Source organism: Phaseolus vulgaris, chromosome 2 (assembly GCF_000499845.2).
Source record: "Phaseolus vulgaris cultivar G19833 chromosome 2, P. vulgaris v2.0, whole genome shotgun sequence".
Lineage (NCBI taxonomy): Eukaryota > Viridiplantae > Streptophyta > Magnoliopsida > Fabales > Fabaceae > Phaseolus > Phaseolus vulgaris.
This window is the reverse complement of record NC_023758.2, coordinates 37868757-37940845: the sequence shown is the minus strand read 5'-3', so window position 1 is coordinate 37940845 and position 72089 is coordinate 37868757. Positions and strand designations below refer to the sequence as shown.

The following is a 72089-nucleotide window of genomic DNA, read 5'->3' as shown; positions in this document are numbered from 1 at the left end:
AAATAAAATAACGGTTTAAAGAAGGTGAGAAACATTTATATCCTTTTTGTGATCTAGTGAACCCTAAAAAGACACATTTGTGTGACTTAGGAGATAATTTATCAAGACTAAGACTAAAATTATGAACAAAACATGTGGACCCAAAAACTTTGGGAGGTAAAGAGTGGAGAGGGTCATGTGGAAATAAAATAGAATGAGGAATTTTGTTATCTAAAACTGAAGATGGCATGCGATTAATGAGATAACATGCACTAAGAATAGCATCACCCCAAAAACGCTGAGGAACATCACCATGGATTAAAATAGTACGAGTTGTTTCAACAAGATGTATATTCTTGCGCTCAGCTACTCCATTTTGTTGAGGCGTATAAGCACATGAAGTTTGATGAAGAATACCATGAGAACCCATAAAATTTTTAAAAGAATGAGAAAGATACTCACGTCCATTATCACTGCGCAAAATTCGGATGGAAATTCCAAATTGATTTTTAATTTCATTGTAAAATATTTGAAATATAGAAAACAACTCAGAACAGTTTTTCATTAAAAATACCCAAGTACATCTTGAATAATCATCAATAAAAGTAACAAAATACTGAAATCCCAAATTAGACTTAATACGACTTGGTCCCCAAATGTCAGAACGAACTAAGGCAAAAGGAGATGATGCACGTTGTGAGACACTACTAGGAAACGAACTACGAATGTGCTTCCCTAATTGACACGACTCACACGATAAAGTAGACACATTAGACAAACTTGGAACAAGCTGCTGCATCTTGGCAAGACTAGGATGACCCAACCGAGCATGAATGAGAGATGGAGAATCCATAATTGCGCCAACATGTGCAGAGATCTGTAGTTGATAAAGTCCATGAGACTCACATCCAGTGCCAATCATCTGTCCCGAACTCCGGTCCTGTAAAGTAACAAAATCTTTGGTAAAAGAAATAACACAATCAAGGGAACGGGTGAGATGACTAATGGATAACACTACAAGAAAAATTGGAATTACATACAGCAAAAATCCGTATGTAAAACTGTCGTAGGTAAGCGTTACATACGGATCCAGAATCTGTATGTAACTATATATGAAAAAATCCGTATGTAATATCCGTATGTAATTACATACAGATTTATCCGTATGTAATGCAAAAAAAAAAATCTTTATTATTAATATTATTAATGTTATTAATATTATTAATGTTATTAATATTATTAATGTTATTAATATTATTAATGTTATTAATATTATTAATGTTATTAATATTATTAATGTTATTAATATTATTAATGTTATTAATATTATTAATATTATTAGTATTATTATTAATAATAAGTATAATAAAAATCATAATAATACAAAAGAAGTTGATTGTTGTAGTGGTTAAATTTTCCCTAGTTAGTGAAGGAACCTGTGTTCGAATCCGTATGTAAATATCCGTATGTAATGTTGATTTTACATACGAATTTTGATCCGTATGTAATAATCCGTATATAATTCGCGTTTTATCCATTGGCCATGGTAACCGAAGGTAAATAACCCGTAGTAGATAGGGAAGAGAAAAAAGATTTATTCCTCATACCATTTAAGAAATTCATTGAAAATAGCAGTCTGGCCTGGGGTATCAGTGGTGTGTTTACCTGGCCACAGTGGTAGTGGCAGTGGAAGAAGCCATAGTGGCAGGCTCCGGCGGCGGGTCCGGCGAGGTAGTGGTAGCTCCGGTGAGACAGTGGGGCGGTGGCTGGAAAATTCCAGTGAATAGTGGGTTCACCAATAAAAATTGAACCCTAAACCCTAACCTTATGCTCTAGATGCCATATTAAAGGAAAAGAAAGAATAGGGTAAATCCCTTGTGTGTATTGAACACATAGGGTTATGTTTATATAGGAAAAGAAACATATGGGTTAAGCCCATTACATAAATATGAGATATCTAACAATATCTATAATATCTCATAATATCAAATAATATCTAATTATATCTAATAATATCTAACACTAGTATTCAAAGGTGAGAATATGGTACATCTAAGGGTAGTTGCGAATATGATTTTCAATCCTCTTAATTGTGCAAAATAATTAATTATGTTTTTGTTCTAGCCAACTTGAGGTCGGTCGGAATCCGGGTGAGCTTCTAGTGGTCTCCCTTCTAGCTTTAGTGATTTAGCTTCCAGGGAATGAGGGGACTCCACCTGCGATGACACTCCGACGTTCAAGTCAGTAAGAGCATCAAATATAATGAGTATAGTATAAAATATGAGTTGGAAGTACTCCTTGTGTTGTGTATTAGATCATCATTTATGTAGTCCGAGTTGTAACCTAGCCCTAGAACCTCTCCAAGTGGTCTAGGATAAGTGTGTAAAAGATAGATCTCCTTGTTGATGTTCCCTCTGATTGGCCATATCCTACGTAATGTAGTCCGATTCTACCTTTATTGAGCCATTAAGAATGATTAAGTCTAATTAACACATGATACTTAACGTATGAACGTCCTCTGCCATTAAAGATCAGATGAAAATTCATATACCATACGCCAGGTCCAGGCCCATCACTCTACAATTTTGATTCATATTCATAATTTTTAAGTTTGCTACATATGAAAATGATGTGCTTAAATTTGTTTCTCTTTGCTTTTATTTTTTTATCATGAATTTTAACTTAATCATCCCATATTTTTTTATAAAACTTTTATGTTAGGCATCATTATGCAACTTGACATCTTAGTCATGATGATACCTCAAGTAACAACAATCATCTACCATCACACGAACAAAATATCATTAAAAATAAAAAATAAATAAACTAAGAAAAAACTAGACCAAAATTCATATATTAACAAAAAGGAGACATAGGTAAATTATACCTATTCATATAGAATTTTAAGAATAGACTTCACTCCATAGTTTAATTAACGGGAACAATTTAAAGGTGTCACAACTCTTACATAAAAACCAACACCCACACGAATAACAAAGACAACAAAACCAACAATTTCAACCATGAACAACAGTTTTTGAATTGCCACTATTGCTGCAGAATTATGCAGCAAAACTGCATAAACTTGGCACTAAAATACCCTGAACTGCTTAATAAAGCAGCGATTTGCATCTCCCTTTCCTTTCTGTGCCTTTGATCAATGATAACCTATATTCCTTACACAAATTCGGCTTCAGACGCTGCATTATTAAGCACTAAAATCAGGTCCTCGCACCTTGCCATACCAAACATCTTGTTTGATTAAGTGGTTCCAAGGGAGAACTTATAGCATCTGCTTGAGCCGGCCCAACACCTACTGCCATATCTGCCATCAAGATCACCTTCTTCTTGCTAAATCTGCCTTCATCATATGCATTCTTCTAATACTGTTTTATCTACAGATTGGCTTGAGCAATCCCATCACGTTCATCAACATCAGCTTCTTGACTGGAAACCAGCCAGGTTCTAAATTGCTTTAAATTGATTCAGCATTCAAAACCAAGTTTTGCTTGATTCAGCAATTGCCATAAAAGCATAACTTCTTTTCTTTCCAACTCCCTAACTTTCTACCAAATTCCTGCTGCTGACACCAATTACCGCACGACTAATTCCATTCATCAAATCAATCCACTGGACCAGAATTAATTAAGGGAGCGACATAAAACCATTAAGAAGCCCAGCAATCTTATCTTAATATCTTAAAATACTATAGTTGAAAAAGAAAAAAAAATTATAATAAATAAAAAAATAATGAAGTTTTGTAAGTGTTCCCGTACAAAGGACCAAAATATCAACGGAAAGAGAGAGATTCGAACCCTCTAAGTGGGGTAACAGTGGCTCCCCGCCCCCTAACTAATATAGTATGACATTTTTTTTCTTTCTGGTAACACTATTATAAGCCTTGATTAATATAAATAAAAATTAATTAAATTATGAAACAGTCAAATTAATTATATCTGCGTAAAATGAAGTAAATTATTTAAAAAATAAAATTTTGAGAAATATAAATCTTGTAATTTTAATATTTTCTTAATACATATTCGTAAATATATGTTAGCTTTAAATTCTCAATATTTTATAATCGTTTTTTATTTTGCTATATCTAATTATGGTTAGTTTAACGTTAAAAACGTAAACTATTAATCATCAATTTTATATTGTATACTATTCTAACATATTTTGGATGAACTTGATTTATTTTTTCTACGGTGGGATAATTGGACGTTACTAATAAATGGTTGCATGGTAAATTACGTTGGGAAATGTTAAAAATAGCAGATGAAGGTAAAGCAGAAGATAGAGGTAGAGTGGAATTGGAGAAAAGAAAAAAAGCATGTGGAAGAGAAAAGAAAGAGCATTGAAGATAAAGTAAGAGTGAAATATATATTATTTATTACATTGCCCCAATGATTTATTAGATATGAAGGAAAGAAGGTGATGAGAGGGAGAGTTGAACGGAAAGGAGAGTATTCTTTAGTTTAGGGGATAGTGGTGGCTGAAGGGGATGTTCAAGGAGAGTATCCTTTAGTTTAGGGGGTAGTGGTGGCTGAAGAGGGTGGTGGTGGTGAACACCTGATCAGCCAGGGCAGTACGGGGAGGTTGCAAACAAAAGGCACTGAGGGTAGTGGCAGTGGTAATGGTAGCGGTGGTGGGAGTGTTGGGAATGGTGCACTACAAGAAAAAAGCCAATTTGCGTGGGCCAAAAACGGACGCAAAAGCTAGAAAACGGACGCATCTTGCGTGGGCACCTCCCACGAAAATTATCAATGTCCGATTCGCGTCCGTTACACCTCCCACGAAAAAAGCCTGGAAGCAAATGAAAATTAGCGTGGGCCAGAAAATTGGACGCATCTTGCGTGGGCCAAGCCCACGCAAAACGGACGCAACATGCAGAAGATAGGTTGGACGCATATGCGGCGGCTTTTGCGTGGGCGGTCCGACGCAGAATTTTTATTTCGCGTGTGCGTCGGTCTAGCCGACGAAAATGATAAAAATATATATTTAAAAAATATCAGAATTTGCGTGGGCTTGGCCCACGCAAAAGCGGACACATGTTTAAAAAAACTTGCGTGGGCTTGGCCCACGCAAAAGCGGACGCATGTTTAAAAAAAACTTGCCTGGACCTATGGCCGACGCATGTGATGAAGAAAAAAAAACATTTTATTTTGCTTTCTAACCAGATTACCTGTAAAAATTAAATACCAACCAAACCAAATCACATTGAAACAAATTACTATCATTCACAATACATTTATAAACATCCAAATCCACAAACACATCCAAAGTATGAAATCAAAATCCAGAAACACATCCAAAGTAGAAAAGCAATAGAAATAGTTAAACAAAAGATATGAATACTTGAAAAAATATTACAACTAAATTGTACATTACAAATTTAACTAGAAGTAGCAAAATGAATCTCATAGTGATGTGATAAACCTGTAAAAAAATATAAACAATATAAATAAATAAATCAAATAATTAAAATATTTAGTATATAATAAAATATCAAATAGTTAAACTTACATTATAGGATGTACTTTAAGAAATAGGTTGATCATCCTGTTCTGGATCATACTCATGATGGAATTGTGTTGTGCTATTGGAAGTAGTTTTTTCTTGTTCCATAGAGATAAGTTTATCTTTTATAACCTTCAGCTCATCCTCCAGGTGTGCATACTTCTGACTCCACATACTAAGTTCAGCACGAAGCATTTGATTTTCAGTCACTAGTCCAGATTGTGAAATGTCGGACGCAGAGGCTTGGGTGAGAGAAGAGACTCCTTGGCGGATGTTAGCAGCCAAGTCTGCCGTACCATATACCCGACCTCTACTCTTTCCTCCGGCAGCTTCCTTCCATGTTTGAAGCTTAGTTGCAGGATCAAGTTGGTGGACATCAGTGTTAGAGTCCTGAGAACTATTTGCTTGAAGGACCTTCAAGCGCTCATGATACTTTTCCTACACAGATCATTACAAAATGAAAATGTTAGAAAATTAAAATATAAATATAAAACAATTTAAAAGAATAACTTACATAAGTTTCTCGAGCACGAGAATCAACCCATTCACCCTTCTTATTTGTGTGGGTGGCCATAAATAGTTCATCAGGTTCTGGAGGACGGCCATATTGACGTTCCTAATAATGTTGTACAATTAAAAGCATTATAGGTTGCAAATGTAAAATGATTTTCATGTAAGGCATTGACAAGTACTTACCAAGGTAACTGCAATATCTGAATGTGATTTTCTACCTGTGGAGTGCAGTGCTCCACCACGAGCTGAACTCCTATTGGCTTTATTTTGAGTTGATTTATCTTTGAATTTTTGTGAATCCCAATAGTTTAGAAGTTCAACCCATGCTTGCTGACCTATCCAAATAGGGCGGACAGCCTTTCTCCTAGCCTTAGTCAACATATCACAAAGTCTTTTTTTGACTTTAGACTCGTAGACCTTTTTAATTTGGCATTCATCATGGGGTGCCCAAGTGACTCTAGTCTGTTAAAAAGAAGAAAATAGTTACTTTGAGTCCACAAGAAAAACAAGAAAACAAGTGACTGTAGTTTGTCAAAAATTAAAATTACCTGAAAGTCAGTCCACCATTTTAGTTTGTCCTCCTCAGGCATGACATCATAATGATGATATGGACCTCTAAATTGAGATCGAATGCAATGTCCAATGGCCTCACTAGCAAAATGATTTGGTGTCCAACTACAAATACAAACAAATAAAATTACAAACATAGTAATATAAAGATAAAATTAAATGTACATTTAGGATGACTTACCCTCTTCCAAGAAGTCGGATGATGACCCTACCATTAGGGTCACGCTGGACCTCCTCAGGGGGGAGGTTATGCTCTGAAGCAGCAGTGGCACCATGGTCAACATGGTTAGAGAGGCCTTGCACAGAGCCAGTAGTAGTCGGGACAGCTGAAGAAGATGTGGTGTGGACAATGGGATAAGGAGTAGTCTGCACAAATGTACCAGAGGTAGGGTGGAGTGGAAAACTCTGAGTCTGGTGGAGTGGTTCAGGGACACTCTGATGGTAAGTCGGAGCAGAGGATGATGGTCGTGGTGGTACTGGAATACTAAGAGGACGAGGTGATATAGTGGGGTGTGGATAAGCATGCCGAAATTCTCCATGCCCAGAGGACGAGGGGATGGAGGAAGATGGGCTAGAAGATGGTGTCGAGGAATGGGATGAAATATATGGACTACCAGGATCAGACGATGGTAAAATACCAGAATAAGGGAGGTTTCCCAAGTCTATAGCTAGCTCACCGTGCATCGATGTAGAAACTCCACGTCTCGGCTGTCCACGTCTAACAATCCTACCATCCCTCCCTCTAGTCCTAACCATTTTTCCTAAAAAATTATCCGTTCACAATATTAGTATAAATATGTAATGATCACATGTTTTGTTTATAATTGATTACAAGTAATATACATTAGTCTTCATTGTTATCAAAATCTGAATCGTCAGTGTGTATGTGATGTTCTGAATAATCTTCATTTAAGAGGTCAACATCTTCATCATCGTCATCATTACGTGCTTCAATATCATCATCGTCATCAAGTAGTTCGACATTAGATGTGTCAGCTAAACATTGTAAATGTTCAATTCTTGTAACTGGTAACACATTAGACGTCTCCTCCAGCTTGATACGGCAATTCATCATTGATGTTGTCAACTTGCACATATCCTCGAGGTTTTGTTTTAATTGGAACACACCACCCACGAAGGTTTTTACATATGTTTGGAAAAGTGAGATAATAAACTTGTTTGACCTTTTGCGGAAGAATGAATGGATCATACGGTCCATATCTGCCACTTAACTTGATTTCAACTAAATTATATTGTGAATGAAATCTAGTCCCAACATTAATTGTAGGATCAAACCATTCACAATAGAAAAGCGGGACCTTCTTATTGAGAGCAACATACTCCAATTCATATATATGATGAATTGTACCATAAAAGTCATCTTCTCCTCCACCAGTGACACCTTTAACATACAACCCACTATTTGTTGTTTTCTTACCATCAGCCCATGCCTTTGTATGAAATTTATATCCATTAACGAAGTAGATGTTCCATGATGTTGTCTTTGAATTAGGTCCCCAAGAAAGTCCCTTCAAGTTTGGGTTTATTACATTCCTTTCATCGTGAACCTATGTTTCTGGCCCAATATGCTGCCCAAAGTTTTTACTCTCTGCAGCCTTTATTTAATTTACACACCCCACATCACTTTTTTCTAATTTTTTGGCCAAATATGCTGCCCAAAGTTTTCACTCACTGCAGCCTTTATTTAATTTAGACACCCCAACATCACTTTTTCTAATTTTATGGCCCAATAAGCTGCCCAAAGTTTTTACTCTCTGCAGCCTTTATTTAATTTAGACACCCCACATCACTTTTTCTAATTTTATGGCCCAATAAGTTGCCCAAAGTTTTTACTCTCTGCAGCCTTTATTTAATTTAGACACCCCACATAACTTTTTCTAATTTTATGGCCCAATAAGCTTCCCAAAGTTTTTACTCTCTGCAGCCCTTATTCAATTTACACAACCCATATCACTTTTTTCTAATTTTCTGGCCCAATATGCTGCCCAAAGTTTTTACTCTCTGCAGCCCTTATTTAATTTAAACACCCTACATCACTTTCTAATTTTCTGGTCCCAATTTTTTTACTCTCTGCAGCCCTATTTCATTTTAAATCCATGTCACTAAATGAACTTTATTGTCTCAATCATCAATATTTTTTTTTTAACACTACAAAAATTAAAAACTTCATAATTATTAAGAATTCTACTGGAACTTAGCCTTACTATAGTTTTATCTACTGGAAGACCAATTTAATATTGAGAAGGACCCAATCACATGGCTGAAAATCAAATTTCTACTATTCTAATAATTCATTCATGTATAAGTAAAATGATTTTGGTTAACAACTATTGAAGAAAAATAGTTTTCGAAACTCAATTTTACAAAACAGTTTGATTAAAATTATAAATAAAGTTCTCAACTTAGATGAAACATTCACTAATATTCATAAGAAATGATTTCAAATAGGCGTATGCAAAAGTGTATGAATGATGAAGTTTTGTTGTAAACAAACACAAAATAAAAGACCCTAAACAAGCAATGATGTATCTGTACACAAATATCCATTTGTGAAGACAAAAACGAGATGGTATTTGTCTGCGAAGGCTCTTATAAACGCACCAAATCACAATAATCTGTGACCCACGAGGCTCTTATAAACGACATCACAATAATCCAAACCACCAATAATCACACCAGAAACCAACAATAATCCAAACCAGCAACCACAACTCAATATCCAAATAAAAAATATTAAAATGTTAACCTGAGGAGGAGGCAGAGGGGAAGCTCGCGCGGAGGGGAAGCTCGCGCGGAGGGGCAGCTCGCGCGGAGGGGAAGCTCGCACGGAGGGGCAGCTCGCGCGGAGGGGAAGCTCGCGCGGAGGGGCAGCTCGCGCGAAAGGGAAGCTCGCGCGGAGGGGAAGCTCGTCACGGTGGAAGCTTGTGCGGAGGAAGCTGGATGCAGAGGAGAAGCTTTAAGACGAAGATGAAGCTCGCGCGCGGAATGAGAAATTAGGTTTTTGAGATTTGGGGGTTTTGAAAAACCGGGAACCCCCAAAAAAATTCTATATACCCCCAAATAAATTAAAACATTTTTTATATAAAAATTTTAAATTTAATAAAAAAAAATTAATTTCATTATATAACAAAAACTTTTATTAATTTATAAAAAACAATTTAATTTAATTTATACAATACAATACAAAAATTAATTAATTTTAATTTATACAATAAATATTTACTTTAATTTATATAAAATAATTTCATTTCATTTCTACAACATAAAATTAATTTAAATTGTAAAAAAATATTATTTAATTTATAAAAAATATTTAATTTAATTTGTACAATAAAAAATATTTAATTTAATTTATACAATAAAAAATGACTTTAACATCTACTACCACAAATATCAATGAATCCTATTATTGCAATTGCTCTTGAGACCCTCATCATCCCTTCTAACTTATAATCCAAAATCTAATAATCAACTATATTCCATGATTTTAAGTTACTTCTATAACTATCACGAAATGACTCATATTTCTCAAATTGCTTATGATACTCTCTTTTAGCCTTTACAATGCACTTCTTAGTTCAACTCTTACCTTGATAATGGACTACGGTTATTAACTTCTTCCTGCTAGGGAGATGAGACCTAGACAACTATTGAAGTCTTCGTCTTCTTCCCTCGGTCGGGTAGATTGTTGGGTGCTTGACTAGGGTCTTTCTCATCTTCGTGCTTCTTTCCTCGGCTCTCGGTCTATGGCGAACACCGATGGGGGGTACCTGCGAAGGCACTCTAACGCTAAGTCAGTGAAGTGGGTGATCATTATTCTGGTAGGTGAACAGTAATAAATGACGTACCTTTCTTCTTCGAATGTGTGTTGTGTATATTATTTTAATGGGCTGACCTTATTGGGTATGATTAGTGGAGTGGATCTCGCTTAGGGTTGTATTACCTTATCCTTAATGACAGATTAACTTCACTGACCTTAGTTTCAGCGTTAACAGTAGTATGGGTCGGCCGACCGTGATGATTCCACTCGTCTCGGCCAACCTTCCATGGCACATAACTTATAATCCAAAATGTAATCATGAACTCTATTGCATGATTTTAAGTTCATTCTATATCACACCCAATCGAAACTTACTTATTTATGTTACGTTTATTAAAAACTAAGTCTACTAAATTTACTATGTCAAAGACCTATTATTTAGTATATTGGGAAACTATATTAAAACACTTATAAGGAATATTGCATATGTATCATCTCGTTACTTACTACATTATTATGTGCTTCAGTTGGAAAACATTAATTTCTTTTCGAAATCATACTAAGTAACTATAACAATGACATTTATAGAGCGTGTAGTCAACTTTGGAACACTTTGAATATTGTATCAATCTAACAATTAAGAATAAGTTACTTACTCACGCACTTAATCTTAATATGTTTGTATCATATACATTTTCGCTAATTCATTAAGATGATCTTATCATTCATTTATGAGAAACATTTTTAGATCAAATTTATTCTCTATTTTTAAATACATCCATTACCATTTGCATTAATTAATTACTTCATCTTAAATTTATGTATATTTTATATAATATTTACAAAATTTAAATACGCATTTTATTTTTATTTTTTTTACTATTTTTTAATTAATTATTATTTTTCTATATGTTTTCAAATCTTTATAAACTTTTTAAGATAACTTCTTTTAAATAATTTTAAAATTAAACACTTCATCAATTTAATAAATGTAATTTAACTAATTTATATCATAATTTCAAAAATAAAATAGTTATAACAATATATAAATAAAATAATTTTTGAAATAATAAAATATTTTATATAACATTTAAATAATTTAAATATATATTTTCTTTCACTCAATTAATTTAATAAATTTAATTTAACTAATTATATAAAAAAATGATAAATTAAATAATTTATTATAATATTAAAGAAATAATTTTAAAATAAATATAATAAAGAATTAAATATTAAAATATTTTTTATAAATTAAATAAATTTAAATTTAAAATCCTAAAAATACGTGGGCCATTGCGGACGCATATGCGTGGGCCATTGCGAACGCATATGCGTGGGCTTCGTGGCCGACGCATATGCGTCGATTCTTGCGTCGGCTTTTAGCCATTTTGGCCGACGATACTAGCTTCTGCAAGTGGCCCACGCAAAAATTTGGAAGCTAATTTTCCATTTTGCGTCCAATGTGATTTTTGCGTGGGTTTTACCCATTTTGGCCAACGATACTAGCGTCTGCAAATGGCCCACGTAAAAATTTGGAAGCTAATTTCCCATTTTGCGTCCAATGTGATTTTTGCGTGGGCTTTTACCCATTTTGGCCGACGAAAGTAGAGTCCACTACTGGCTCACGCAAGATTTTGGAAGCTATTTCTTGTTTTTCTTGTAGTGGTGGCAGCTGTGGGAATGGTGGCAGCTGTGGGAGTAGTGGTGGGAGTAGTGGTGGCAGAATAGAAGTCTGCATGAGATGTCGTGCTGCTACTGCTCTCTGCATCATGCCTGAGAACGAAATAGCAATCACAAACCACAAAATCATCCATCTATTACACTCAGAACCCATGTTTATGCTTCCTTCAATTCTAACTTTTACTTTTTATTATACTTCACAAACTCTGCATATTCCACACACTTCCACCTTCCCTTTTTATACACAAATTAATCAATTAAATATTACTTTATATATATATTTCTTTAATTAATTACTCATTAGTTTATATATATATATAGTATGCTAAACTCCCTCTTAATGGAATATTTATTAAGAGTACTCTCTCAATAAATATTTATTGCATTTGTTGGTTTTCTAAATCAATATTTTTTTTCTCCAAAACGTAAAATAATGAAATGAATTACCAACGTTGGTAAACTGATATTATTTCCATGTTTTTGTATTAAGTTTTATATTCTAGTTTTATGAGGAAAATAAATTTAAAAAAGAATATTCTATTAAAAAGAATTAACCAACCATTTTATGGAAATTAATTATAAACAAATGTATATGTGCTTAATATTATTGAATACTCAATTAATTATTAATATGGTTTGTTACGTGTTTGGCAATGCAACATTAATATGGAACGAAGCCACCACACTAATCTATGATGAAGTACTTATTAGTGTAATGCTTCATAGTTACCCAAGCTACCACGGTATCTAAGGCCAAAAAGTTGGATATTCAACAAATTTTACCGTGAAAGTGGTGACTGAGTTTGAATTTAGATTAAAAAGTATAAGAAAATTGTATGTAAGAAGATGGTAAGAAGGAGGAAGAAATTTTATTCTCTCCAGAATACAATATAATTAGGTAGGGATCCACTGATCATGAGATTCTATTATTATTAAATTAATTGCATATAATTGGTACAATATCATACAATATTGCATATAATTTGATAATTATTATTTCCTTAATACTTCCCTTAATTTGGTAGGTGAAGATCATGAACCCTCAACTTGTGTTGTAGCGTAAAAAACGGTTCCTTGCCCACTGCCTTCGTAAAAATATCTGCGAGTTGATACTGTGTCGATACATATGAAGGACTGATTATCCCGACTTGTAATTTTTATCGCACAATGTGACAGTCTATCTCAATGTGTTTTGTGCATTCATGAAATACAAAGTTTTTGTTGTTATATGTAATGCTGCTTGATTGTCACAGAAAAGTTGAGTTGGCAAGTTACATGGCACCTTTAAGTCCTGCAACAGATATCGCAACCAAACTATCTCCAAACAAGTATTGACCATCGCGCGCAGTATTCTGCTTCCGCTGATGATCTTGATACGTTTGTCTGTTTTTTTTTCTTCCATGAGATAATAGAAAACCAAGAAAAATGCAATACCCAGATATTGATCTCCGAGTTGTCTGACAACCTCCCTAGTCTGAGTCGCAATAGATTGTCAATGTCAGATTGTTCTCAGATGGCAATAGCAATCCTTGTCCCGGTGATCCTTTGATGTACTTTAGGACTCGAATTGCGGCATGTTTCTGTGGAGCCTGTATATATTGACTTAGGGTCCAAACCGAAAATACTATGTCAGGTAACCGTGAGCTAAATCAGTCGTCCCACGAGTCGCCTGTATTTGACTGGATTCTTTAATAACTATCCATCGTCTGGTGTGAGTTTTAGGTATTGCTCCATTGGAAATTTGTTTGGAGGAGCATCTGTGAGTCCTGTATCCTACGCATATTTTCTTTGTGACTTGTAAATACTACCTTTGGAATGGGAAAAATCAATCCCTAAAAAATATTTTAAGTCTCCAAGATCTTTAATGCGAAATTGTTGTAATAGACAGTCTTTAACACGCTTAATTTCTATCAAATCATTTTTTTTTGTCAAAAGAATATCATCCACATCAATCAAAAGGGCACTAAATGATGAGTTATTCTTTCTTGTGAATAGAGAGTAGTCTGTCTTGGACGGTTGAAATCCTACAGATTTAATCACATGAGAAAATGTTGAAAACCATGTCCGGGATGCCTGTTTGAGACCATAAAGGGATTTTTTGAGTCGACATACAATGTTCTCCCCTGTCGATGACCGGGTGGCAAGTCCATGTAAATAATTTCGTGCAATGTGCCATGTAAGAAGACATTTTGCACATTTAGCTGGTGAGTAAACCAATTTTTGACTGCTGCAATGGTGAGGAGACACATCAAAGTTGTTAATTTTACTGTTGGTGAAAAAGTTTCAGAATAGTTGACATCTTTGTGACAAGGCGTGCCTTATATCTGTCGACGTTGTCATCTGAGTTGTACTTTATTTTATAAACTCATTTGCATCCGATGGGTTTCTGTCCAGCGGGTAACGATGTCAAGGTCCACGTTTGATTTAGCTGCAAGGCGAAAACCTCTTCGTCCATTGCTTTTTGCCAATTTGGATCAAGGATAGCTTGAGCATAAGTGTGAGGTTCTTTGGTGGCTGTGATGTTAGCAAGATATGCATTATGTGTAGAAGAAAATTGTGAATTAGAAAGAAAATAATGCATAGGATACCTGGTTCCATTCGACCGGTCTTGGACAGTGGTCGAATGATTGGCTTGGGATCCCGTTACGTAGTCTTGAAGCCAGGAAGGTGGGGTTGATGTGCGACTGGATCATCGAATAGGAAGGTCGGTTGGAGAAAGTTTGGTAATGGGTGCTAGACTTCTTGACATGGGAGAAGAAGGTTGGTATGCTGAAGGTTCAGGTGCATTATGACGAGTAGGAGAAGAAGGTTGGTTTGATAGAGGTTCAGGTGCATTGTGACGAGTAGGAGAAGAAGATTGGTTTGATGGAGGTTTAGGTGCATTGTGATGAGTACAAAAGAAGGTTGATCGAGTGAATGTTGGACAATAGTGGGTAAGTCAATGTCAATAGTGGGCAAAAAACCTTGTAATGGAGGTGAGGATTGCGTCTGGGACTGTTGGCAGAATGGGAAACACTTTCCTGGAAGATGACATCCCGACTTGTAAAAAAAGTGTCTGCATCTATATCAAATAATTTGTATGCTTTTTTATTGAGAGGATAACCAATGAAGATGCACTGTCGAGCGCGTCGATCAAATTTTTGCTTAGGTGAAACAACAGTTGCATAACAGAGGCAACCAAAAGTTTTTAAGTGAGAAAGTGAAGGTGAACGATTATATAGCATCTCAAAAGGTGATTTATTTTTTAGTAAAGGTGTTGGCAAGCGATTAATGATATATGTGGCGGTTAAAACGCATTCTCCCCAAAATTCTAATGGTAAATGGGACTGAAATAGGAAAGCTCGTGTTGTGTTTAAAATGTGTCTATGTTTGCATTCTACTACTCCATTTTGTTGAGGAGTGTAGACACAAGTGCGTTGGCATTCAATGCCTTTTTTGAGAAAAAAATTACGCATAGAAATAAATTTCAATCCGTTGTTAACGCGGATGGTTTTAATAGATGCCTAAAATTGATTTTGTGCAAAAGTAATAAATGATTCTAAGAGATGTTGGGTTTCAGACTTGTGATTCATAAGAAATAACTAAGTACATCTAGTATAATCATCGACTATAGTGAGAAAAAACGTTTTCCAAAATGAGTTGGGGTTTTATGAGGACCCCAAATGTCACAATGCAATAGATTAAATGGAGAATGAGATTTTATTGTGCTTAAAGGAAAGGGTAGCCTTGTTTGTTTAGCTTTGGGATAAATACTACAATTATTATTATGAATGAGAATGAGATTTTTACTGATAGGTAGTAAGGAAGATGCAAGTTGTAGACACGTCGGAGAAGGATGTCTGAGGCGCTTGTGCCATAAACCAAGGTCGGTCGAAATTTGAGATGAGTGGGCTTGGTTTGGAAGAGGGGACATGTAGTCTAAGCCTGCGTGTTGTTTACCCTAGCTAATCATCTTCTACAAAGCCAAGTCCTGCAAAACGCAACCATTAAAAATGACACAACAATTTAGTGAACTGGTTATCTTACTAACGGACATGACATTTAAATTAAAAGAAGGAACGCAAAGAACATCTTTGAGAGTGATATTGTCATTGAATTTAATTGTTCCCGTAGATGAGATGAGCGCAGTTGAGCCTGTGGACAGATTAACATTTTGAAATAAAGGATGATGAAGTGTGTGTGAAAAATTGTGAATCAAATGCAAAATGATTGGTTGCTCCGCTATCCAAAATCCATGGTTTCGTAAAAGCAGAATTAATAGACGAGTTATGGGCAAGCAGACCTGCAGCGCTAACAAACGTGTAACTTTTACCGTTATTGTTGAGCGAGTAAATAGCCTTTGTCAATTGCTGAATTTGCTCGACGGTGAAACCTTGTACGAGGTTTCTATCAGACTCGTTACTGGTACCTTCTTTACCAGACATGATCTCTTATTTAGCGGATAAAAATTGAAAGGCTGTCAAAACACCAAGATCGATGCTCTGATACCATATAAGAAAATTGTATGTAAGAAGATGGTAAGAAGAAAGAAGAAGTTTTTATTCTCTTATGTATATATTTACATCATTTCATGTATAGGAAATATATACTAGTGTAGGAAGACTTTCTCTCTTCAAATTACAATATAATTAGGTAGGGATCCACTAATCATGGATTCTATCATTATTAAATTAATTGCATATAATTAGGTACAATATTGCATACAATAATTGCCTATAATTTTATAATTATTATTTCCTTAATAAAAAGATAAACATTTCACCATTTACAATATCACGTCATTCCCTTGGTGTGGAAATTGGTTGTTGTTTGGAGTAGGGGAGAAGTAGGATAGAAAGATGGGTGCAACAGTTTTTATTGTTGTTGTAGCAGGGGTGTAAAGTGCTTTTCTGATATTGTAATACATCTTTACGTGTATATGTACCGGAGTTTTTATTGTAGAAAAGTTTAGGAGCTGGAAGTGAGTCTTAGCTTGTTATCTATTGTGATGTTGTTGTTTTTTAAGATATCTAAAAGACTCTGTTGGTAAAATGGTTGAGATACCCCTAAAGTATCTCCTATAAATTTTTATTCTTTGTTGATAAAAAAAATCACTTCATTCACTCGATTAGGGTGATTAGCAACTTCATTCACTTGATTAGGGTGATTAGCAACTAAATATAGTTTTATTTGGGAGGTGAACCAATATAAACTTTTATGCTTCTTCTTCCTCTTTTAATCTCTTTTGTGTTTGTTTTCATTGAATATAAAGTAAATTGTAGGGACAACAAATCAGGCGGTTGGCTTCGCATAAACCTGTTATGTGTTTGGTTTGCAAAATGTGGGTTGGATTAGCTCGCCCTACGTAAGGAAAGCATGCTCATTTCATTAGTCCGTCCTATATAAGAGGTAGCATGTGTAAGGAAAATATATATAATTTTTTAAATTATTAATTATAAAAAAAAACCTATATTTCCTTCCAAAAAATCACTACAAAAAAATATGATTATCTACGAATTTTTAACCACGAATTTGAATCCGTAGGTAACAAATATTATCCACGAATTTTAAATTTTTAACCACGGATATTATCCACAAATTAATAATATTAGTAATATTAACAATATTAGTAATATTAACAATATTAATAATATTTAATACTATTAATAATATTTAATAATATTAATAACATTATTATAATAATTAATAATATTATTAATTTGAAGAATAAAAATATTAATAATATGAATGATATTAATAATTTTTATATTATAAATTATATTAATATTTATAATCATAATAATAAGTATAATAACAATCATAACATGACAGCAAAATTTGACTAGTGTAATGGTTAAAGCTTTTTTGGTCATTCCTAGAGGGACTTCTAACTTTATTAATAATTGTCCATAATAATCATAAAAATGAGCATAAAATAAAATTTGTAAATAATAATTTAAAACAAAAAAATTCAAATAATAATTTAAAATTTAAAATTAAAATATGTTGAATTATCTATGAAATTATCCATAGACATATTATTTGTAGGCCTTAAACAAGAGGGGGTGTGAATTGTTTTCAAACGTTTTGAAAGTATGAAGAAAGTCAAAGAAGAATCACAGCCAAAAGAATCAAGGAACATAAGATAGAAAACAATTTTAGTTGAATTCCATAAATTCAACCGGTTGTTTATGCGATTCAACCGGATGTTTTTATCAACAGAGTGTAAAAACAACTAAAAACAGATATACAAGAGTTAAGGGAGAGAGAGAATCACACCAGCAATTTTATATTGGTTAACTCTTATCCCAAGAGCTACATCCCAGAAAATTTAACCACTACACCATGCAAATTCTTTAGTTTTATTATGATTTTTATTATTAATAATATTAATAATACTAACAATATTAACAATATTAATAATACTAACAATATTAAAAATATTAATAATACTAACATATTAACAATATTAATAATACTAACAATATTAATAATACTAACAATATTAACAATATTAATAATATTAACAATATTAATAATACTAACAATATTAATAATACTAACAATAATAATAATACTAACAATATTAATAATACTAACAACCAAAGAAAATTTAACCACTACACCATGCAAATTCTTTAGTTTTATTATGATTTTTATTATTAATAATATTAATAATACTAACAATATTAACAATATTAATAATACTAACAATATTAAAAATATTAATAATACTAACATATTAACAATATTAATAATACTAACAATATTAATAATACTAACAATATTAACAATATTAATAATATTAACAATATTAATAATACTAACAATATTAATAATACTAACAATAATAATAATACTAACAATATTAATAATACTAACAACCAAAGAAAATTTAACCACTACACCATGCAAATTCTTTAGTTTTATTATGATTTTTATTATTAATAATATTAATAATACTAACAATATTAACAATATTAATAATACTAACAATATTAACAATATTAATAATACTAACAATATTAATAATACTAACAATATTAACAATATTAATAATACTAACAATATTAAAAATATTAATAATACTAACATATTAACAATATTAATAATACTAACAATATTAATAATACTAACAATATTAACAATATTAATAATATTAACAATATTAATAATACTAACAATATTAATAATACTAACAATAATAATAATACTAACAATATTAATAATACTAACAACCAAAGAAAATTTAACCACTACACCATGCAAATTCTTTAGTTTTATTATGATTTTTATTATTAATAATATTAATAATACTAACAATATTAACAATATTAATAATACTAACAATATTAACAATATTAATAATACTAACAATATTAATAATACTAACAATATTAACAATATTAATAATACTAACATATTAACAATATTAATAATACTAACAATATTAACAATATTAATAATACTAACAATATTAATAATACTAACAATAATAATAATACTAACAATATTAACATATGAATCACATTTAATTTATCTATCATCATATTACCTATTACATTAAAATCAACTATCATACTAATTATTATTTTACGATCATATTGACTTAATTAAGTTCATTATAGGTAGTAGGTTTTACTTGTGTGTTATAGTAAAGAATATTGTCAACAAACAATATTATCTTTTAACTTAGAATGATGACTTTTACATTAACTATTAATTAAATCTCTAATATAGATTACTAGTTAGCTTATCATTATAGTTTAAACTATATTAATTATTCCATAAATTTATGTAAAAAGTTGTTACTAAATAACCTTTTCTACTAATATATAAATCATAATGACAAAGTGATTAAATAACTTATAATTTAAAATATTTTAAAAATTATACATTATATCAATTTTAATCTATGTAAGTAAATATTTGAAAATAAGATTTTTTTTATCGATAAAGAATAAAAAAAATTAAAGGAAACATTTTAAGGATATTTCAATCCTTATACAAGAATCTCAAATCAGAAAAGAAGTGTAAGATACAAGCATCTATATAGCCATCTAACAAAAACTTCACAACTACCTATAATAACCTATATTTGAAAATAAGATATCAAATAATTTTATATTAATATATATATAATATGAAAGTAAATTTAAATTTAACCATGAGTTTTAAAAAATTAATAATTAAATAAAAAAATATATTAATCAATATATATGTATTTATAGTATTAAAGTTATATTAATATTATATAATTTCTTCCTTTTTCTCTCTATCTATCTATATCCGGATAAAAGTAACATTACTCAAGTCAAATAAAACTACTATAAATATCTAAATGTATATTTATATCAAAATTAATATTAATTATATGAATATAATATTGATAATATGAATATAATATTAATAATATGAATATTAATACTAATAGTATTAATAATAATATTAATTATAATATTAATAAATATTAACAATATGAATAATATTAATAAATATTAATAATATGAATACAATGTTAATAATAATATTAATTATAATATTAAAAATATGAATAATATTAATAAATATTAAAAATATGAATAATATTAATAAATATTAATAATATTAATAATATAAATATAATATTAATATAATTTATTTTATTATTATTATTAATAATATATGAATATAATTTATTTTATTATTATTAATAATAATATATGAATATAATTTATTTTATTATTATTATTATTATTAATTATATTAATATTTATAAATTATATTAACATGTATAAATTATATTAATATGTATAAGTATAATAAAAATGACAATATGACTAAAGAACTTGTCTAGTCTAGTAGTCAATGCTTCCCTGGTCACTGGAAAGACTTTGGTTTGAATCCTGGCTGTTAGAGTCTGCTTGCAATATTATTTGAGGCTTGGTTTCGGGTCTTATGGATAGAGATAAATGGTATATGAAATTAAGTGTAGTTAATGAGTTTAGATGAATGGATTATTGAGGTTGTTAAGAAGTCTTGAAATATGAGCCTAGTATTGGGCACATGGTTGGTGACTTGAGGTTTTTAACTTAGGAATTACTTATATTTTATTGTTTTGGTTGGATAGTAACAAGACCAAATACCAAACAGAACAAAGTCTGTTGTAATTTAGCTTAAGCTTAATTTTGGAAGAAAATAATGCGAAGTAATACCACTTTTCTCATTTAGTTCTCACGTCATTTGTTTTTTGGTTTTTTTTTTGTCTTGAAATGAAACACTTGAGAAACTGATGATTTATCACAGGTGTTGTAGAATTTTCTTATCTGCATTTTTACTCCACCTCTGTTCAGAAGTTTCTTTATTACTACTGCTTGCATTGTCCAAATCTTTCTCAATTCCACAACCTGTGAGGTTGAATGTGAATTCCAGGTTGGGAATAATTAGGGATAAGTTGACTTTGTATGTGATTATTTTAAATATAGTCTTGTCAACCTGGCAGTATACTTCCTTCTTACTATTGGTTTGACATCGTGATTAAAAATTTATATCTGATCTATTTTCTCTCTATGCATATGTGCATGTGTTTGGCCGGAGAGATATAAGGTAGCAATAGGTATTGTTGAGGCTTTACATTATCTGCATTCTAAAGATGATTAATTCGTGATCCATTGAGATGTAAAGTCATCAAATGTGTTATTATCCGAGGATTTTGAACCCCAGGTATGTATCTTTCGATTAATTTTTAATTTAACATAACTTGTATCTATCTAGGCACATGATGTGCTTGATTTTCTTCAGCTCTCTGATTTTGGACTGGCAAAATGGGCATCAACCTCGTCATCGCATATAACCTGCACAGATGTTGCTGGAACCTTCAGGTTTGTACATTTAAACCCCGCATAACCATACTATCTCTCTCGGGAGCACATGCTACAGAGAGATAATGTATTTGAAATGGTTGGCTCCTGAATACTTCATGTACGACAAAGTAAATGATAAGATTGATGTTTATGCATTTCGTGTGGTGCTTTTTGAACTTTTTTCGATGAGAAGACCCATAGACTGTGATTATCCTAAAGGACAATAGATTCTTGTCATGTGGGTATGTTTTTGTAGTTCTATACTCTAGCATCTCCTCATTTACTTCTTTTTACTAATCATACGTATTGTGAAAAAATATAACACAAACACACTTTCGCAGGCAAGTCCAATCTATAAATATTACAAATAGAAGGCACTTTCGGGTAAGTTTTAAAAAAAATTCAAAAAGAAAAAAATTCAAATTTTAACTAAAAATAGCAAGCTGAAATTTATTATGGGAGTGACAAGTGGCACTCTATATGACTTACACGTGTGCAAAACCCCATTTCTTTAAATACTTTCTTTCTTTATATACACTTTCAGCGTTTCTCTCTCCTATCTCAACTTCTCCGGTCTCTCTTTCTGGTTCCCTGCACCGTTCTTCTCTTTGTTTCCTTCTCTCTCCTATTTTTCAACTTCCCCGGTTTCTCTTCTCTGGTTTCTTGCACCGTTCTTCTCTGGATTTCCTGCTGCGTTCTTCTCTGGATTTCCTGTGGTTCTCTCCTATTTCTCCAGGTTATTATTTATTCTTTTTGGGTTTTCTTATCAAAGTTTCGTTCTTTTCATGTTTCTGATGATTTTTTTTCTTCTTTGGGTTTCCTGCACGGATCTTCTCTTGGTTTCCTGCGGTTCTCTCCTATTTCCTAGGTTATTTTTTTGGGTTTTTCGTTCTTTTCATGTTTCTGATGATTTTTTTCTTCTCTGAATTTCCTGCACGGTTCTTCTCTGGGTTTCTTGCGGTTCTCTTATATTTCTCCAGGTTATTATTTCTTTTTTATTTGTTTTTCTTATCAAAGTTTCGTTCTTTTCATGTTTCTGCTGTTTTTTTCATCTACATTTCATTTCAGTTTCTTCCGCAACCAATAGTGGAAGTGGAATGGATTTTCGGTCATATCCATTGTATGTTCAAGCACCAAAGTGAAATCTTTTCCAGGGTAAGTTTGTCTGTCCTCATGGTTTGGACTTCCACTCAAAGAGATATTTTTTTGGGTTTTGCTTATCAAAGTTTCCTTTTTTTCATGTCTCTGCTGATTCTTTTCATCTCTTTTACCGTTTCTTTGCTTCTTTGATTCTGTTTTTTTTTGTTACGTCTCATAGCATAAAAAATGATATTTTTTTTTGTTTTTCTTATCAAAGTTTCATTCTTTTCATGTTTCTGCTGATTCTGTTCATCTCTTTAACCGTTTCTTGCTTCTTTGTTCTTCACATTGTTGATTATGTGTTTTTTTGTTACGTTCCATAGCATAAAAATGATTTTTTTTTTTGCTTTTTCTGATCAAAGTTTCATTATTTTCATGTTTCTCCTTATTCTTTTCATCTCTTTTACCTTTGCTGATAAAATCGTTAATGGAGTTTTTTTTTACTTAGGATTTGGACTTCCACTCAAAGAGATCTCCTTTTTATTGTTAAACTTTCTTTGGCAAATTTTTTACACCTTTTTTTCATCTATAGTTCCGTTTGTGTAGCAACCTGTAGTGGAAGTGGAAAATATCAATAGTATGTTCAAGCATCAAAAATCCATATTTTTTTCATCTATATTTTATTTCCTACTTAAATAAAAATATAAAATAAATAAAATTTTAAAATTTTCAAAAATCCTAAATAAATAAAAATCCAAAATATTGTAAAGTCATTCTTAGATAAAAAAATAAAAAATGAATAAAATTTCTAAATTAATCAAAATTCTAAATAAATCTACATCCTACATTATTTAACGTCATTCTTTGATAAAAATATAAAAATAATAAATTTTTACGTTTTCTAAAATCCTAAATAAATATAAATTCTAAATTATTTTATTCCCTACTTAAATAATAATCTTAAATAAATAAAATTTCTAAAATTACTTCTTCTATATGTTATGTTTGTTTTTTATATATTAATATTTACATTGTAATTTTATTTTTATATTCTTTATATATTTTCAAAAGTTTTTAAAAATCCTAACTAAATACAAAATCATAAATTATTTTATTTCTTACTTGAATAAAAATATAAAATAAATAAAAATTTTATGTTTTTCAAAATTCTAAATGAATTAAAATCCAAAGATTTGTAATATCATTCTTAGATGGAAAAGGAAAATCAATAAAATTTCTAAATTAATTCTAAATAAATCCATATCCTAAACTATTTAATTTCATTCTTAGATAAAAATATAAAATTTATAAATTTCTATGTTTTCTAAAATCTTAAATAAATACAAATCGTATATTATTTTATTTTTTACTTAAATAATAATCTCAAAGAAATAAAATTTCCAAAATTACTTATTTGTATATGCTCAAGTTTATTTGTTATATATTAATATTTACATTTAAATTTTATTTTTTATTTTCTTATTTTATTATTTAAATTTATATATATATATATATATATAAATTATATTTTTATAAAAAAGTGAAAGAAAATACACCAAATAAATCAACAAAATTTGGAGCGGGAAACAATTTTATGTTAAATGACTTTAAAGAAGACAATAAGATTATTTCATACCAAATAATGAAATTTGGGTTATTCCGCTTTTAGGATGAGTCATACTTTACATATAAATATTCATTGTTATTTACTCTCTAAATTTTTTTTGTCAATTTGTTATACATGAATTATATATCTACGTGTATTATTTATGTTTATGTATTGTTTATATTAGTTTAGTCAGTTTATTTTTTTATCTATTCGCATATCCTAATGATTATTTCTTATATATTTGTATTTATTTTTATTTTGTCATTTACATTTATTTATATATATATAATAAATAAAAATACTTAAATTAGTGAATGTGATACTTAAATACAAATTTACAACATATCAAATTTCAAAAAGTTTTACAAATCCTAAATAAATACAAAATCATAAATTATTTTATTTTCTACTTAAATAAAATATAAAATAAATTAAATTTAAAAGTTTTTAAAAATTCTAAATAAATACAAATCCAAACATTTGTAATGATAGAAATTGAAAATTAATAAAATTTATAAATTCATAAAAAAATCTAAATAAATTCATATCCTACACTATTTTATGTCATTATTAAATAAAAATTAATAAATTTCAATGTTTTCTTAAATCTTAAATTATTTTTATGTGTACAAGTATTCATTTATATGACAATATGTGACTTCATAATTTAATATGATTTTCGCCGACAATATGTTTCTGGAAGAAACACACATTTTTAATTATTTTTACTATAACTATACATGGTATAATATAATGAATTAATATTTTTAATTGCAATAATTATTCTAAGAGATTTTTGCATATTAACGTAGCATGAAGTTGGTGAACAGTACTTCATTTTCTACGTAAATATCATATGGGAACATAATATTAGATAATCATTTATATAATGTAAATTTGTTCAAATTATTTTTTCTATCGTAATGTATTTGTTATGGCAAAAATTTATCCATTCCTTTTTATTTATAATTAATTTGTGGACTACTAATATATGTAGCATAGACACTGACACAAGGACACGAAACACGGATATATATTATATAATTATGAATTATATAAATTGAAAATAAAAATTTATGTGCACAAATATTAATTTATATGACAAAATGTGAATTCATAATTTAATATGATTTTCGCCTACAATATGCTTCTGGAAGAAACTCACATTTTTTATTACTTTTACTATAACTGTACTTGGTATAATATAATGAATTAATTTTTTAATTAAAATAATTATTTTGAGAGATTTTTGCATATTAACTTAGCATAAAGTTGGTGAACAGTACTTCATTTTCTTCGTAAATATCTTATGGTAACATAATATTAGATAATTATTTATATAATGTAAATTTGTTTAAATATTGTAATGTATTTGTTATGGCAAAAATTTATCCATTCCTTTTTATTTATAATTAATTTGTGCACTACTAATCTTTGTACCATAGACACTGACACGGGGACACGGGACACGGTACACGGGGACAAGGAACACGGGAACAAGGGACATGGGGCCAAGGGACATGGGGACACAAGGACACAGGGACATCAATCTATATATTATATAATTACGAATTATATAAATTGACAATAAAGATTTATGTGCACAAGTATTAATTTATATGACAAAATGTGACTTCATAATTTTATATGATATTCGCCTACAATATGTTTCTGGAAGAAACACACATTTTTTATTACTTTTACTATTACTGTATTGGTATAATATAATAAATTAATTTTTTAATTGCAATAATAATTATAAGATTTTGCATACTAACCTAGCATGAAGTTGGAAGTTGGTGAACAGTACTTCATTTTCTTCGTAAATATCTTATGGGAGCATAATATTAGATAATTATTTATATAATGTAAATTTGTTCAAATTATTTTTTTCTATTGTAATATATTTGTTATGGCAAAAATTTATTTTTTTTCTTTTTATTTATAATTAATTTGTGGACTACTAATATATGTACAATAGAAACCGACACAGGGACACGGGGACACGGGAACACAGGAGAACACGGGAAAACGGATCTATATGTTATATAATTATGAATTATATAGATTGACAATAAAGATTTATGTGCACAAGTATTAATTTATATGACAAAATATGACTTCAAAATTTAATATGATTTTCGCCAACAATATGTTTCTGTAAGAAATATACATTTTTTTATTACTTTTACTATAATTGTACATGGTATAATATAATTAATTAATTTTTAATTCTAATAATTATTCTGAGAGATTTTTGCATATTAATTTAGCATGAAGTTGGTGAAAAGTACTTCATTTTCTTCGTAAATATCTTATAGGAACATAATATTAGATAATTATTATATAATTTAAATTTGTTCAAATTATTTTTTTCTATTGTAATGTATTTGTTATGACAAAAATTTATTCATTCATTTTTATTTATAATTAATTTGTGGACTACTAGTCTGTGTAGCATAGACACTGACACAGGAATACGGGACCACGGGTCACGGCGACAGGGGACACAGGGACACGGAACACAAAGACACGGGGACACGAATCTATATATTATATAATTATGAATTATATAAATTGAAAATAAAGATTTATGTGCACAAGTATTAATTTATATGACAAAATGTGACTTCATAATTTAATATGATATTCGCCTACAATATGTTTCTGGAAGAAACACACAATTTTATTACTTTTACTATAACTGTACTTGGAATAATATAAATAATTAATTTTTTTAATTGCAATAATTATTATGAGATTTTTCATATTAACGTAGCATGAAGTTGGAAGTTGGTTAACAGTACTTCATTTTCTTCGTAAATATCTTATGGGAATATAATATTAGATAATTATTTATATAATGTAAATTTGTTCAAATTATTTTTTTCTATTGTAATGTATTTGTCATAACAAAAATTTATTCATTCTTTTTTATTTATAATTAATTTATGGAATACTAATATGTGTAGCATAGACACTAACACAGGGACACGGGAACACGGGTCACTGGGACACGGGGACAGTGGACACAGGGACACGGGGATAGGGGACACAGAGACACGGGGACACGAATCTATATATTATATAATTATGAATTATATAAATTGAAAATAAAGATTTATGTGCACAATTATTAATTTGTATGACAAAATGTGACTTCATAATTTAATATGATTTTCGCCTACAATATGTTTCTGGAAGAAACACACATTTTTTATTACTTTTACTATAACTGTACTTGGTATAATATGGTGAATTAATTTTTTAATTGCAATAATTATTCTGAGAGATTATTGCATATTAACGTATCATGAAGTTGGTGAACAGTACTTCAATTTCTTCGTAAATATCTAATGAAAACATAATATTAGATAATTATTTATATAATGTAAATTTGTTCAAATTATTTTTTTCTATTGTAATGTATATGTTATGTCAAAAATTTATTCATTTCTTTTTATTTATAATTAATTTGTGGACCACTAATATATGTAGCATAGACACTGACACGGGAACACGGGAACACAGGGGGACACGGATCTATATGTTATATAATTATGAATTATATAGATTGACAATAAAGATTTATGTGCACAAGTATTAATTTATATGACAAACTATGACTTCATAATTTAATATGATTTTTGTCACAAATATGTTTTTGTAAGAAATATACATTTTTTTATTACTTTTACTATAATTGTACATGGTTTAATATAATTAATTAATTTTTTAATTGCAATAATTTTTCTGAGAGATTTTTGCATATTAACTTAGCATGAAGTTGGTGAAAAGTACTTCATTTTCTTCGTAAATATCTTATAGGAACATAATATTAGATAATTATTTATATAATGTAAATTTCTTCAATTTATTTTTTTCTATTGTAATGTATTTGTTATGACAAAAATTTGTTCATTCATTTTTATTTATAATTAATTTGTGAACTACTAATCTGTGTAGCATAGACACTTACACAGGGACACGGGAACACAGGTCACGGAGACACGGGGACAGGGGACACAGGGACACGGGGACAGGGGACACAGAGACATGGGGACACGAATCTGTATATTATATAATTATGAATTATATAAATTGAAAATAAAGATTTATGTGCACAATTATTAATTTATATGACAAAATGTGACTTCATAATTTAATATGATTTTCGCATACAATATGTTTCTGGAAGAAACACACATTTTTTATTACTTTTAATATAACTGTACTTGGTATAATATAATGAGATAATTTTTTTAATTGCAATAATTATTCTGAGAGATTTTTGCATATTAACGTAGCATGAAGTTGGTGAACAGTACTTCAATTTCTTCGTAAATATATAAATATCTTATGGGAACATAATATTAGATAATTATTTATATAATGTAAATTTGTTCTAATTATTTTTTTCTATTGTAATGTATTTTTTATGACAAAAATTTATTCATTCATTTTTATTTATAATTAATTTGTGGACTACTAATATATGTAGCATAGACACTGACACGGTGACACGGTTCTATATATTATATAATTATGAATTATATAAATTGACAATAAAGATTTATGTGCACAAGTATTAATTTATATGACAAAATGTGACTTGATAATTTAATATTATTTTCGCCTACGATATGTTTCTGGAAGAGAGATTTTTGCATATTAACGTAGCATGAAGTTGGTGAACAGTACTTCAATTTCTTCGTATATATCTTATGGGAACATAATATTAGATAATTATTTATATAATGTAAATTTGTTCAAATTATTTTTTTCTATTGTAATGTATTTGTTATGACAAAAATTTATTCATTCCCTTTTATTTATAATTAATTTGTGGACTACTAATCTATGTAGCATAGACACTGACACGGGGACACAGATCTATATATTATATAATTATGAATTATATAAATTGACAATAAAGATTTATGTGCACAAGTATTAATTTATATGACAAAATGTGACTTTATAAGTTAATATGATTTTCGACTACAATATGTTTATGGAAGAAACACACATTTTTTATTACTTTTACTATAACTGTACTTGGTATAATATAATTAATTAATTTTTTAATTGCAATAATTATTCTGAGAGATTTTTGCATATTAACTTAGCATGAAGTTGGTGAGCAGTACTTCATTTTCTTCGTAAATATTTTATAGGAACATAATATTAGATAATTATTTATAATGTAAATTTGTTCAAATTATTTTTTTCTATTGTAATGTATTTGTTATGACAAAAATTTATTCATTCATTTTTAATTATAATTAATTTGTGGACTACTAATCTTGTAGCATAGACACTGACACGGGGACATAGATCTATATATTATATAATTATGAATTATATAAATTGACAATAAAGATTTATGTGCACAAGTATTAATTTATATGACAAAATGTGACTTCATAATTTAATATGATTTTCGAGTACAATATGTTTCTGGAAGAAACACATATTTTTATTACTTTTACTATAACTGTACTTGGTATAATATAATTAATTAATTTTTTAATTGCAATAATTATTCTGAGAGATTTTTGCATATTAACTTAGCATGAAGTTGGTGAATAGTACTTCATTTTCTTCATAAATATTTTATGGGAACATAATATTAGATAATTATTTATAATGTAAATTTGTTCAAATTATTTTTTTCTTTTGTAATGTATTTGTTATGACAAAAATTTATTCATTCCTTTTTATTTATAATTAATTTGTGAACTACTAATCTATGTTGCATAGACACTGACACGGGGACACAGATCTATATATTATATAATTATGAATTATATAAATTGACAATAAAGATTTATGTGCATAAGTATGTTTCAGATTATTTTTGGGAGCAGAAAGATGTTTTTCATGACCGGTTCACAAGGATTTGTTTTTATTTTTATAATTATAATAACAATTTATACAATAAAGTTTGTATTTTTAGAAAAATAATGTATTTTTCCTTTTTAAAATTGTGTTAAAATCGTACTAGAATTGTCAGAAATCTAACAAATACTTTTTGAATTGGACACTTCACATATACGTGACTTACAAGTGTCATACGAGTGTCAGTGTCCGATACGAATATCAGACACCGACACCCCTTTTAAATGAAGTTTCTGAGCTTCATAGCTACTAATATATATTACAAATTTATAATAAGATAAGTTAAATTTTTTAACATTTTATTTTCATTTGCTTAATTTTACAATTTTCTTATGTAAAGGAATAATATTTTTTTAATTATAATATTAATATTTATATATAATAAAATGTTGTAAAAAATTTCGTGCGTTGCACGGGTCAACAGTTAGGTACTCTTTATGTTCACTATATGTTTTTGTTTAGTAGTATTCATATTCTATTTGTTCATGCATTTCTTGCAATGTGAATACATAAATTATTACAATTTTGTTTCATTATCTGGTATATTTATAATAGGTTGGCATTATTACATATGTTTAACGCTACAACAATTGCCAGTATATTAAAGTCATAAAAATCTTTGATCATATTTTTTATTTAATATATTTTGTGTTAATACTAGAGAATGTTTATATTCGTTTTATTCTTTGTATATTGTTTATTATTAATTAGCCATTCAAGTATTAATTGTTGCTTTTTTTTTATCTAGAAACCTGATGATGTATATATGTTTATTATTGTTGTATGGTTTTTAAGATCTTTAGTTATTTATATAATAGTATTTCATTGTATTTATATTTCATTATGTTTTATTTGTATTATATTACATTACATTTTAATTTAATTTATATCATAAAAGGTGAATTCATAATTTAATATGATTTTGCCTAATCTGTTTCGGAAAGAAACACACATTTACTGATAGTTTTTTGTAATAATTGTACTTGGTATAATCTACTGAATTCTATTTTTTAATTGCAATAATTTTTTGAAAAGTTTTTTGTGCAGATTAAATTAGAGCATGAAGATAGCATGAAATTGGTGAAGAGGACTTCATTTTCACCATAAATACATAATGGATACATAGTATTAGATAATTGTTTATATAATAATGTATTTATTATGAAAAAATATATTTATGAATTTTTAATTATTTATGTTATGTTATATTAAATTTATTAATATATTAAAAATATATAAACTTATACTATTGCAGTATATTTAATTTCATTTCATAAACTTAATAATTTATATATATTTAAATAAAATTATTATTTTTAATATTAATATTTAAATATAAAATATTAGAAAAATTTACGTGCGTTGCACGGGTCAACGTGCTAGTTCTATATATTGGAAAGGTGTTACAAATGTTAGATCCTAGTTTGGGTGATAACTATGATCATGAGGAGATGGAAAAGATGGTCTTGGCAGCCATACTCTGTATCAAATGTGCTCCAAGGGCTAGGCCTCAAATGAACCTGGTAAGTGGTCCACTTTTCACTTTATTGCATATTGTGGGCTCTACGTCATATCCAATATAATAATAGACTCATTTGTTGCATATGTAGTGAATTTTTTGCGTTTTTGCTTATCCTAAATCCTGTGGTACATATCTTCATAGTGCACGCCTTAACTTTATCTTCTTATTTTCCTTTGTTGAAAATGTGATGTATTGATTATATTGGACCACAAATCTTAAAGCTCCTTCAAGGTGACACTGAAACAATGAAGTGGGCAAGGTTAGAAGTGAATAACGCTTTGGATGCAGCATAAACAGTTGATGATGAAGCCTGTCCACCTAGTAATAATCTACAGTCACATAAATATTGCACTGGGTGGATGATTCGGTCTCCATGTGCAGTGTTGAGCAAGGTTTGACATTGGAGGAGTATTTGAGAGGCCGTTGCAGCCGTGCATCAAGCTTTAACTGAGCAAATTAGGTTTTGGTTAGGCCAAATTCTATAACAATATGAAAGTTTATTATAAGAATTGTTGTTGTACTAAATGGACACATGCTTGTGAGGAACTAGAATGAATAAAACTTGATTTTTTGATAAGATAAATCATGTCTGGTTACATTATCCTATATTTCAATGTTGATAATCATAAACCTGTGTATTGGTTGATTGTAATTGAAAAATGTATTTTTATGCAAAACATAGCGGATACCCTGCCATTTGGAAGAATTGGTGAATGTGAATTTGGCAAGTACCATGGGAAGTTCTCCTTTGACGCATTCAGTCACCACAAGGTTGTAGCCAGAAGAAGTTGAGTGAATTTTGGACAGGTTTCCTCCATGGACTCTTAAAAGGCTCCAACTATTTGAGGTGTCTTACAATTTGGATTATCTTGGAATACTTTTGGTTTTGCTTGGCTTAAAAAAGTAAAATAGGTCCTTTATTTTAGGCTTGTAATTGATGTGCATTGTATTGTGTTCCTTCATTTGTCTATTTCTAGTGAGTCCAAATAAAGATGGTTATTCTTACGAGTGTGAATTTCTAACTTTTAGTTAGTCACATATTTATTGGAATTATATTAGCTGCTACATAAAACCATCAATATCATTATATTAGACTTTTTGAGATTTCATAGGTTTTAGTATGGTGCACTTTGTTTCATTATGTTTTGTATTTATATTTAAATTTAATTGATATATGAATTTGTGTGGAAACTTATGAAGTGGAGAAAATATCATTTAATTGAGGTGACCAGTGCATGTCTAGTGATTCAGAACCTGTTAGAATTTCAAATCATTTAGTCAGTATTAAAGCAACTTTTTTTTGTCAAGAATACATTCAGCAAAGATACTCCTTGAAACTAGCACCAAACATGCCTCCTGGTAAACAAATGTTGATTCCTTGTGAGTGAAATTCAAGTTTGTAGTCTCATGCATTATCTAAATTCATCAATCACTCCAAAAGCATCTTATTGTAAAAACTATTATTTATTATGGAAATACCTCACAGTACACTTTAAAAACAATGTTGTGAGAATTTTATTTTGTCATGAACAGCACGAGATAAAATAATGAGTATTAAATGTTGACTTTTTCCTTCCCATACAAATTTCCTCCCAAAAATAAATTGTAGTCCTATATATTTACGTTCTATACATAGAGAAAATAATATGTACATTGTCCTATAGGGTAAGATAATATTAAGTCATGCATACAAGCTCTTGGTAAACTAATAAGTAGTGAATGTATGAATGTGAAAAAAATCAATATAGTTTTAAAATTATTGTATTATTGTATATATTGATACTTAGCATGATAAAGACTTAATAAACAAACCCGTATTAATATTATAATTACAACAAAGGATTATTATTTTTTTACAAGGAAAAAAATTGTTAATTAAGATAAAAAAAAAGTGAAAGGCTATATTTGAACATAACTGTATTATTTTATCATAGTAGGACCTGTCATATAATGAGTTTAACTCAATAAGTAATATGTTGTGTTATAATTATAAAATTGTTAGCTATAAGAACGTAGGTTTGAGAAAATCATAGGATTATTTTGGTTTAACATTGTTATTATTTGTCACCTATTTTTTTATATATGCACCTCCTAAAAGTAATGGGAGTTTGAAAACTACCAGGAATAATGGGAGTTTGGAAACCACTAGAAATAACAGAGATTTGAAAACTACAAAAAAATAATGGTGGTTTTAAAACCGCCAAGAATAACGGGGGTTTGAAAACCGTCAGGAATAACGAGAGTTTTCAAATCGCCGGGAGTAAAGAGAGTTTCAAAAGAATCGCCGGAAAGTAATTATTTTTCAGAAATTCGGATCAAAATCCGTATATGTAACTTTTAGCGCCATGTAACTTTTCCGTATGTAAATTTTGACATCATAAAATAAAATTTGCGTCATTCAGTAACCAAAGTAAAACTAGAATAATTTTCTACGTCAGAATCTATATAAGCATATAATAAATGTAATTTCAAGAAGAAGAAAAATCTACTTCTTTTATCTGACCAAATGAATTGAGTGAAAACTCAATTTTTCTTTCCTTTTACTTATCATATTATGATAAAATCCGAACACTCCAAAAATTTGCCTATTTTTAAATAATAAAGAAAACCTAAAAGATTATTAATTACATAGCTTATACTTTACTATTTAATATTTAATAAAAGAAAAAGTTAACCGAGAAAATATCTTTTAAAGGTGTTGGATGTCTGTATTTTGAAGGGTGTCCATTTATCTTTTCCATTTCTATTTATATTCTTGTCTATCTCATTTCTTTCTACTTTTCATTTATTCAAACAAAAGATCAAAGTTAATTTTAATTTATGAGATAAATTTGAATATTTTATTTTTTTATAAGTATTTATTGATGAGTTTATGCATCTCTGAATATGCATATAAAAATGTACATAACATATATAATAGCTATGCCAATTAATGACAAATTAAGTAAAGTGCTTCTATTATTTCATCTACACATTAATGCTTCAATATATTGGTAAACATTATTGTTGAGCAAAACAACCAAGGTATAAAATAGTATACAAACTTAACCATTTTAATCAATAGTGCATTAAAGGAAGACATATAATGGCAAGAGTTAACTCAAATTAGATAACCAACCCTCATATATTCCCTCACCTCCAACTCAAATTCTTCCCAGAGCTACCAAATCCATAAATAAATAAGCACAATTATTTTATCCCTTTTTACTTTGTAACATACAAAACAGAAAGAGTTGGTCACCACATAAAATACTTATAGCTCTGGTGGTTGTCCAAACCATAGCACCTTTTTCACACTAACTAATTATAGAACTTAACCTCTCTTGCTCTATATAAGACCAAGCAGTACCCTCAAAACTCATACAATCTCAAAACAAATACCCTCTCAAAAGACACTACCAACTCTTCTCAACTCATAAACCATGGCCTCAGCCAAATCCTTCATCACACCTTTCTTTCTTGTGATTGTGAGCTTCTCAAGCATGAGTCTGAGCCTAGCATCTCGCCACCTTTTGCAAACAACCACAGTGCCTAATTTGCCTGGCACTCCCACCACTCTGCCTAACCCAACAGCACTTCCACCTTTGCCTTCAAACCCAACACTGCCTCAGGGAAATGTTCCTCCTTTGCCCACCATCCCTACCATGCCAACTTTTCCATCACTTCCAACACTCAATCTCCCTCCTCTTGCAGCTTCATTGCCAAACCTGCCATCAATGCCAACCCTCCCCTTCTCCTCCTTCTTCTCCCCACCACCTTCTACCTCTAGCCCTTAAACACCTTCAAAACTTCCATAGACATGCCAGTATTTCTTTCGTGTTTCACTGTCACAGAACTATATTAGCTTATGACTACATCTTTATTTTCAGTGTGTGTTTTTACCTTCTTTTCTACTCATGAGTTTGCCACTACTGCTTCTACTGTACCTCTTTTATATTATGCTCTATGAATGTTCAACTACACATTTACTTCATACGCTTCAGCCTTTCATCTCAACTTTGCCATTTGATCAACTACTGATTAATTAATGCCATTCAGGTCTCAGATTAGTTCCCTAAGAAAAATTTGCGTGGAACATTATTTAAAGAAAATAAGTGAATATTAATATTCGAAACGAGTAATTATGATTATGAACTTCTAATCATCGAATCTTGTATTTCATGATCATGTGCAGCATTGCAGCAGTTGCACTTCCATTTCTTGCCCCAACTCAGACGTAAAAAACGTAGGAAAAAATCGTTAAGGAAAATAACATAATTATATTTAATTAAACATAGAGTTACATAATTTTTTATCACAACAGAATATGCGCAAACCATGGGTAGTTAAATCTGTGTAGACTTGTCCCATTCTTGAATTTTCAATTCTTTTGACGTGCTGAAATTGAAACACATTTAGCAGGAGTTGTGTGTGGTGATATAACCCTAACGCAGCATTAGCTCTCAGGTAGTTAAACCAACAACGAAATCGATTTCATTTCAATATATAATTATCGATCATAAAATCAATTTGGATATACACCACAGTAATTGATTAGAGACTGAATATTATTTTTATCAAAATCTTTTTTATAGACATATTCACTGCCTTTGCATCTATCACACAAACAAAGAATGATAACAGTATGATTACAGATAAACTTACAAACATAACAAGTAAAAGGTAAACCTAAGAGGAAGAATAATAACTAAAAGATTAAACAATCTATATCATATATACATATGATAGAGGTTGGCTACGTTCTACCATATTTAGAAGGTTTAGAACTCTTTAAACAAGATTTTAGTAAATAATCTTGAAATATTTACACTACAAGAAAATCATGAAATAGAAACCAATTTTTAGATACCAAAATAATTAGTTACAATAAAAACTAAAATAGAGACCATTTTAGAAACTTAAAAAAAAAATGGTTTCCAAATTAATTTTTATTATTGTTAAATAGTTTTTAAATTGATATATAATTAACAACTAAGGTTTTAACTACCAATTATTTAGTTTCTAAATTTGGTAGCAAAAACCTTGGTTGCTAATTAGATACCAATTTAGAAACTATTTTACAATAATAAAAAATAATATAAACTAATTTAGAAATAATTTTTTTTTTAGTTTCTAAAATGGTCTCTAATTTAGTTATTATTGTAACTAATTATTTTAGTTTTTACGAATTGATTTCTATTTCATGATTTTCTTGTAGTGTTAGTAATGAAACATATAAGTTGCTTCACATTATCATGTATTTATTGATATGTTAATCTAGAGTCCCAAAGCTCAACATTTGTTAATTTTCTCATCCCTATATCCTAGCCGTCAAGATTAAAATTTAGTACTAGCAAGTACCTACCTCAAGTAACATTTCTCATTATTTATTGAACTCCATTATTAGTTTCCCCCAACCACCAAGCTCTGTACAAGTTTCACATTTTTCAGCCTTTGTCTTTCGTCTCCAGCTCTTGCTCCTCTTTTTGTGCTGTATGGTTCAAGCTTCATACTTGTTAGGTATCGTCGTATGCGTTGCCTACAGGCTTTTTTGGGTACGAACTATAAATTAAAATGATTTCTAATAATCACGTAAAATGGAAATTTCAATCTTAAAATTAATGATTCTCCCAAATAATAAATGATCAGGACATGTCTCCTCTTCTATAATGAGACTTCTTTTAAGTTTAAATATGAACCAGTAAGAATATTCAACCCTTATACACAGAAAAAACATATTAAATCCCACCTTTCTCCTTAGAACTTATCAATAAACCTACAAACCTTAACCAAAAAATAGACCTTCCTAACAAACTAACACCACAACTTAATTAGTCTCTTGATGAAAATTGAGATGAAAATTGAGAGCATGTACATTAAAGGAAATATTAGATACCAATTATTTATATTCTAAATTTGGCAGCAAAAACTTTGGTCGCTAATTGGATACCAATTTAGAAATTATTTAACAATAATAGAAACTAATTTAAAAAAAAGTTAAAATGGTCTCTAATTTAGTCATTATAGCAACTCATTATTTTTTGTCTCTAAAATTGATTTTTATTTAATAATTTTCTTGTAATGGATTAGTATCTGTGTTTTTTTGAGCAAGGTAGATGTATCAACTTTCTCACTTAGACCTTTATGTCTATCTTTTCTACTTAATAACATTTGTTGTTCTTTTTTTTTTCAACCAATTATTTACTTTTTCTACTCCTCATACTCTCTTCCTTGCACTTCAAGGTATGATCTGCTTAAGATTAGGGTATGAGTTAATCATTTTTAATGAGTCTATCATATTGATCTGTTTCTAGCTTTTACGTTTTAGAAACAAAAAAAGCGAATATTTTGTAATCCATGCTATGTGCTAACTTTTGAGCTTAAAAATCAACACAAAACTAGTTTAAGATTTTGAAGTAACTTGCTTGTTTTCCCTTCTTGCTTTGTGGCTCTCTCAGCTTTCTAGGTAAGTGCTCAATTGATGCAATGACTCAGATTCTTGAGTGAACTTCTGCAATGTGTTTCACTTTGGAGTTTCTATTACCTTTTGAAACATGTTAGTTCAACAACTTGTGACTTATCAAGCATTTAAGATAATATGTTATTATATTACACACAATCATATATAGTTAAGCTAATTACAACTTATACAACTATTTAATGTTTAGATAACAATTCAATCATCTCTTGCTTGGAATATGTAGCTTCTTTTAAGTGTCCTCATTTCTTAAAAAATGCTTTTAACAAACTCCTCACTGTTTGTGGCAGAGGATTTTAGCTTCCTCTCGTTCTTCTGCAGTCAGTGGTTGACCAATATTTTCAGCTTCTTGAAGTTATGTATATTGTTGTAGCTGGCTTGTTCAGTTGCATACTCCTCTCTTTTTAGTAAGACTATCCTCCTTCTTGGCACCTCATTGACATTTGTTGATGGGAAAGTGTTTAATGATAGAAAATAAGACAACACATTTGTATTGGTTTACCCTCAACTCTGGACTACATATAATTCTCCTTTAAGAACTCTTAAAGGGTTCTACTAATAAAAAATTGGTTATAACTAGTACACAAATCATTCGAAGTAGCTAATTATAGTAGGTGTTTTTTAGGAAAATAACGCTCTAAGAGATGATAGGTTGTATGGTTTCCTTAAATGGGTAAATACTTCACATATACTCTAGCTTTTTCATTAAAAGTATGTACAGAGTTGATTTTTTTATTTTTTTTTAGTTTTAGTTGTTTTTTTCTAGTATTTTCAACTCATTTATATAGATGCTCTAATATGACCGTCTCCATCAAAATAGAGACAAATTTAGACAATTTCCATGAAAACGGTTTATTTGTTATGCCTAAAAATAACTCAAATAATATCAATTAAAAACTATTTCCAAACTAATATTTTTAAATTATTAAATATTATTTAATATTGAAATAAATTTTTATATTGGATGATAATTGAAACCCAAAATAAGAAAATTAAAACTCAATGAATTTGAATTGATTTATCCAAATGTAGTATTTTTAAATTTGAAACAATTTAAAATAAAAGTACTTCAAAATTTAGAGTATTTTTAAAATTGTGAATTTTTTTATTAATAATAATAGTGATTAATGGTATTTATGTTTAGGTTATCCCATCTCTTTTATTATACTTCTAATTCCATATATAGAAATTATTTTTTTCGATTGAATTTATAATAAGATAAAGTCTGTATAGTGGATTTTCTATCTACCTAGTAAAGTTCCTTTTTGCAACTTCTTTATTGCTTGGCCAGCATTTCCTAACACTTTTTCAATAACTCGATTTGATTTATTTCAGTTTTTCCTTAAGAATAATAATATCCATACTTATTTGTTGTACCATGTACTTACAATATTTAGTAATGTCGAATAAAAATTAATTTCTTAGACAAAATTGAAAACAAAATAGTTTAACAAAGTAATATTTGTTTCCTTCAATTTTGCTTTTAAAATAAAAATAAATGTTACTCAAACCCAACCATGTTGTCTTGATCAAAATAATAATGCACATAAAAATAACGCCGTATTTTTAGTTAGCCTCACTATAAAAAAAAAAACTCAACGGTACCTACCTAACAGATTAGGGACCAGATGAATAATAATGGCTTAAAGACTACCAGTACGTATACAGTAGAGTATCGTGAATATAATTCATAATTCATGAAAAAAACCACATGGAAAACACTAACAACGTCGTCGCTCTATTTCATTGCCACTCTCACCATCATCGTATCGCATAATTTATCCAGCTTATGCAGAGTTTGAAGAGAAAGATGGAGGGAGCGGGAAGTAGTGGAGCGTGGGGAGTGGATCGGAACAGCAAGGTGTTTTCTTTTGATGGGCAGGGCGAGCAGAGACCTCAAAGGAAATCAAACCTCCAACCTAGCAAGGCTAGTAAATCTACAACCTTTTTCTTTTCAAACTTTCCCAATGGGTTTGGAGAGAAAGACATGCTCAAAATCTTTCAAAGGTGGGCAAGGGTGCAAGATGTTTTTATTTCTCGAAGGCTTAATAAAAGGGGCAAAAGATTTGGGTTTGTGAGGCTGTTTGATGTGAAGAACGTGGGAAAACTAGAGAGGGAACTTGACCAAATCTACATTGGGAGTACGAAGCTCTTTGTGAACATACCGAGGTACCACCGTGTGGATGTGTCAAGGGAGGAAGGAAGGAACAAAAGCTCAGTGGGGACGGGGAGGCTAGAGCATGGGGTGCTGGAGCGGGTTGAAACGGGGGTAAATAAGTCACACAAAGGGAAGGAGGTCTGGGTGGAGAAGGGGGAGAAGAAATCTTATGCTGATGCAGTTAGACACCAGGAAAGGTGGGCATGGAAGGGACCAGTCTTTTCCATAAAGCAACAGGCTTTGCCGTGGATGGAAGGAAGTGTGGTAGGGCGTTTCAATACTGATTTGGATTTTGAACAGTTAGGAGAAGAATTCGTTAGAGGAGGCCTGAGCATGGTCAGAGTAAGAGCGATGGGGGATAACCTTGCTCTTTTAACATCAAGAGGTGGAGAAAAGATGGAGGAGATTATAAACCTTAACAAAGAATGGTTTAATAGTGTTTTTGTCAAGATGCAGCCGTGGTCACCATCGTTTACAGTGAGTCATAGAGTGGTCTGGGTAAGGTGTATTGGTCTTCCAATAACGTTATGGAACAGAGAGAGCTTTGCTAGAATAGTTGGAGACATAGCTACGCTGATTGATATTGATGATGCCACGTTGATGTGGGAAAATCTAGAGTTCGCACGTTTGAAGGTGAGAATCGAGAATAATCGACTCTTAAGGGTGGCAAGGAAGTTCAGGATCAATGATCAAAACTTAAATGTCTTAATCGAGGAGGAATATCCAGTGGGTTTAGCAGGCCAGTGCAAAGACTCGCATCGTATCTATGACTCTTCAGACAGTATCACCTCAACCGAAACCTATGTGGAGGAATCGGCTTTCTCGGTGAAAAGCTACGAGGAGGGGGAAGTTGGAAGGACTATGGAACGGAGTCAGATGAAGGGGAAGGTGGTCGGAGGTGGAGAAGAGGACGAAGGCCAGGCGCAACGTTCGAATGAAAGTCTAGGAGAGCGCTCTACAGGGTTCAGTTCGTGTCAGGAAAAAGGTGGTAATCTTTTCTCTGTTAAGGAAAGTCAACGACAAAAGCTAGCTGAGGAACCTGACTTTGGCAACGCCTATATCAAGGTCGGCAAGCGTTCTTTGAATAGCTCTTCTGCACATGCTGAGCTGGCCAGATTAGTGGTGGACGTTGAAAGCAGGTATAACCAAGTCGTATTCGTGCCAGGATTGGGCCAGGGTAGAAAGGAAGCCCAAGAAGATGTGCTGCAAACGGGTAAGGGAGTGGGCTATTCCGGGTCAAGGCCTTGTAATGCACTGTCGGACCCTGGATCCGAGATGGAAATGAGAGTCCGAACTGGAGGAAGTCAGGGGGGAGCACGAGGGGAAGGAACATATGCCTTTCAAGAACAGGAGAACAATATGAACATTGAGAAGGAAGGTAGCAGTAACATATATCTGGAGATGGAGAGTGCGAAGAAGACGACACCGATGGAGCACGATGGGACACATGCTGGCAACATCCCTTCCGAAAACCAGAACGCTGTTCTTGGGTTTGGAACTCACCGCAACAGAGGAGGGACGCTGTCGGGGGGAGGAGAAGGTGATAGGCATGAGGAAAGGGGAGTCACAACCACACAGCGTCGGCGGAAAATTAAAGGCCTTGTTGATCTGGAAGGCCCCAAGTCTCATCCAAGGCGATCTGTTAGAATCAGAAACAAACGCTCGCAGAATGCTCAATCCTTTCTCTCCAGACAAGGTATGCCTACAGTCTCTCTCTCAGACGGAGATATTGATAACTGTAATCTTAGGCTGCGAGAGTCTGTCTTATCAGAGGAACCTATTAAGCTGTGGGAGATTAGTAGGAAAGTTGGGATAAGGTGCTGCAAGGACGAATAGGAGGTCATTCAGGAGTTCTCAAGACTGGAGGAAAGGGATTTGAAGACCATGAGCTGTGAAGAGGAAGGGAAGAAGAGAGGTTTTTTATGATTATTGTCAGCTTCAATATAAGAGGTCTGGGGGGTGGTACCAAGTCTAGGTACATGAGGCACTTAATAGGAAGGGAGGAGGTGGACTTTGTTTGCATACAAGAAACAAAGGCTAAGGACATCTCGGATGCTAGATGCTTTGCCTTGTGGGGTGATAACAACGTAGGCTGGGTACATAATAAAGGGGAGGAGGGGAGTGGAAGCCTCTTGTCCATGTGGCACAAAGATGGTTTTAGTTATGACTACCACGTGCTGGGGAAAGGTTTTATTGTGGTTGTTGGTCAACATGTTAAATCGTCCGTTAGGTGTGCCGTGGCCAACGTTTACTCTCCTTGTGCTCTGAATGCAAAGAAGTCTCTGTGGGAGGAGCTCTCTAATGTTAAAACGGTGTCACAGGAATCAATCTGGTGTTGTTGTGGTGACTTCAATGCGGTGATCTGAGAGGAAAGGAGTCAGGGGCAGAAATGATCAGGTAGGAGAGATATCTGGTTTTAATAGCTTCATTGATCACATGGCTTTGCTAGATTTACCCTTGGTTGGCAAGAATTATACGTGGTTCAGACCGGATGGAACAGCTAAAAGTAGAATTGATAGAGGGCTAGCCACGGAAGATTGGCTGTTGAAGTGGCCCAAATGCAAACAGTATGTCCTTCGAAGGGAAGTTTCTGATCATTGTGCCCTGGTGATTAAATCTGTGGAGAAGGATTGGGGTCCTAAACCCTTTAGATCGATTGACGCTTGGTTCTTGGAGAGGGGTTTTAACATCTGGGTTAAGGATAAATGGGAATCATTCCCAGTCCAAGGGAACGGAATTATTAGTTTTAAGGAGAAATTGAAATTCCTAAAGTCAGAGCTGAAAGTGTGGAACAAAGAGGTGTTTGGTAACCTCCATTCTGCAAAGAGAAGGATGCTACAGGAGATGGAGGAGCTAGACAACAGAGACTGTACAGGGGGACTGGAGGAAAGCGAGAGGCTAAATAGAATGGCGTTGACAAGTCGATTGGCAGAAAATGACAAAAAAATTGACTCTCTTATGTGCCAAAAGGCTAGAGCAAGTTGGTTCAAGAGTGGTGATTCTTGTACTAGGTTCTTTCACTCATCTCTGAGGTGGAGAAGACTCAGGAATGAAGTGAAGGGTGTTCAGGTGGGGGATATGTGGTGTGAAGAACCAGGTACTGTTCGGTTAGAGGCGAAAAAACTGTTCGAAGCTAGGTTCAAGGCAACGAAAGATCTAGGGGTGAGGTTGGATGAGGTAGAGTTTAAGACTCTATCCGTGAGAATTAATGAGGGGCTTGTGGCTGGTTTCACAGAAAAAGAGGTTAAGGATGCTGTGTGGCAGTGTGAAGGGTCTAAGAGCCCTGGCCCGGATGGGTTCAACTTCAATTTTATTCGGAAAAGCTGGGACTTTGTTAAAGCAGAGTTAATGGAAGCAATGGCGTTGTTTCATGTGACTGGAGTCATCCCGAAGGGCTGTAACACTTCCTTTATTGCGCTTATCCCGAAGGTGAGGGACCCTATTAAGCTGGAGCAGTATAGACCCATTTCTTTGGTTGGCGTTTTTTACAAAATCATTACAAAGGTGTTGGCTGGGAGAATGAAGAAGGTATTGCCAGCAATCATAGATGAAAGCCAATCAGCTTTCCTAAAGGGGAGAGGAATCTTGGATAGTGTCCTTATGGCAAATGAAGTGGTGGAGGATCTTAGGAAAAAGGGGAGAAGTGGTATCTGCTTAAAAGTGGACTTTGAGAAGGCCTATGACTCGGTTCGATGGGACTTCCTGTATGATATGTTACACAAACTGGGTTTCCATTCTGTATGGATTTTGTGGATCAAAGGTTGTCTGGAATCAGCTACTGTGTCAGTTTTAGTTAATGGGTGTCCTACGGAGGAGTTTAAACCCTCTAGAGGGTTGCATCAGGGCGACCCCCTAGCACCTTTCCTGTTTATTGTGGTTGCTGAAGGACTTGCTGGGCTAGTAAGACAAGCTTTGAAGGTTAATATGTTGACGGGCCTGAAGATAGGAAGGCATGAAGTGGAGATGAGTATCTTACAGTTTGCAGACGATACTCTTTTTCTATGTGAGGATACATTTGGGAATGTGTTAACTTTGAAGGCCATCCTGAGGGGCTTTGAGTTAGCATCAGGACTGAAGATCAATTTCCATAAATCAAAGTTAGCAGGGATCAATGTACAAAGCGGCACTATAGGATGTTTCACTAAGACGCTGAATTGTAATCAGATGGAGGTGCCTTTCAAATATCTTGGACTGGAGGTGGGAGGGAATCCAAGAAAGAAACAATTATGGGATCCAGTTATAACCAAGCTGAAAGCAAAGCTCAGTGTTTGGAAGGGGAGGTTTCTTTCAATGGCAGGGAGGATATGCTTAATCAATTCTGTGCTAACCGCTATACCTCTGTATTATTTTTCCTTGTTTAGAGTACCGACATCGGTGTGTAAAAGGATTATTAGTATTCAAACAAGATTCTTGTGGGGTTGGGGGAAAATATCTAAGCCATTTGCTTGGGTTAGCTGGAAAGATGTATGCAAACCAAAAGAGGAGGGAGGGCTGGGGTGTAGGGACATTCTATTGTTTAATAAAGCTCTCTTACAGAAATGGAGATGGCGGTGTCTCTCGGAAGAAAATGGAAGATGGAAGAAGTTGTTGGACTCCAAATACGATTTGGCAATGGAAAGCAGCCCTACACCTGTCAAATACCAATCGTGCTGGTGGAGAGACCTCTCAAAGATGTGTAAGGAGGGAGGAGGTCAAGGGTGGTTCCAGGAAGAGTTAGGCTGGAAAATAGGCCGTGGCGATAAAGCAAAGTTCTGGGAGGATGTGTGGATCGGAAGTGCGGATCTCAAATCTATGTTCCCACGCCTATATTCTTTATCTTTAAACCAAGGTAACACAGTTGGCGAGATGGGTGAATGGGATGGAACGGAGTGGAGGTGGGACTTGAGGTGGAGGAGAGGAAGATTTGAATGGGAATCTTCTCTGGAGAGGGACCTTAATATGCTTCTATCAGGAGCCAGTTTGAGAGAAAATGTCCAGGATACTCAGATATGGGGAAAGGAGGAACCGGGGTTGTTTTCAGTGAGCTCTGCCTATGACTGTCTAGCGAAGCATGGTAGAGGGAACCAGGGAGATGTATATAAACTCTTGTGGAGGGTGAAGGCTTTTCCAAATGCGATAGTGACAGCCTGGAGGGTTCTGATGGGAAGACTTCCTACAAGAGTGAGTCTGAGCCGGAGAGGGGTAGCGATGATCTCAAAGATGTGCCCCTTGTGCCAATTACAGGAGGAGACCTGTCAACACCTTTTTGAAGTGATACCATGGGAGTAGCTGTTTTTCCAATGATGGAATTGAGCCACGTATTTCAGGGGGACCGACTCAATCTGGATTAGTGTAGTGATGTTTCTATGCAGAGAAAATGCAAGGCTGGTAGAGGTGTTTGAAGAAGTGAACGAACATGATGGGGAATGAATCCTCTTCATTGATGAACTTCACACTCTGATAGGAGCTGATTCTTTTATACAGCTAATATATGGAAAACAGCTCTTTTAAGAGGAGAGATTAAGTGCATTGGAGTTACATATACTTTTGAGTACCAGAAGTACATTAGGAAGAATCCAGCGCTGCAGAGACTTTTCTAACCGGTGGAAGTGCCTGAACCTACTGTGGAGGACACCATTGAAATATTGAAGGCTTTAAGTACGAATTCGAGGCCCTTGTTGCTGCATCCGCCTCTTCAAAGATGTACATCAGGTTTAGTTGTCTTTAAGCTTGGTTTTTTGGTGACAAAGGCTGTGTGAGCGCCTCGTTGGAAGTGAAGGAGCTGGCATGATCTCAGCAGGTACAGGTGGTTATGGAAGCACGTGCAGACTGGATTGGTTTTGTGCTGGGGCTTCGGAATCATGGAATCCTAGTTGTTGGGCATAACAGGGGAGATGTAGGAAATGGTTCTGTTATATCGGTTAGTGCAACTTGGAGCAGCTTTTGTTGCAGAGGTTTTTGAGCACAACGCAGGGCATGTCACGCTGCTGGTTTTGTGTGTTTGTTGGAAATTCAGATCGGTGTTTGACATGATTACACCATGCTGCTGGTTTTTTGTTTGTTGGAATTTCAGGTAGGTGTTAGTCATGTTTTAACCATGGAGAGGCGCTTCTGGAGTGTGTTATGCTGCTGGGCATGGTTGGGGGCACTTATACTGTTATTGTTTTGAAAAGTGCTATCTTGTTTGCTGTAATGTTGCTCTTTATAGTTTTTAGGCTGCATGCTTAGCTGGTTCAGGGTGATCTAAATAGGTTATTTTTCTTCCTGTTCAGAACACCTTTGGATGTATACGGGTTGGGACACCCCTGAAGTGTCCCATTTCTATTTTTATTAATTCTTTGCTGATAAAAAAAAAATCGTGAATATAATTCGTATAAATAATGTCATCGTTAGCCTATTTTTTTATAAAAATATTCACGTTAAACAATAATATTATTATTTTACTTAGAGATAAGATTTAAACCCAAAATCAATTACAAAGTATCAACTTAACCAAGACAAATAATTCTTTCTTTTAAATGTTTATATCCTTAGAAAGTTAGGATTTGCCTATTACCATTATTATATCTAACATGAATGACATCTATTAATATTTCAACTATGCCACTTTAATTATTCCATTTTTTGTCTTACACTAAATTTACCCCTTATTATACGTATAACCTTTAAATAAACGTATGGAAACAAAAAAAAACTACTTTAAAAAATTAATTATAATATTTTTCAATGTCAATTGTTTAAAAATCTATTTAAAAGGTAACCTGTATGATATTATTTTTATTTATATAAATATTTTTATATCAGTTGAATATTTAACCAATACAAAAAACTTTTGAAAAGTCCTCATCGTGATATTTTGGATCATATTTGACTAGCTAGTTTCTCTTTTTCAAATTCTTTAAAATAAATACAATTACAGTGTGTTTGATAAGCTTAATAAAATATATACTAGCTTGTTTGATTAATTTATAAGATAGTTTGATCAATAAAAAAATATTTAACAAGTATCTGAAATAATTTATTTTAGAAGTTTTTAACTTATAAGTTATTTTTTTTGCCGGTTGATTTTCTTGTCGGTTGACCTTGGCGACAAACTCTAGCTTTGGTCTGCCTCTTCTGGAATCTATTCTACGTCTTGTTGCACTGGAACGCGATTCCGTTGAAACAGAAGAGATCCTACCTGTTGATTACACTCCGACAATGAAGTCAGTAAGGGCTTACTAGAATTTAAGAAGTATTCAGTTTCAAGCTTAGAAACAATGTACCTTTACCTGGGGTCTCGAGCCTTTTTTATAACTATTCCGTAACAACTTTCGTTCATGAAAATATAATCTCAACTGAAAGCATAAGTGAAAATATTTAATATTTTATCTTAACAAAAAAATCACCTGTCGCGGGCACCAATTATCTTTAGGTGTTAACCACAGGCTAAAATTTTGTTTTACATGTGCACCCTTATCTTTAGGCGCTCCTCTTTTATTCTCAACAACTATTAACTATCATGTAACCAACATGCATCGTATTCAATTGACAAAGTTATACGTATATTAATTTAACTTAGACCCATAGATATGCATATATTTATCATCTGACTTGCGAACTGGGTTCCATTATCGGACACCAAGTGTCTAGGGATCCCAAAACGGCAAACAATGTTTTTTTCACACAAAGTGTTGCACCTTGTGGGTAGTTATATGTGCGACTAGCTCAGCCTCTATCCACTTTGTGAAGTACTCGATGGCTATCACGATGTATTTCATCTGGCGAATTGCCAAAGGAAAAGGACCCAAGATGTCTATTCCCCGTGTATGGAAAGGCCATGGGCTATATATTGACTGCAACTCCTTAGGTGGTGCATGATGCTAATCAGCATGCTTCTGACACTATTCGCATCGTTGTGCATGTCTCATACAATCCTCCTTCATAGTTGGCCAATAGTACCTAACTCAGACGACCTTTAACGAGAGGGCTCTTCCTCCCACATGACTCCCACAGATGCCTTCATGGAGCTCTGCCATGATGCGAGTACACTAATCCCAACTTACACAAGTGAGGATGGGATGGGTATAACCATGACGAAACAACTTTCCATCCACAAGGGTGTACTTCCCCGCATTCCTCTTAATCGGCTTTGCCTCTGTAGGCTCTATCGGGAGCAAACCATGAGTTAGGTAGTGTTGATACAGTGTCATCCAGGTTTCCACAACGTTGACCTGCAGAACCTCCATAAACTCTTCTTCTATCACGCCATAGGTGGTTATTCTGGGCACCTTCAGGGTCTCCTGTGTTAACGACCGATGTCTCCTCCCTTGTTCCGAGCTTAGTCCCAAGACTTCTACGTGGCTGACCTCTGTTATCCCCTCTGCAGTAGTCATAGGCGACTTCAAGGTCTCCTGAATGACTGACCTCTGTCGACCTCCCTTCCTTGAGTTTTCCAGCTTAGACAGCAAGTCCTCTCGGGAATTATGTTCGCTTGGGACATGCACCAGCTCGAACGTGGAGAAAGCTACTTTCAGAAACACAATGTACCTGAGGTATGAGGCCAACTGAGGGTCTTTAGTCTGGTACTCACTTGTGACCTGCCCAGTAACCAACAGCGAGTCACTCTTCACCAACAAGCTTCGAGCACCCAACTCCTTAGCCAACAACATCCCAGCTATCACGACTTCGTATTCAACTTGATTGTTGTTGGCTTTGAAGGCAAACCTCAGGTCCTACACGATTAACAACCCACTTGGCCCTTCTTGAATGACCACAACACCGCTTCCTTGTTTGTTAGAAGATCCATCCACTGAAAGGACCCACTAGAAGTCATTACCACCTGGCTGGGTACCCTCAGATGATAGCTCTGCCACAAAATAAGCATATACCTGACCCTTGATAGGCCCTCGGGGTTCATACTGCATGTCAAACTCAGACAACTCAACTACCCAACGAACCATCCAACCTGTTATGTCGGGCTTTTGAAGGACCTTATGGATGAGCATATACATCGCTATTACAGTAAAACTCTGGAAGTAGTTGCAGAGTCGTCGAGCTGCGAATACCACCGCCAAGGCGACCTAGCCCGATATCGCGCCTCTGGCCCTTGCAATACCTTGCTCACGAAGTAGCAAGCTTCTGGACCCTGTCTTGCTCTTGCACAATGACCAAGCTGATTGTTCGATCTATGACTGCAAAGTAAAGATGAAGGGGAGTACCTGACAACGGCTTACAGAGAACAGGTGTTGGGTACTCCTTCAATCTGATGAATGCCTATTCACACTCGTGAGTCCATATAAAACGGTTATTCTTGTTCAAACATTGAAAATAATGGTACCCCTTATCTCCACCAGTTGAAAAGAATCTAGACAAGGCAGGCATGCGTCCAATTAGCGGTTGGACCTCCTTTACACTAGCAGGGCTCCTCATTTCTATGATCGTTGCGCACTTGTTCGGGTTCACTTCTATACCCCGTTCAGTGAGCGAAAACCCAAGGAACTTCCCTGCTTGCACCATAAACACACATTTTTCTAGGTTCAGCTTCAAGTCATCCACATACACCTGCATACCCAATCATTGGGGCGAGAATTCTATCCATCAACCTCTGGTAGGTGGCACCAGCATTCTTAAGGCCAAAGGACACGACCTTGTAGCAATAACTGGAGAGTTCGGTCATGAAGGCGGTCTTGCTCTCATCCCGGGGCTGCATACATATCTGATTGTATCCCGAGATAAAATTGTTTTCTTTTATATACATTATCTTATGTTAGAAATTTATTCCAATAACTGATTCTTGTATATGTTGTTTGTATGGTAACCTACTATGACTGTACAATTTAGATGAGCACATATAGGAGATAGATGTAAGGGCGACATCTAGAGGACAATACATTTTTTTTTAACTTTCTTTGTAAAACTTTAGTTTATCATATGCACTGTCAGAAACGTTTTCGTAAGAGTATTCATCTAATGAAGATCATCATACAAACCTTTTAAGTTTAACATATGCACTGTCAAAAACGTTTTTTAAAACTTATTTTTCATGAAGATCTCCTTAAGTTAGATGAAGATTAATAACATGCAATAAAAAGTGATAAGGGGTCAAAGATATTTACACAAGGTTTTTTTATATTGGTTCACATGTAAGAAGCGGACTACGTTCAATTCCTTATCAAATAATAGAGATATACTAAGTAGACTAATATTGTGACAAGTAAGTATTGTTTGGACATCAGTCACTCCTTACTAAAACAGTCCGAGTATTATTTGGACACACAACCACTCTTGACTAAAACCTTAAGTATTATTTGGGATGCATCCATTCTTGGATAAACCTTCAATATTATTTAGAACGCGACAATTCTTCGATAAAACCTTGAGTATTATTTTGAATATAGACACTCTTAGTTAATCCACTGAGTATTCTTCGAAATGAAACTACTCTTGGCTAAGACTAAGTATTCTTTGGAACGCAACCACTCCTAGCTAACACTAAGTATTCTTTCAAACACAATCGCTTCTAGTTAAGACACTGAGTATTCTTTGGAATGTAGTCACTCCTAGCTAAGACTGAGTATTCTTTTTGAACATAACCACTCTTGGCTAAAATTGAGTATTCTTTAGAACGTGATACTTCCTATCTAAGATTGAGTATTCTTTGGAACATAATCGCTCCTGATTAAAACAATGAGAATTTTTTGGAATGTAGCCATTCTTGGCAAAGATTGAGTATTCTTTGGAACACAACCTATGAAAATATGAAGAACACAAGAATGAAAGGTTAAATTGTGTTTACAAAACTTTTGTGCATTTTTTTGCAAATATTGCCTGCCAATGGATATGATGTAATGTATCATACAATTCCAATTTTCTTATATAAAACATTTTGATTATATGTAATATTGCAGTGACTGTCATATTCTTTGTTAGTACAAATAACAATAATATGCAAAGTAAAGAGATAGAGAAAGAGAGAACACACATTGTAATTTTTATATTGGTTTGTCTGACCAAACATACTACATTTAGTTCTCAATCAACGGATTGAGTTCCACTAAGATATTAATGTTGCAAAGTACACCCGGGTATTCTTTAGGCATGTAGCCACTCTTGGCTAATCCCTTTGAGTATTCTTGACATCATTCATTCCTGAATCAACTGAGTATTCTTTAGTCTCGTAGTCACTCTTGACTAACCCCCTTTTTGTATTCTTGACACCAGTCACTCCTGGCTCAACTGGATATTATTTGAGCTTGTAGTCACTCCGGGATAACCCCTTGAGTATTATTGACACAAGCCACTCCTGGCTTATCTGAGTATTCTTTGTTAAACAATCACTCCTAACTAAGATGAAAATAATGTATGCAAGGTGATCAAATTATTACATTGAAGCTTGTTAGAGAGGATAATTGTCAAAAAACGTATGTAAAAATTGAAAACTCTCTATATTAGATTATTGAACTCCAATAGTGTTCTTTTATGAATCTTTAGCTGGGCACAAAAGGTTTGAGTAGTGTTTCAAAACTATACAACATGGTCTCTACCTATCTTCTTCTCCTTGGTATGCCTTATATAAGTTTAGAGGAAGATGATTATAATGAATCATGCCCGTTGAATTAATTCCAGTTCTTTATGTGTACATTTTTTGTCTGATGAGCTTGTTTGATTAAAATGCATTAAATGTAATGTGTACATCATTAAATGTCATCTTCTTCTTTACACAATCTTCCCAATAACTGGATCAAGTTATCTTTCCTTGGAAAGTGCCTTGCCTTGATTTTTTTCTACTTGTGCATAGTCGTGTGAGGCAGGTGTCATTTCTAAAGTTGTTAATGCTTGTTGCTTGGGAATTGTAGAGAAGAAGTACTTTTATCTCAAACTCCAAAAGATCTTTTGATGTGACTTTAACTTATGCTTTTAATGAATCTTTTTGGAAGACGAACATTTCCTCCAACACAAAATAAGCATATAGATATTTATTAAAGTACGAGGTTAACTTAGTCTATTGTGTATCATATGATGTGTTTATGCACGTTATCATATGTAATAAAAGATAGCACAATGTTGTATTGTTTGTCTGTTAGAACACTTGCACTTTACATGATCTTTATTTTCATAAAGTTATTGTCTTCCAGGCGAAGTATGACCATGTTTTATACTTTAACTATATTTAGCACTTAATCAAAATCCTAGTTTTGGAATTTTGCCTTAACACAACTACTATTAGCTAAACTCAAATGGTTTACAAAGATATTGATGTAAATGATAACTAGATTGCTCACTAAAAGAGAGATTACGTCTTACAAAGGATACAATATTGGTTCACTCTTTTAGGTTGCTCTTGAAAACGAACAATGTTCTTCCTCGCAAATACAACGACTAAGGATAACTTAAGATCGTGTGCTCATTTTTGTTGCAAGACTTTTGTCAACCTTCCTTCCTCACAAATATCTTCTTTATATAGAACTTGAGAAGAAAAAAGTTGTTGCAAATTCTTTGTAATCATTGTGAGGGTATTCTTTTGTTATTGCTTCTTCTTGTGTCTAAGTATGCTTTGAAGTTGTGGGGTGCATTAAATGCTCTTTACTTAGCATTGAATGTGTGTGACTTCTTTGGTAACAGCTATGGAACATGTCAAAGCTTCATAGGCCTTGGCAGGTAGCTTCTATTCACCTTTCAAGAAAGCGTAGGGCGTGACACAACTGAATGACTCTGCAATACTGACATCTTGCCTTTTCAAGTAAAATTTGTTTTCATGAAGCAACTTCCAGCATGTTGTTCCAGAGATCATGATCTTAACAATTCGTTACGAGATCTTTTTGAAAGAATGAAGAAGCGTATAATCATGCATGCATAAAATAAGCATTTATTAGAGTTTGATGTGTATTATGAAATGCTTAAGGCTTGTGTTTATCAAACGAAATATATTTATTTTCTATTCAAACAAAAAACTTATTTGACTTAATATACTCGTTTATGTCTATTCAAGAAAAAAACTTATCAAACAATGCATGTATGCAACATTTGTGTTTGTTAGACAAAACAAATTTTAAATAACGTTTGCATTTGTGCATCCACACAACTGACATCTATTGGTCTAGACTAGATACTTTGTGTCTAACATGATCTGATACAAAAACTTATGTTTTGCACTAGTTAATTAAGCACACAATCAAAATCAAACAAAGTTGGACTTGGATATAACAAATAAAAATCAGTATGAAGTGAAATAATTTTTTTTCCCTCCTTTGACCAAGTTACTGGTGATATGTGTTTGTGTGTCTGTTTTCTTATTACCTGTTGAGGAATGAGTTAACGGTCTAAAATTCGTACATGTCATGTTTCTCCTTATTCACACTAATCCAAATTTATAACTAAATTATTTAAAACTTAATCAGTTATTTAAAAAAAAAAACACACTCATAGACACATATGTAATGAATGAATATTTTAAAAAACTTATATAATTTATAATTGTAAATATGTTTAGGTCGTAGTAGCTTGATATAATCTTGAATACACCATACATATGTATATGCTATGAAACATCATTGTTTGTAAAAAAAAAATTGGTGTCACATGACACCTTCACTAGATTTATATTTATAGTCATAATAACCTTCACATTATGGTCATGAGATCAATAATAGATAATTGTTTCTTGTTGTTTCCTAAAATAACATTTGTGCTAAACATAAACAACAATTTGAAATTAGTGAGGAAAGTATTTTAAATGTAATTACATTAATACTGAGTTATACCAAAGTGTCTAATGATATTTCTAGGTCATATATTGAAGGTCTTGAGTGCCCATGTGATAGTAACAATCTCATATGTCGACATAGAAGCCACAACATTACCATGACTTTCACCATATGAGACGGAGAGAATGTAATCTTCTCAAACTGTACAACTGGACACTACTACCTTCTCTTATGATTATCACTATTATCTTATCTTATATTTTATTATAAATAAAATCATAGCAACAATTTAAATTAAAGGAGTAACACATAACTATAGAATGTCAAACGAAAAATTAAAGTTCGGTTAATGCACACAAATCCTTAAAATTTCGACAACTTAATACTTAAAATATAAACTTCAAAAAATATAAACAATATAATTTTCTAGATCGATCACCTAAACTCAATCATATTCCATTCAATAAAATAATCGATATACCAACACCAATTAATATCACATGCCACAACTATAAAGTTTAGATTTCACAATCTCATAATCTTCCAAAAATATAAAATTAACATAATTATCTAAGAATTGAGTCAAATTCTATAATTTGTTTTTTCTATCTGAAGCAAAATATTGAATCGAGTTCAGTTTTTCAAATTAATCAACTTCAATAAATAGATTGTTCAAGAGAATTTCTAGACTTTAATATTTTGATTATTGTTCCATAAAGTGTTCAATGAGGATTGTAATTATTAATTTCGTTAATGCACTCTAATATATTGTACACCTGTGCTTTTAAATATATAGATTACTTCGCTAATGTTTATTATATACCATTCTCACTAAAAATATCACACGTCAATATATCACATTTCAATCAAATCACAGGACTCATGAAATCTCTTATAACATCATTATAATAAACTTGTAGATATCACCAATATAAAAAAATTATATAAAAAGATATTCATTCACACTAATAATTAATGAAACCAATATTTAGCACTAATAATTAATGAAACCAATATTTAGTTGAACCAACTAAGGTTTCATGTGACGTAAGATGCAAACGATTGGACAATAGAGAATTACGCTACAAATACAACAACTTTCATAACCAACAACATCAATAACAAATGGATTAATGGTCATGAACAAAAGAGGAAAGATGAATGATCAAGAAGAAAAATAAATATAATGGTTGCAAATAGAATTATGAAAAAATGGTATTCCAAAATGATTTTACAACAAATACATTAGTGGTAGTTAGAGGTACAAAACAACACTTCTAGAATAAACCTTCATTAAAAGTCCAAAATAATGATAATTATTGAACAATTATCATAAAAAAATATTTATTTAAAAAAATATCACAATGTCATTTTCAACATTGTCCAATAACCATAATTATCATAAATATGTAATTTTCTACTAGTATCTCCATCTTTATTTTTTCTAAATCACATACAAATAACAAATTAAAAATAATAGATAGATCGAGTTAATTGATGGATTTTTTTTTCTAAACCAAAACTTAATACTTAATTTAATAAAATAATGAATTTAATTGAGTTTGAAAATATCTAATTTAAAATATTTGAATGGGGTTAGATTGATTTAGATTTATGAATACTGGATTGTGAATGGTGTGTGTTCCGTACGACAATATTCTAATAGTCTAGGTCAATGACAATTTATATATTTTTTTTCCTTCAATCCACCAAGATAGTTTTTAAGGATAAAACTGTGACGAAACACCGAGATATTTTTTAAAGATAAAACTGTGACGAAGCATCAACTTTCAAAACAAAAAATACTTTAAATACGATAATTGACCCTAATAATATTATCTATCACTTGATATCGAATAGCGTGAGAAAAAGAAAATGTTGAACTGCTTCGTTTTTTTCTTGGCTATATGATAGGCCGAAATTTCAGTTCGAATGTAGTCAAGCATTGATGGACATTTCACATGTTATAGTCTTCTAGATGGGTCATTTAAGTGTTTTTCTTTCTTTTTTTCCTTTTTCATATTTCATTACATGACAGCTATGATTTTAGTGCCATATAATTAGTTGTGCTTAATTTATGTTTGACTTAATCTATGACTTTCTTCTTCATATTTAATTCTTATCATTTTTAATTACTGTAACATTTCTCATCTAATAATTAATATAAATGTAATAAAATTGTTTTCTATAATTTTAATTTATTTTTTAAATTTTAATATTCATATATTTTAAATTTTAGTTCAATGTTCAATTTTGCATGTGTTACTTATTTATTTTGGTCCAGCGAGTGTTAAGTCGGTATGGACCATGAAAAACAAAAAAGAAGCATAAATAAAATTTACGGAATAAAAAATAGAGAGGCCAAAACTACATACAAAGAATTATTGGGGAATAAAAAATGTAAACAAGCCAAACAAACATAAAGAAAATATTTAATTTTAAATAAAATAAATTTAAAAAATAGAAGGAAAACTGTTTTTTTTTATTTCAGTATTTAATGTTCAAATATTTTTTTGTTCCTACTAGGAAGATAAGACCTAAAGAACTATTGAAGTCTTTTTCTCCTTCCTTCGGTCGGTCAGGTTGTTGGGTGATGAACTGGAGTTCTTCTCGTCCTCTTGCTTCTCCTTCGACAGTTGGTCTCGGGTGAACACTGGATGGTGGGGATACCTGCGAAGACACTCTGACGCTCAAGTCAGTAAAGTGGGTGATGTTATTCTGGTAGGTGAACAGTAAAAATGACGTACCTTTCTCCTTGGGATGTGTGCTATTTATATTATTCTAATGGGCTTACCCTATTGGACCTGATTAGCGGAGTGGATCTCACTTAGGGTTGCATTACCTAATCCTTAATGACGGATTAACTTCACTGACCTTGGTTTGAGCATTAATAGTAGTATGGGTTGGTCAGTCGGTCGTGATTCTACTCGCATCGACCGAGCTTACCTGGATTCGGCTAAGTTTCTTAGGACTCGGTTGCCTCGGCCAAAACTCTCAAGACACGGCCAAAAACTATCGGGACTCGGCCAAATTTTTCTGATCTCGGTCAGGTAGACCAAGTCTCGGACAGTCAAGTGAATCTCGGTCAGGGAGTCCATGTGTCAGTCTCATCCCGGTACATTTTCTTTATGCATATATACAAATTAATGACATTACACTGTTTTATTACACTTTTATTACGCTCTTTCACTAATTATTGAATGAATTTTGGCGATGAAAAACAAATTTAAAGAATTGCAGAATTATTATGAGAAATAATAAATGTGAGCAATTAAGATTAGAGACCTACATTATTGATCTCTCTTTCTAACCACCTTGGTTGAACTGTGTGAACATTATTTTACATATTTACAAGACAGTGAAGTAAATGATAAGAATTATTGAGGATACTGCAGAAGCAAACAAATGTTTGGGTAAGGCATTTAGAAGACAGTGCATTGAATCAAAAGCAAAGACTATGAAGTTTCTAAATAAACAACCCTCGTGTAGAATTGCACTCTCTAATGGCAGAAAATGATGGCTATCTGCAAAGATAGATGACTGCAAAAAAGGTATAAAGTGGGTCACTAATGCATCTACCATTTTAATTGGAATGAGTAATGCACAGTGCACACCAACAAAAGACAACATTAAATTAAAACCAAATGACATGTGTCAATCCCATTCACAAAAACATCATTCAGTGTCAAAATTCAACTGTTCCTTCTTAAAATCCAATGACCAAGAACATCCAAGGTGGACTATAAGACTCCATGGGAGAAGACCATTGTGTCACCACCACCATCATACACTTTCTTACACAACAACATCATGGCTTCTCTCCGTTTTCTCTTCTTAGCTTTCTTCATTGTGTTGTCACTTCACAGCATTGCTGAGGTGGAAGCTAGTAGAAAACTTTTGTCTCCAACACTTCCTGATTTGGGAAACCTTCCTACCTTTCAGTTTCCCCCAGGAACCCAATGGCCAGAGTACAGGTTACCTCCATTCTTGAAACCTAATTACCCTGCAATTCCCTCAAGTTACTACTTTTACACTCCACCTGCCACCACAACCACACCCAAAACTTCTTCCAACCCTTGAGGACATGCATACAATTTGGCATCTTCATACATATATTGTTGCTATTAGCAGCAAAATAAAGGTTCATGCCCATGCACACAAGCATTCTCAACATCTTTTATTTTCAGTTTTAATTTGTATTCCTTATGGATCTCATCCCTGTTTTATGTGCACAATGTTTGGTGTTTGAATGAAAAAAAAAAGTGTACTTTTGTTCTTTAATTTTACTACAAATATATCATGACTCGCTGTGTATTTTTTATTCCATTCAATGTTTTGTTTCAAAGTTTCTACATTATCTAAAATAGTTTTGTTTCGAAGTTTCTACATTATCTAAAATAGTTTTGTTTCAAGGTTTTATATATAATATTGTGATATATACTTTTAATGTGGCAAAAAGAACTAGAAGTCTCGCGGCATATAAACTTGGATATCATCATGATTTGCCCCAGGCACATTTCAGAATGGATCATGAAAAGTTTTTACTTTTTTTTATTAAATAAATTATTTTTTTAGAGTAATTTGAGTTTAAGAACTTACAAGGAAAAAATGAGATCTCAATGGTGTTTTTGTTTAGTTCCAATTGTTTCAATTTTATTAGCAGTTCTTGATCTATCAAAACTCGTTAAACTATGCTCAAACTCGTGTCATATATAAATAAAATATAAAAATAAATACAGTACAAAAGGAGAAAAAAAATGTGGCTGCTGGGATTCGAGCCCAGGTCTCCACGGCCACAACGTGGAATTCTTACCACTAAACTACAGCCACTAGATGTTTAATTGTATATTAATATGTAATATAACATATAGATAAATAACATCATGACAGTCTGAATTTATTAGTTTTTTTAAAGTTTAGAACGAAAGGCGACTTTTCAATATTCAGTAAAGACCTCTAGCATAATTATATTTTGTCCCATTATCAACGTGTCATTAATCTAAATGAAACTATGTTATAATATTTTAAATATAAAGAGGTTTAAAACTTTAAAAAAAAATTATAATTATTAGACATTATGTAATCACTTATTTTGTGAATGACTTACGTGATGAGAAATTTGTATTTTATGTATGTAATGTATAAAAGTTTGTCGGATTAAACAAAAATTATAGTACCGTAAGTAAGATTAATCTCCAACGTGGACTAAAGAAATTTTGTGGTAAGACAAAAAATGTATAAGTTTATGAGTGGAAAAATATAATTAAGAATTATTTCTTTAATCAAATATATATCAAGAAAAGTGGGGCAGGTATTAATTTGTCATTGGACCCGTTGATAAAGATTTTTCATATTATTAACTATAGGCTAGTCATTGGAAGAATTTTTGGGTATTTATCATGCGATGTTATTCTCATATATCACTTTATTAGTTTCACTAAATGTGTAAAATTAAACAAGAATTGTTGTTCTAGTTTCATTAACGCTTTAATATTATGAAACATTATGGATAAATAAGGTACAATTCCTTGGTTTAATTAGTTTGCAAGGCTAAAATTTTAAGATGTTTCAACATGTAATAATAAATCATGATAAAATGGATTAGATTAAAAGAAGAAACGAATTACATGTTAATAAATTATATTTTAAAACTATTCTTTCTTGTATAGGCTTTTAGAATGTTTGTACTCTAAATTCAACCTATTGAAATTTATAAATAAGGTCAATGTCTATAGAAGAAAAAAATCAGGATCACTAAATAACGAAAAATTTAGACGACTTACTATTTTTAAGACTCAAATAATTTAATACATGTTTGGAAGCAATCATCTCTCAATTGATGATTTATCACTTGCTTATAATAATCTTAAAAGTAACTTATATAAAATATATCTATCAAATATACTTTCACTATATTTATTTTTTATATTAAGATTATTTTAAAAAAAATATTGTATCCCTTATATCAAGATGCTTGTTTTTCCAACAAAACAAATCCAAGATATAATTGTGCAAAAACTTAAAGATTATATTATCAAACATAGAAAGATTATTTCTCTTAAAGATTTAATAACAATATTCATCTCCATAAAATAGATAAAGTGACCAAGTTATCAAAGCTTTGCTCTTCAAGTGACCAAGTTATCAAAGCTTTGCTCTTCAAGGTTTGTATGTAATCAAATATTTGTGCGTGTGAGAAACATTTCTATCATTCACCTTGTGAAGTCACCCAAATGTGAGGAAGTTACATGTTATTTTTTTTCTCTAAGAGTTATCTTCCTTTGATCAAACATTTTTTATTTTGTAGCTAGAAGTGCAATTAGACTACTTGAGTTCTTAATCACAGGAACAAATTAAGAAAGGACAAAATGAGTGGTTTATGTATTTATGATGGAGAATAGTAGTTTGTATACTAATTTGTAATCAAATATTAATTAGTGAAACCTCTTAAATTTTGACTTAAGGGAAAAATGGATGTAATTCAAAAGTTATAAGTGAATTAATATAAATTTTTTGTGTTAGTTTGTACCGCTAGATAATATCCATTAGACGACTTAACAATCTATTTGAAAAGTCTTGAGGCTTTATGAACATTCAGTCGCGTTAAGTTTTCAAAATAAAAAAAGGTTTCCCCTAATGTGGTATATGGTTAACCTAGGTCAAATCCAATCAGATGTGTGGAAAGTTATTGTATGTAATCTTTCTTTTACAAATTAACAAGGGAGGAAAATTAGAATTAAAATGAAAATGTAAAACAAACTGAAAAGTAAAGCAATGTGAGAATTGTTTATAGACAATCATTTAGTAGACTGTCTAATAACACTTGGAAATGTAAAAGCATAAATGTAAATGACAAAATAGTAAAAACATGAAAGTAAAATGTAATGTAAACTAAAAACAAAGGAAATGAAACAAAAACAATGAATTACAATGGTTAGAACTTCTAGTCTGCAATCATTTGTTAGACTCTTTAACGATTGTTGTGCAAAAAAGGTAAAATGAATTATGCAAAAAGGTTCTTCGTCTAACTATTAAACCATCTAGTAAGCAATCACTTACTATATCTTCTAATTGTTATATGAAGAGATAACGAGAAAGAAAGAAAATGAAAGTAACAAAAGTAAATTTCATAGAAATGTAAATGACATAATCTTAAGTTGAGAGAAAAGTAAATGACTATAAATTTAAATTGCCAAAAAAGTAAATGATGTGAAATACAAAGTGCAGAAAGGTAAAGTACAAAAAAAAGTAAATTGCAAAAAAATAAATCATTGCAGGAAAAATAAATGACAACTGAATTAAACTGTAATTGAATGAACAAAATTTGTAAACTAAAATTTTAAAGTGCAGAAACTTAAACAAACAAGAATTGAAATAAATTGTAAATAAGAAAAGTGAAATTTAGATTTGGAAGGAAAACTGAGAACAAAAATCGACATTAGTATCTTCTCTTCAACACATTCATAATTAAATCCAAATTGACGACTTTTTACGGTAAGTGTACTGCGTTGTCAGAAGTAATAATGTGTCCCTAAGAACGAATATCAAATCCACAAGGAATGGTTGAATAATAAATTAAAATATTCACTAAATATAAAATAAAATAATAAAAGTTTGTTGGAATTTGTTGTGATGACAAGAATTAACAATAAAACAAATCAAAGAGTGGTAGTTTCAATTGGAAAAATAGGGATTGAGTTTCATCTTTCTCAATCTTTTGTATTTTGATTAACATTATAATATTTTGCTCTTTTTTGTTGATGTCCGTATAAAATTCATTTATATTGATTCATCACATATGAAATTCTTAATATGTTTCCTAAATATCAATTTCTTGCATATTTATAAAAACAACTTAGTATCAAGATCATAGGTTGATATCAATTAACATTTCAAGTTTATTCCTAGCACTCAAATCAAATATGTTAAGTATTAATGATGTTTAGGTCAGAACCATAAAAATACTTCCCAAACAGATTTAAGATTCTACATCAATGCATTAAGATAAAAAAAAATAATATCAATAATCAATCAAAAACAGAATATTATATTTAAAAATATCACCTCAATACATAAGAGTTTTAACATATTACTCTCAATCCCAAAGGGTAGAACTAGTCACACATGATGACTGTTACCAGTAGGGATGACATGAAAAGAAGGTCCAGAATGTTTTTTCTTGACAACGGTCTCCTCTAATGTTTCTCACACTTACCTATTATTCCAATAGAGAATAAAATGTTCTTATTCAAATAAATCATAAAATATGAAACAAAGTATAATAAATTAGGAGCTATTTTATATTTATTATTTATTTTAGCAATTAATACTCATAACTACCTATATTTTAATACGAAATATTATTAAAATTAGACATTTACCAAGTATACAAATATAAATATAAATATTCATATTCAAAATGAAAAAGAAATACATTAATAATAAATAATTAATAATGAGAAATATTTATAAGATACTTCCATATTTATACAATAAATCGTATCATATTTCTCTATTTGATATAATTAATTTATATATATATATATTGCATAAATAATTTCATATATTAGATTCACCTACATGAAATTTATAAATATAAAAATTACATTAAAGTTCATCTACAAGGTGTAAATATAAAAATTATATTAGAGATTCGTTTAGAAGGTGTGGTTGTATAGTTGTAACTAAATGGGACTAGTATAAATTTGTATAAAAAGTTTACCTACAATGGTGTAAAGATTCTTCTATACTGGCTATGTGTGTGAGGTGTATTTATAAAAATTGTATAAAAAAATTACTAAAAGAAATGTGGTTAAGTCCATAAGGATGTGAGAGATACTTGGAATAGAAATTACATCAAAAATTCTTTTGGAAATATATGTTGTCACATGGATGGATGTGAAAGATATACTAATGTAAAAATTTCATCTAAGATTATACTTGTATAATTTAAGAAGTATGCATAAAAATAAACTAACTTAAAATGATGTGAAAAACCTTTAAACTCTTATTTTGAAAAATCTTATTTTGTAAAAAACACGATAAAAATTTATATATAAATTTTGAACTATCTTAAATGCATGTAAGAAGTAATAATCATTAAACAAACAATAAAGAAAAACAGGAAAAAGATGACGGGAACCTGTAGTAAACTAAAAATGAAAATAAACATGGAAAAGATAAAGAAAAAAATATTAATTACAAGTAATTTCATTTTTTGCGGTCCTATTTTCTTTATTTTATATTGTGCACTAAGAATTATTTATAATAACAAATATTTTGTATTATTCTGTCCTCTTAACTAATTATTTTAACATATATTTTATTTTTTCTTTTAAACTATACACCTTACTAGGATTTGGGTCGATTACCTTGTCCTTGAACCGGGAAAATTACTTTACACACTTTAATAATTTTTCCTATGTATTTTTTTTAATTTGTGGATTACATTTCAAAATTAATTCCTTTAGTACTCATACATTACTTTTAAGCGTGACTTTTTTTTTTCTCTTCAGTACTCAATTCCCAATTGCGTAATTCTCAAATTCTCTTACGAAAATCATATTTTCATCATAAATTTGTAAAAAAAAACTTACAACAAGACACTGATTTGTATTAGTTCATAAAAAATAAATTAAATATCTAAATCAAAATAAATAAAAATCTCTAAAATATCAGTTTTCAGTTGTCAACACTTTTTTTTATTCTATCAATTTATATAATTAATTTTTGCTACATTCACATCCATTAATTTATATAATAAACAGAAGCATGAAAACGGAGACTAATAAATAAATTAGAAGTGGAGGTAGGGAAGTGAGCAACGACAACTCCCACCCAAGCACGCACGCATTGCCAGCAACCACGCCAAGGCTGCACAATTTCCTTCTCCAACGTTCGCATATCTGTAAGATTCCAACAACCTTTTCTAACTCCATGTTTTTCTTTCTATCCTTCCATCAATGCCATAAACCCATTCGCGATATTTGTATTTCATTTATGTATTTATTTATGCTAATTGAATACCAATGAGGTTTTTCAGATGTTAGCTAATCATGTATGTCACTTGATTCAGTTTTTTTGTTTTGTTTTTGTCTTTATATCTGAGTCTTGGCAAATGAATTTTCTGATATTGTGAGGTGGATTCATGCAGTTTCAAAGAAAATGAATATCTGATGTTTCTAAACTTTATTGGGGGGAAATGTAACTCTTTGGTGGGTATATGTATGTAATTTAAGTTACTTAATAGATAGTATGGTGATTGGATTGGAATCCATGTGACTTTGCAGGGGCTTATAATTGTGGTTCAATAGGATGGGGAGTGTTGCGGAAGGGAAGTTGAGGTTTTGTATAGACAGAGGGGGCACATTTACTGATGTGTATGCAGAAATCCCGGGTCGGTCTGATGGCCGAGTTTTGAAGCTTCTGTCAGTTGACCCTTTGAACTATGATGATGCACCGGTGGAAGGGATACGGAGGATCCTTGAGGAGTTCGTTGGTGAGAAAATTCCACGCAATTCCAAGATACCCACTGATAACATTGAGTGGATAAGAATGGGTACAACTGTGGCAACAAATGCACTTTTGGAGCGCAAGGGTGAAAGGATTGCAGTGTGTGTGACTCGAGGCTTTCGTGATTTGCTCCAGATTGGGAACCAGGCTCGCCCCAGCATATTTGACTTGACTGTGTCAAAGCCATCAAATCTCTATGAAGAAGTTGTAGAGGTCGAAGAGAGAGTTCAGCTTGTTCAGTCCGAGGAAGAAGAAAAGGAGGGTGCTTCTTCATTGCTGGTTAAAGGAATTTCGGGTGAGCTTGTCAGGATTGTGAAGCCTCTTAATGAAGAAGCGCTGAAGCCTATACTGAAAAGGTTATTGGAGAAAGGAATTAGCTGTTTGGCTGTTGTTCTAATGCATTCATACACTTATCCACAACATGAACAACAGGTTGAGAAGTTAGCTTTGAGTCTGGGATTCAGACACGTTTCTAAATCGTCTGCTTTGAGTCCCATGGTTCGAGCTGTTCCTCGCGGTCTAACAGCTAGCGTAGATGCTTATCTGACCCCGGTTATCAAAGATTATCTATCAGGATTCATCTCCAAATTTGATGAGGGAATTGGAAAGTTGAATGTTTTATTCATGCAATCAGATGGAGGACTTGCTCCCGAGAGTTCCTTCTCAGGGCACAAAGCAATTTTGTCTGGCCCTGCTGGAGGAGTTGTTGGTTACTCGCAAACTCTTTTTGGGCTTGAAACAGATAAGCCATTAATTGGGTTTGATATGGGAGGAACATCTACAGATGTGAGTCGATATGCTGGTAGTTATGAGCAAGTGCTGGAAACCCAAATTGCTGGTGCCATCATTCAAGCACCTCAGCTTGACATAAACACTGTAGCTGCTGGCGGTGGTTCAAAGTTGAAGTTCCAATTTGGTGCCTTTCAAGTTGGACCAGAATCGGTTGGAGCACACCCTGGTCCTGTATGTTACCGGAAAGGTGGAGAGTTGGCAATCACTGATGCTAACCTAATTCTGGGATATGTTATTCCTGATTATTTCCCTTCTATATTCGGGCCAAATGAAGATCAGCCTCTTGACATCAAGTCTAGCAGAGGAGAATTTGAGGAGCTTGCTAGGCAAATAAATGCTCACCTAAGAAATCAGGATCCATCTTCAAAAGACATGACGGTAGAAGAGATTGCACTTGGGTTTGTGGATGTTGCTAATGAGACAATGTGTCGTCCAATAAGGCAGTTGACTGAAATGAAGGGACATGAGACAAAGAACCATTCACTTGCATGCTTTGGAGGTGCCGGACCTCAGCATGCTTGTGCTATTGCTAGGTCGTTAGGTATGAAAGAAGTTCTCATTCACAAATTGTGTGGGATCTTAAGTGCATATGGCATGGGATTGGCAAATGTTGTAGAAGAGGCACAGAAGCCTTATTCTGCAGTATATGGAGCTAAATCTATTATTGAGGTCTCACAACGAGAAGCTGTTTTACTGAGACAGGTAAAGCAGAAGTTGAAAAATCAAGCATTTAAAGAGGAAAATATTTCAACGGAGACATATTTAAACTTGAGATATGAAGGTACAGACACTGCCATCATGGTCAAAAGACAAATAGCTGAAGATGGACAATTATATGATTATGCCACTGAGTTTGTGAGATTGTTTCAGCAGGAGTACGGTTTTAAACTCCAGAACAGAAACATTGTGATCTGTGATGTTAGAGTTCGTGGTATAGGAGTTACCAATATATTGAGGCCACAGGCTATAGAACCTGCGTCTGGAAGTCCTATAGTCGAAGGCTACTATAAGGTTTACTTTGGGAATGGTTGGCAGGAAACACCTCTCTATAATCTTGAAAAGTTGGGCTATGGGCATATGATGTCCGGGCCAGCAATCATCATGAATGGCAATAGTACTGTGATTGTAGAGCCCAACTGTAGAGCCATCATAACCAAATATGGAAACATCAAGATTGAAATAGATTCCCCTTTAACCAGTGTTAAAATATCAGATAAAGTTGCAGATGTTGTACAGCTCTCCATCTTCAATCACAGATTTATGGGTATAGCTGAGCAGATGGGAAGGACACTACAAAGAACTTCCATTTCAACAAATATCAAAGAACGACTTGATTTTTCCTGTGCTCTATTTGACCCTAGTGGGGGCCTAGTTGCAAATGCACCTCATGTTCCTGTCCATCTAGGTGCTATGTCTAGTACAGTTCGGTGGCAGCTCAGTAACTGGGGTGACAATCTAAGTGAAGGAGATGTTTTGGTTACTAACCATCCATCAGCTGGAGGTAGCCATCTTCCTGATATAACTGTTATTACACCTGTTTTCTTCAATGGGAACTTAGTATTTTTTGTGGCAAATAGAGGGCATCATGCAGAGATCGGGGGTATTACTCCTGGAAGCATGCCTCCATTTTCAAAGTCCATATTAGAGGAAGGAGCTGCCATTAAGGCATTTAAGCTTGTGGAAAAAGGCGTCTTTCAAGAAGAGGGGATCATTAAGCTTCTGCAGTTCCCTAGTTCTGATGGTCTGGGAAATAAGATCCCAGGATCCCGCAGGATTCAAGATAACTTATCAGATCTGCGAGCACAAGTAGCAGCAAATCAAAGAGGAATTACTCTAGTTCAAGAGCTCATTGAGCAGTATGGTCTGGAAACTGTTCAGGCTTATATGAATTACGTACAGGCCAATGCAGAAGCAGCAGTAAGAGAAATGTTGAAGTCTGTTGGTCATAGCATTTCATCCAAGTCAAATGAACTTGCGACTATTGAAGAAGAGGACTACATGGATGATGGATCCATTATTCATTTGAAACTGAGCATTGACTCTAGTAAAGGAGAAGCAGTTTTTGATTTTGCTGGGACAAGTGCTGAAGTTTATGGTAATTGGAATGCACCAGAAGCTGTAACAGCTGCAGCTGTCATATACTGTGTTCGTTGTTTAGTGAATGTTGATATTCCTCTCAATCAAGGTTGTTTGGCTCCAGTGAAGATTCTTATCCCAGAGGGCTCATTTCTCTCTCCTAGTGATACTGCTGCTGTAGTAGGAGGTAATGTCCTTACATCTCAGAGGATAACTGATGTTATATTCACTGCATTTCAAGCCTCTGCTTGTTCACAAGGATGTATGAATAATTTTACATTTGGAGATGATACATTTGGTTACTATGAAACCATTGGAGGTGGAAGTGGAGCTGGTCCTACTTGGGATGGGACCAGTGGGGTACAGTGCCACATGACAAATACAAGAATGACTGATCCTGAGATTTTTGAGCAAAGATATCCAGTGATTCTGCACAAGTTTGGACTTAGAGAAAATAGTGGTGGAGATGGATTTCATAAAGGAGGCGATGGTCTTCTTAGAGAAATAGAGTTTAGGCGCCCAGTAATTGTTAGCATTCTTTCTGAGAGGCGTGTCCATGCACCAAGAGGGCTCAAGGGAGGGAAAGATGGTGCTCGTGGAGCTAACTACCTTATAAAGAAAGATAAACGAAAGATTTATCTTGGTGGTAAGAATACAGTTGAGGTGCTTCCAGGGGAAGTTCTTCAAATTTTGACTCCTGGTGGTGGCGGATGGGGTTCTCCATTGTAAAGTTTCTTGTCTGTTGGATCGGAAAATTGTAAGAAACAACTTCATGTTTGCTGTTTTGGTCACATGGCATCCAAAGTTGTGTTGTTATTATGGATTGATATGCGATACACATCAATAAAATTAAAATAATTGGATCTCTATCTTAATATATTTGTTAAATTATTTTCAGAACTTTTACCCTCAACTCACACAATTTCCTTCATTGTTCGCCTACACAAATTTTTTTATTTCATAATGTTGAGACGTTTCTGTCTAACATAGAATCTGTGCAATCTTTCTCAGAGATTGGATCCCCAGTCTTCTATCCAGTCATCCAAGTCTTATGCAAGTGAGGTGTAGAAAGGGGTTCTTGGGAGCAAACGTGAAACTCTTCTCCTGCCGTCAGTATTTGAACCTACAAGGTTTCTCAATTAAATCTATTGATTTATTACGTTCAGTGTTCGTCTAGTTTTTGACAAGTAGTAATTTGAGTCACTTCCGTCTTTGGCGAATTTTTCCCTTTTGAGAAGTGAGTTGCAAATATGTACTTTTACTCTCTCTCGAAGCATATACATCCGGCCAAAAGAGCTTCGTACTACCTTGAGGAGATTCTCGAGAGTTAGAAGGTAGGTCATGCATATTGAGGCGCTTTTTCTCTTCCATACAACAGCATAACTAAATATATCTAGATTATAGGTAAGGTGAGTTAGACAATTTAGATAGTGTGTCTATTCTCATACTTTGTCAGCATATAGTATTTAATTCTTTATGCTATATAAGACAATGTATCCTCTGGTTTTGGTTGAATTGGCACTAGGATTCTTCTAGGATCTCCTTGACGAAATTTGGTTTTGGAGTCAAAATCTTACAAGGGTAGCTTAGGGTGCCTTATGTTTGTTGGATCATCTTCTGTTTAACTAGCAGGCTTCTGTTGTTGGGAAATTTGAGGATTGTAGTATTTTTGCTATTATTTTTGTCCTCCTTTGCGTTGTATAAGGTTATTTGGTGGAAATATTTTGCTACTAGGCTAAAATTTTGCTATTGGTGCCATAAATTGCAGATTAGGATGTATCCAATAACCTCTTTCAGTCCCAGCGGCTGACACAATTGGTCAGTCTCATTTTATATATACTTTTCTCATGTTAAAACTTTATTAGAATAACTTTCTTTTATATATGTTGTTTATGTTGTCATATGATATAAATATATTATTTGCAAAAACACATATAGAAACAGGTGCATAAACAACATACAGATATTCGAGTTTTATAGCTGACTCTCTTTTGTAAAAAAAAAAAGTATTTCCTACAAGAGAACATATTTATCATTACATTGTTTTTGTCCCTATACAAAAGTTGCCGACATTTCTATTTAGTTTATAATTAATCTGTAGCTTCCTTGGCTTAGCTATGTCATTTCAAGCTAACAACTATAGCAACCTAATTATCCCTTCTTTTTCTTTAGCATTATAAAATAGAATATTTTTTTTTCTTTCTCTCTCTCTCTCGTTCACAAGTTTGCAAGTTCAACATGCTAAAGATTGTTAGATAGTAACACTTGAAACTCTAATTTGGCAAAGTGACAGGGTTTGTCCAGTACTAATTTTATTAAGTACCATGTCAATTACGTACAAGCAATTTTAAAAAGAAAAATAAATAAAATAAAATAATTTTATCATAAGATTGCTGAATAACCACTCGTTAGTCCTCACAGAAATAAAGTCTCAATCTTGAAAAAATTAAAAGAAAAGTATCCTTTGAGTTTTTGGTGGGTTGGGCCAGAAAAAAAAAGTGAGTCCAGCAACACCGACATAGGAGCCGCCATTAAAATAAGATGGAAACAAAAAAGTAAAACAAGAACCGCGTCAAAGACTCAAAATTTAAAAACATGTTTCTTCCTCTTACGTTACATTATCCTTAGTCAAAGTTCCAACCTCTTCTCACCTAACCCATCATTCATCCATTCCAATCCAATCTCTTCTTCGATTCCCATGTTGCTCTGATTCTTTCTCTCTCACATGGAGCTGTATCACAGAAAATTGAAGCCAGATGAACCTCCAGTTCCTCCTAATGATTCGTATGGAAGTCCCAACACCCACCCAAAAACCACATACTTGATCATCTGTTTTTCCGTTGCAGCCGCCGTTTTTGTTGTCCTCTGCTCCTACGCCATCTATGTCAAGTTTTTCTCTCCTAGGAACAGGTCTGTGAGGAGAACCTTGTCACGGCCTCAAACTGAGGAAGATTTCTTAGACGAGGAAGAACATGGCCCTGTGGTTGACCACCCCATCTGGTACATCCGCACCACTGGCCTCCAACAATCAGTGATCGGTGCCATCACCGTTTGCAAGTACAAGAAAGATGAAGGCTTGATTGAAGGGTCGGAATGTTCCGTCTGTTTGAGTGAGTTTGAAGAGGATGAGAGTCTCAGGCTTTTGCCAAAGTGTAACCACGCTTTTCACTTGCCTTGCATTGACACCTGGCTTAGATCGCACACCAATTGCCCCATGTGCCGTGCTCCTATTGTTACTGACCCCACAAGGGTTCCATCCATGGACCCCAATGCTTTTGGTTCCAGGTCTTTTGTGGAGATGGAGGTTTTGGAAAGTGGTGGTGGAGGTGAACATGATCATGCTCATGATCATGCTCAAGCTCAAGCTCAAGCCCAACATGGTGATGATTTGTTGAGGGGTGAGGTAGAGGAAGAAGTTGAAGTGTGTGAAACTGAGAACTCGGCTACAGAAGTGGTGCCTGTGCAGCCAAGAAGATCAGTGTCTCTGGATTCTTCTTCTGCTGCTAAGATCAGTCTTGCTCTTGTAACTGTTGTGTCAGGAGATTCCCATGGGAATAGTTCAAAGAGGGTTAAAGGTAGTTCTTCTTCTTCTTCATCATCCACTAGTTCCATCAAGAGGTCACGATCCTTCAATGCCAAACATTTAATATCATGGTATAGCCGCAGCCAGAGAAAGCCAAACGCTCCATTGAGAAGCTTCTGATTGATTGGAAGTTGGCTCTGTAAGTTCTCAAGAAAAATCATTAGGTACTGTATTTATAGTCTTCATAAATCTCTATACAACATACACTCAACTTTTTCTGCTGCTTATGAAAAAGATTAATAACACATGATCATGGATTACATAGAGATTAATGAAGACTATAAACCTTACAGTTTTCCAGTGTTTGCCAACTAGAGTGTAGTTTTTGACTCTCAACAAGGTGAGGGTTTCTATGTGAATGAATGAAATAGACCATGTGATGATCAAGTGTATCTATATAGTATAATGGCAAAGCAAAGGTTGTGAATGAATTGGAGGATTGTCCTTTGCCTTGTTTGGCTCACAAGGTCCCACGTGTGATGTCTGTTCTGTTTTCTCAGAGGCAATATACCAAGCAATTTATGTGTATACCTTTTTTTCTCATCGAACATGATGCATGGATGCTGAAAATAAATGCAGGGTATATTGTCTAACATTCAGCAATTAATGTAATATCTTCGAGTACTACTGAAAATTATGGAATCGTGTTTGCACATTAATAATGAAAACTAAACTAACAAACAAGGTTTAGGTTGCAAATTGCAATTGCTATCGCAATTTGAAGATGAAGGAATTTTCAGAAACTCAAATTCACGTGCCTAAAACGCAGTCTCAGGATTTAAAGTTCCCTTGCATGATTTTATAATTTGTCACATTGTAACATGGTTTAAGAGCTCTTCAGTGGATAGTTGAAAAACAAAAATGATAC

At 32.4% G+C, this 72089-nt stretch overlaps 5 protein-coding genes and 1 non-coding gene across 10 annotated transcripts; 4 read left to right on the top strand and 2 right to left on the bottom strand.

The window, feature by feature from the left end:
- Positions 1-5266: 5266 nt before the first annotated feature.
- Positions 5267-6753, bottom strand: LOC137811880 (uncharacterized). Its single transcript, XM_068613739.1, has 5 exons — positions 6561-6753; positions 6196-6474; positions 6014-6115; positions 5506-5937; positions 5267-5418 (listed from the first exon to the last, which is right to left on the bottom strand). Exons 1-4 carry the CDS (start codon positions 6717-6719, stop codon positions 5521-5523), a joined length of 957 nt encoding a protein of 318 aa, XP_068469840.1. The 5' UTR covers positions 6720-6753; the 3' UTR covers positions 5267-5418; positions 5506-5520.
- A 28648-nt stretch (positions 6754-35401) lies between these two features.
- LOC137809453 (protein PELPK2-like) lies at positions 35402-35755 on the top strand. Its single transcript, XM_068610562.1, has one exon. The coding sequence runs from the start codon at positions 35402-35404 to the stop codon at positions 35753-35755; it is 354 nt and encodes a 117-aa protein (XP_068466663.1).
- A 4491-nt stretch (positions 35756-40246) lies between these two features.
- On the top strand, positions 40247-42430 carry LOC137809452 (uncharacterized). The gene has a single exon (XM_068610561.1). It carries the CDS (start codon positions 40247-40249, stop codon positions 42428-42430), a length of 2184 nt encoding a protein of 727 aa, XP_068466662.1.
- A 16586-nt stretch (positions 42431-59016) lies between these two features.
- Positions 59017-59088, bottom strand: TRNAH-GUG (transfer RNA histidin (anticodon GUG)). The gene has a single exon. It is a non-coding gene; the product is annotated as a tRNA-His (tRNA).
- Positions 59089-64031: 4943 nt separating this feature from the next.
- On the top strand, positions 64032-71863 carry LOC137811878 (5-oxoprolinase 1). Of its 5 annotated transcripts, XR_011081187.1 has the most exons (5): positions 64043-64165; positions 64548-68395; positions 68650-68972; positions 69407-69456; positions 70924-71863. XR_011081187.1 is itself a non-coding variant. In XM_068613736.1 (3 exons), the coding sequence occupies exon 2, from the start codon at positions 64573-64575 to the stop codon at positions 68365-68367; it is 3795 nt and encodes a 1264-aa protein (XP_068469837.1). In that variant the 5' UTR covers positions 64043-64165; positions 64548-64572; the 3' UTR covers positions 68368-68395; positions 68650-69379. The 5 variants fall into 5 exon arrangements, 3 of the variants coding, with proteins under 3 accessions (XP_068469836.1, XP_068469837.1, XP_068469838.1); XR_011081189.1 differs by lacking the exons at positions 69407-69456; positions 70924-71863 and having other exon boundaries at positions 68650-68768; positions 68877-69379; XM_068613736.1 differs by lacking the exons at positions 69407-69456; positions 70924-71863 and having other exon boundaries at positions 68650-69379.
- On the top strand, positions 69903-71863 carry LOC137811879 (RING-H2 finger protein ATL54-like). The gene has a single exon (XM_068613738.1). The coding sequence runs from the start codon at positions 70364-70366 to the stop codon at positions 71339-71341; it is 978 nt and encodes a 325-aa protein (XP_068469839.1). The 5' UTR covers positions 69903-70363; the 3' UTR covers positions 71342-71863.
- Positions 71864-72089: the final 226 nt, after the last annotated feature.

Excerpts from the sequence above, each read along its gene's own strand:
- LOC137811879 (XM_068613738.1), top strand. The coding sequence starts at position 70,364 with ATGGAGCTGTATCACAGAAAATTGAAGCCAGATGAACCTCCAGTTCCT.
- LOC137811878 (XM_068613736.1), top strand. The coding sequence starts at position 64,573 with ATGGGGAGTGTTGCGGAAGGGAAGTTGAGGTTTTGTATAGACAGAGGG.
- LOC137809452 (XM_068610561.1), top strand. The coding sequence starts at position 40,247 with ATGGAGGGAGCGGGAAGTAGTGGAGCGTGGGGAGTGGATCGGAACAGC.
- LOC137809453 (XM_068610562.1), top strand. The coding sequence starts at position 35,402 with ATGGCCTCAGCCAAATCCTTCATCACACCTTTCTTTCTTGTGATTGTG.
- LOC137811880 (XM_068613739.1), bottom strand. The coding sequence starts at position 6,719 with ATGTTTGTAATTTTATTTGTTTGTATTTGTAGTTGGACACCAAATCAT. Across the intron at positions 6,116-6,195 it reads CAGATATTGCAGTTACCTTG|GAACGTCAATATGGCCGTCC; the intron begins GTAAGTACTTGT and ends CAACATTATTAG. Across the intron at positions 5,938-6,013 it reads CTCGTGCTCGAGAAACTTAT|GAAAAGTATCATGAGCGCTT; the intron begins GTAAGTTATTCT and ends TGATCTGTGTAG.